Source organism: Mytilus californianus, unplaced genomic scaffold, assembly GCF_021869535.1.
Source record: "Mytilus californianus isolate M0D057914Y unplaced genomic scaffold, xbMytCali1.0.p SCAF_14, whole genome shotgun sequence".
Classification (NCBI taxonomy): Eukaryota; Metazoa; Mollusca; class Bivalvia; order Mytilida; family Mytilidae; genus Mytilus; species Mytilus californianus.
The window spans coordinates 8,745,977-8,802,419 of NW_026262626.1; the positions used below are offsets into that span (position 1 = coordinate 8,745,977).

General features: G+C 32.6%; 1 protein-coding gene and 2 long non-coding RNA genes across 6 annotated transcripts; all 3 read right to left on the reverse strand.

Moving 5' to 3' along the window:
- Positions 1–12,831: 12,831 nt before the first annotated feature.
- On the reverse strand, positions 12,832–15,171 carry LOC127724152 (uncharacterized). Of its 2 annotated transcripts, none has more exons than XR_007992370.1 (3): positions 15,107–15,171; positions 13,708–13,874; positions 12,832–13,030 (listed from the first exon to the last, which is right to left on the reverse strand). It is a non-coding gene; the product is annotated as an uncharacterized LOC127724152 (long non-coding RNA). The 2 variants fall into 2 exon arrangements; XR_007992371.1 differs by lacking the exon at positions 15,107–15,171 and adding an exon at positions 14,663–14,955.
- Positions 15,172–18,026: 2,855 nt separating this feature from the next.
- On the reverse strand, positions 18,027–20,896 carry LOC127724151 (uncharacterized). Of its 3 annotated transcripts, XR_007992369.1 has the most exons (4): positions 20,786–20,896; positions 20,374–20,420; positions 19,136–19,214; positions 18,027–18,652 (listed from the first exon to the last, which is right to left on the reverse strand). It is a non-coding gene; the product is annotated as an uncharacterized LOC127724151 (long non-coding RNA). The 3 variants fall into 3 exon arrangements; XR_007992368.1 differs by lacking the exon at positions 20,374–20,420; XR_007992367.1 differs by lacking the exon at positions 20,786–20,896 and having other exon boundaries at positions 20,374–20,553.
- A 10,928-nt stretch (positions 20,897–31,824) lies between these two features.
- Positions 31,825–53,978, reverse strand: LOC127724140 (transcription intermediary factor 1-beta-like). The gene is made up of 2 exons (XM_052231011.1): positions 53,940–53,978; positions 31,825–33,088 (listed from the first exon to the last, which is right to left on the reverse strand). Exon 2 carries the CDS (start codon positions 33,082–33,084, stop codon positions 32,086–32,088), a length of 999 nt encoding a protein of 332 aa, XP_052086971.1. The 5' UTR covers positions 33,085–33,088; positions 53,940–53,978; the 3' UTR covers positions 31,825–32,085.
- Positions 53,979–56,443: the final 2,465 nt, after the last annotated feature.

A 56,443-nucleotide genomic window follows, 5' to 3' on the forward strand; every position in this document is an offset into this window, starting at 1 on the left:
ACCACTGAATTACAGGCTCCTGACTTGGGACAAGCATATACATACAGAATGTGGCAGGGTTAAACATGTTAGCGGGATCCCAATCCTCCCCCTAATCTGGGACAGCGGTGTAACAGTACAACAACATGTTTGTGAGCAACCCATCCCGAAGCTGGGACAGTGGTGTAACAGTACAATAAAATAACAACCTGCACAAAACAGCAAATTAACTCAAACGATCGGTACTAGACACACAAAAAAAAAACTAACATTAAGACAATAGACACAAAGCACCGACATAAGAGTTTTTGCAATTACTGGAAGTTTGCTCAAACCTAATTACAACTGGTACTGAAATAAATCTTGTTCTCCCAGACTGAGTTATCAATCAGTACACAACGCGCGGCAAAGGATTTATCAAAAAAAGAAAACAGTCTGAGAAACGTCTGGTTTACGTTGTATATAGATATAAGAAGATGTGGTATGAGTGCCGATGAGACAACTCTCCATCCAAGTCATAATGTGCAAGTGTAAACCATTTACGGGCAACGTACGGTCTTCAACACGGAGCCTTGGATCAAACCGAACAGAGCTATAAAGGGCCCCAAAAAAAATAGTAGTGTAAAACCATTCCAACGGGAAAACCAACGGTTTCTAATCTATTTAAAAAAACCGATATACTTGCATATAAATCCATATACAATGAAACGGTTTTTGAAAAGTGAACCGAACGTTTTGACCATCGAAATTTTGCAATAGAAATACTAGTTATGACCACAAGATTTTAACAGCCAGTGCAGGACTCGCACGAACGTTAGATTTAGTTAGAGGGGCGATATTCTGACGCGTTTTTTAATTAATGGTCACCCATGTTTTGAAAGAAAGGGGAGAAATACAAACAATTTCCGACCAATCACAAACGTTGTTGCAAATTTGACCTTTTGACGTCAAAGAATTTCCCATAATGCAATTATTGCATATAAATAAAAAACTACTGTACCAATTGAATAAAAAATATTGCATTCAAATGGCATTTTATACCAATTGAATAAAAATTATTGCATTTGAATGAAAATTATACCATTTGAATGAAAAATTATACCATTTGAATGAAAAATTATACCATTTGAATAAAAAATATTGCATTTAAATGAAAAAATATACCATTCAAATAAAAAAATATTGCATTTAAATGAAGAAATATACCAATTAAATAAGAAATTTTGCATTTAAATGAAAAATATCAAATTTTTGCAACCAATACCATGCCATAGCCGTGTACACTGATCTATAAACACTGGACACTTTTAATTTGCAAAACACTCATTTGCAAATCTGCCGCCGCCTCTCCTTAGACCTACAGTGTCGTGTATATAACCAAAATGTGTGGAATTACATGGGATTCAATAATTTCATTGCTTTTCTGCTGTTATTATTATATATATTTTGTAATTTGATTTAGAAAAACAGGGGATTGACCATTATCCCATGGGATTTTGGTTAAATCCCATAGGATTTTTTTGGGTCCCATGGGATAATTGTAGTCCCATGGGATATTTGTTGTCCCATGGGACTATAATTATCCCATGGGATTTTTAATATCCCATGGGACAAAATAAAATCCTCTGGAATTCAAATTATAAATATACAGTAATGTGTATGTTACAATGGATTCTGTTTGGTAGTAAAAAGTTTATAATATATATATGAGTGTATTTTGGTTTTTTTTCATTTTGTCACAAACATGTTTTTAATTTGTTTATATGACAATAAAATTATTATAATTTTGGAAAGTATAATAATATTTAAAGTCAAAAAATAAAATCCTTTAACTGAAATAAAATGATGACATGTCTTAATAAAAAAAAAAATATTGATTTGAAATCTTTGTCTTGTTTGTTTTATTATGAAAAATAGAACTGAAAAAAATATTTCATATTCTGACTGAATAAATTGACAAAGCACAGTTAACAGTTTACTCTTTTCATGAGGTAAAGTTTTCTTTGTTATAGTTCCATTGCAATACATGAATATGCAAACGATTTGAATCTTATACCTTTGTGGTGTTCATAATATTACATTTATATTTGCAAATTTATAAAATAAACACTTTTCCTATTAACTTTTAGTTTTCTTGTTTCAGCTTGGTATGAACAATTATTCAGTCCACTATATAAGAGTCAAGTAAATAAATTATGTCATCCACTAGAATATTCCTACAATTCTTAGACAAAACATTTTTGCAATCTGTTCTTCAAAAATCTTCCTCCGTACATCTTTATTGGATGGAGCGATTTAAATCAGTGGACAAAGCAAGTTCATTTGGACAACAAAATACTAATATATTTTTTCATTCCTCCCTGCTTTCAATTGATTATTACGTTGTTGCATTTACATGATTAAGTTCTTGTGCATCTATGATCATGATGATATGACTCCTTTTTGTTTATAGTCATTATGTTGAAATTTCCTCTTTCTTATATAGGAAAAAAACACATTCCATTTCAAATTAATAAAAAAGTCACACTATGTAGAAAAATTTCAATTTTAAGTTTGCTGTTCAGTGTTGACCTGTTGAATGATGATCATGAAAACCAAGATGTCTGACTACAAATACACAAAACTCAAAAATTATAAATGAAGAGAAATACAGCAATAAAATGGCTATTTTATCATGTTTATGTACATTTTGATAAAAATTTCATTTGAATATTTAAAATTGTAAGAACTCTTATTTCAGTGCTTTGTGTCTATGGTTTTCATATTAGTTGTTTTTTGTGCCTTGTTGCAGTCTTTTGAGTTAAGCCAATTGCAACAAATGTTTACAGTTTGTTCAAATGTTGTGCTGTTATTAAAACCACTGTCCCAGGTTAGGGGTGGGTTGGGTGCTCACTAAATGTTTATTTTATAAGTTGATATTTGCTTTGAATTAGCTGTCAGTAACTGTGAGTACTAATAGATCTGTATGTTGAGTCTTTTTTGTTAAAGGGAAAGAATAAATTTCCAGCCACATCCGGTCTGTGTTTTTGGTAGCTGTTTTTTTGCTTCGTTGCATTCTAATGAGTTAATAAAATTGAGAATGAAAATGGGAATATATCAAAATAACCTGACCCAAGAGCAGAAAAAAACCCTTTTCAACTGATTTTATAGTTTTTATATTGAACTGACACATATACCACTGTCCTTAATTAGAGGAGGATTTGGCGCCAGCAAACATGTTAAACCATGCCACATTTTGTAAGTCACTGTCCCAAGTCAGGGGCCTATTATTCAGTGGTTGTCAACTGTTGCTTTATATCATATTTGTTTTTTTATTGTTTTGTGCATAAATCAGGCACTTAGCTTTCACCTTTGTGGTGTTTCCCCCAAGCATGTTTAGCATGGATAGACACCATGCCCTTTTTAAATGATGCCATGCCCTTTTTGAATTGTTTTACATTTGTTATTTCATGGCCTTTTATAGATTACTATGCAGTATAGGGTTTGCTCATTGTCGAAGGCTGTACAGTGAACTAATTTTGTTAAATTTAATGTCATTTGATCTCTATTGGAGAAAAGTCTCATTGGCAATCATACCGCTTCTTATTTTTATATCAACCCTGCCATATTTTGCCTGTCCAAAATCAGGTGCCTGTACAAAGTTTAGTGGTTGATGTTGGTTCACGTCCGTCATATTTGTTTTTTCATAACTTGTTTTTTTTTATAAATTAGTCTGGTATATTTGAAGTTTAAATTGATGTTTTTTTTTCCAAATTTTGTTTGTGGTGTCTTTTATAGATGACTATATCATGTATAGGGTATGGGTTTTCTCATTATTTACAGGTCATCATTGGCCTCTAATAAGTAATTGCATTGCTTACATCCACTTAATTGAACTCTGGTGGATAGTTTTCTCATTTATCATACCACATCTTATTTTCATAATAATCATTATTCAAGGGCAATAACTTTTATAGAAGTGGACTTACCATTTAGGCTTTGTTGACGTCTGTAAATCTATTTTTGTTGATAATTTCTTTTGTTTATAGTTTCCCTTTATCTTTAATGTTCTTGCCCTACACATAAAAGGGTAAACATTATCATTTAATGACAATAACTACATAATGAGTAGGCAACTGACAATTTTGGATCATTTGTATATCTTGTCTTGCTCATCATTTTTGCTGTTTAATATTATCAATATTCTATGAAAATGAGGTCACAGTAATATTAAACTTGGCAGACAGACATCTTCTTATTTTTATATGACACCTTGAAGTCATTCCATACACCAACAAGTAGACATATGCTTATAATATCTGATAAAATGAAAAAACCAAGAAAACTTAGCATTGACCAAAGAACCATAAAATGCGATCATGGTTATATGAATCTGCCAGACAGACATGCACACCTTAAAATCGTTACATTCACCAAATATAATTTACCTGTTGCTTAAAGCATATGATAAACTGACAAAACAATGCAAACTTTTCAGTGACCAATGAACCATGAAAATGAGGTCAAGGTCATATAAAACATGCCAGACAGACATGTGCATCTCACAATCATTCCATTCACCAAATATAGGGGCCTTATTCATGTTATTGCTTACAGTATCTGAAAAAAAAACACAAAAACTAAACATTGTCAAATGTACTATGAAAATAAAGTCAAGGTAAGATGAAACTTCTCAGTCAGACATATGCACCTTACAATCATTCCATACACCAAATATAGTTGACCTATTGCTAACTGCTAATTTGAAAATAAGAAAATAGAAAAACTGACCAAAAAACAAAAAAATAACATTGAGCAATGAACCATAAAAATGAAAAATAAAACATGCCAGACTAACATGTACATCCTTAAAAATTTTCATACACCAAATATACTTGACATGTTGCATACAGTATTAGAAAAACTGGACATTTTTACCTGGGAATAGTGATGTCATGGACTAGGAAAATTAGTCTGGGGACATAAATTACTGACATCGGACTAAATATACTAGTAAATTCTGTATCCATGGACTTTTTATACTACTTATATTTGTCTGACCAGACAATTTTTACCAGGATTAATTTATCTCTTACACTAGTTCTCAGAGAGACATGTCACCTTACCTTGACACATTATTCTGACTCTGAACAAACCAGTATTTGCTCTTACTCCTTAATAATACTGCGTCTTTAGGGGAGAAGCAGCAAATACCAACTTTAAAGTCTTTGGTTTTACCCGGTTGGGTTCAAAATAAACAACCTTCTGCACTTGAGGTGAACACGCTACCACGAGACCAGGCATTACAATATAAGGAGTTTACCCAAGATTTAAAGTTTCCAAGTTTTTGCAAAAACTGGATCAAAATCATCATTGAAAAGCAATAACTTTTTAATAAGATTAAAGTTTCTCTTTAATTATTACAGTTTTCGAGATAAAAAGGCAAATTCAAGAAATACGAAGAAAAAAAAAATGGTTAAAATCTGTATTTAAGGCAACAACTCCTATGAGTCAGCTGCCAGTTTTGATGCAAATGGACAGTAGATTTTTTTTTCAACATTCTGAACATTTCTACCCTTGTCAGATATTGTCTATCTATTTTAGCCTTTTGTAGCTTATTACACAGTTTGGCTTTTTAGCCCATTGTTGAAATCTGTACGGTGACCTATATAGTTGTTAACTTCTACGTTTTTAGTTTCTGTTGAAGAGCCGTCACCTTGGCAGTGATACCATATTTGTATATGTTTTTGTCATGTAGGTGTAAGGAGACAACCTTTTGATTTTCTGGTGAGATAGATTTTTTATCACCTGGCCTGGTAAGTTTTTCAGGGTTCGTAAGGATAGAAAACCCGGCAAATTGTAACAAACCCCTGTGGTACGACCATATTTGCCAAAAGATTAGTCCAAATAATTATGACGTCTTGCAAGGCTATTTTAACTTTTTTCTGGGCACGTAATAGTCAAAGTTGTGACTGAGTGCGGAAATATGAAGATAGAAAATTATAACTGAAGAACGGTAAAAGTGACGCTACCCAAATTTGAACTTGATCTGAGTTTTGTGGTAATAAGCATTGTGTGTAAATCTCATAACATTTGGTTGAGGCTAACTTAATTGGAGAACAGAAACTAAAAATTCATCAATTTTTCTATTTGTAAACACACATAACTCTAGAACGGTTGTGTATAAGTTTTATAACATTTGGTTGAGAAGAACTAAAGTTAGAGAACGGAAACGAAAAATTCAGCAATTTTTATGTTTATAAAGGGACATTACTCAAGAATGGTAAAAGTGTCGCCACCAAATTTCCTACTTCTTCTATATAATGTAGTCATAAGCATTGTGTATAAGTTTCATAACATTTGGTTGAGGCAAACTAAAGTTAGAACGGAAACAAAAAATTTGTACTTGATCTTAGTTTTGTGGTAATGAATATTGTGTATACATTTTTGTAGATTTCATAATGTTTGGTTGGGGCCAACTTAAGTTACAGAATGGAAACTAAAAAATTTTGCAATCTTTCGATTTATAAAGGGGCATAACTCAATAATGGTTAAAGTGACACTACCCAAATTCAACTTGATCTGTGTTTTATGAGTGGAAGTCAAATTTAAACATTGCATTGTATAAAGCATTGATTGTACTCTTAAACTGAGTTTTACTGTGCGTACTGTTGTACGTTTGTTTTTTCTACATTGGCTAGAGGTATAGGGGGAGGGTTGAGATCTCAAAAAAAATGTTTAACCCCGCCGCATTTTTGCGCCTGTCCCAAGTCAGGAGCCTCTGGCCTTTGTTAGTCTTGTATCATTTTTAATTTTAGTTTCTTGTGTACAATATGGAGTTTAGTATGACATCCATTATCACTGAACTAGTATACATATTTGTTTAGGGGCCAGCTGAAGGACCCCTACCGGTGTTTGAGTTTCTCGCTGCATTGAAGACCCATTGGTGGCCTTAGGCTGTTGTCTGCTCTATGGTCGGGTTGTTGTCTCTTTGACAGATTCCCCATTTCCATTCTAAATTTTATTGTAGTTGATTCACCTATAATAATGGACAAAGGAAGAGAATTCCAATTTTAAAAATTACTTGATATTTAGAAGAAAATAAAAATTTTGCAATTTTTCCATTTATAAAGGGCATAACTCTAGAACTGTTAAAGTGACGCCACCAAAATTCAAACTTGATCTGTGTTTTGTGGTAATAAGCATTGTGTATAAGTTTCATAACATTTGGTTGAGGCAAACTTAAGTTAGAGAACGAAAAATTAAAATTTTGCAATTTTTCCATTTATAAAGGGGCATAACTCTAGAACTGTTAAAGTGACGCCACCAAATTCAAACATGTAGATTTCATAATGTTTGGTTGGGGCCAACTTAAGTTACAGAATGGAAACTAAAAATTTTTGCAATCTTTCGATTTATAAAGGGGCATAACTCAATAATGGTTAAAGTGACACTACCCAAATTCAACTGGATCTGTGTTTTATGAGTGGAAGTCAAATTTAAACATTGCATTGTATAAAGCATTGATTGTACTCTTAAACTGAGTTTTACTGTGCGTACTGTTGTACGTTTGTTTTTTCTACATTGGCTAGAGGTATAGGGGGAGGGTTGAGATCTCAAAAAAAATGTTTAACCCCGCCGCATTTTTGCGCCTGTCCCAAGTCAGGAGCCTCTGGCCTTTGTTAGTCTTGTATCATTTTTAATTTTAGTTTCTTGTGTACAATATGGAGTTTAGTATGACATCCATTATCACTGAACTAGTATACATATTTGTTTAGGGGCCAGCTGAAGGACCCCTACCAGTGTTTGAGTTTCTCGCTGCATTGAAGACCCATTGGTGGCCTTAGGCTGTTGTCTGCTCTATGGTCGGGTTGTTGTCTCTTTGACAGATTCCCCATTTCCATTCTCAATTTTATTGTAGTTGATTCACCTATAATAATGGACAAAGGAAGAGAACTCCAATTTTAAAAATTACTTGATATTTAAAAGAAAATAAAAATTTTGCAATTTTTCCATTTATAAAGGGCATAACTCTAGAACTGTTAAAATGACGCCACCAAAATTCAAACTTGATCTATGTTTTGTGGTAATAAGCATTGTGTATAAGTTTCATAACATTTGGTTGAGGCAAACTTAAGTTAGAGAACGGAAAATAAAAATTTTGCAATTTTTCCATTTATAAAGGGGCATAACTCTAGAACTGTTAAAGTGACGCCACCAAAATTCAAACTTGATCTGTGTTTTGTGGTAATAAGCATTGTGTATAAGTTTCATAACATTTGGTTGAGGCAAACTCAAGTTAGCGAACGGAAACCAATTTTGGGACGTACGGACAAGGGTAAAACTTAATGCCCCCCCCCCCCCCCCCCGCTACGGCGGGGCATAAAAAAAAATAAAAATAGCCGGCCTTACTAGATGTCATAACTATTTGGACTACCAAAAGATGTAACTTATCGTGTAAATTGATAGTCAACAGTATACCTTATAGGGAAAACGGTACTATTACATTTTCCCAGCATTAGGTTGGTCTTTTGTGTACCCAAGGCAGGTGAAGGAAGTCAACTTAGGCGCGCTGTGATTGGATGTTAGGGTACAATATATTTTTTTATTTATCTATGAATAACTGCAGTGTTTATATTTACAATATAAATTTTGAAACCTACTGAAATATTTTCTAGAGAATTATTCGAAAAGACTTAAAAAATTTCATAAATTTGGTGTAAAATGACGGTGGGCATGGATAACATTAACAAGCTCCATTGGAAGTTGGTCATGATACTATTTGGCTTCAATTTTCAAAACAGAATAATAAAGTACTAACACCACACATAACTGTTTTATCGGGGTTTTTATTATAAAAAGTGGTAAATTTAGAAAATGTTAGTATTGTCGCCTATGGCAGAATAAATAGTACCAGGGGAAATCATAGAGAGGGGAGCCTAACTCGCTTCAGATGATACTCAGATAATGGCGGATTTATTTCGGAAATATCTAGATTTTACATAATAAATAAACATAAAGTCCGAACATACCGATAAATTATCCTGCTAATTCGATTGGCTTAAAGTTTTTTGGTGTTTTTATTTCGATAAGTGTATGAACCCTTGACCGGTTATTTGGGGTCTTCTTTTACAGTTTCAAAATAGGATAACAAATCATTGTCACGTGCTCGTGTGTGTTAAAGCACACGAATGCACTCCATAAAAGTGTTTTCTGCGTGTATTATAAAAATATGAAAATGATGGGGGGGGGGGGTCTAATTGAAAATATTTCAGACTTCGAAATTACTTTCTCAAAAAAGGCAGATTGTTTGTCTGTTCTTAATATTTCTTGAATTAATGTCTTTTCTTCCCCTGACGATATCTAAAAACAAATTTAAGGAGGGGGGGGGGGGGGGGGGGGGGGGGGGTTAAATGTTTGATTCTAAATGTCTTTACAATCGTAAAATTTTCTTCAACGTGGATGAATCAATATTCAGCCAGAAATTTACATAAAATGTTTGTTTTTTTTTTTTATTTAAACTAATTTTCACCTGAGGAAAAAAAAGTGTCGGTGCTTTTACATAATTTTGATTTCGGGTACCAGGTAACACTGCATCCTCGTGTAAGCATTAATTTGATGAAAATCTTACAATTTTTGAAGATTTTTAAATTACAAAAATGTCAATGTCCTGTTTTTAATTATAGATATCAATAATACTGCATTGGAAAGCCCTTGAAACTTGAAAATGATCCTCCGCCTCCATTAAAAACAATGACTAAAGAATGAGATTTGGTGCAAGTCGTCCAAATATGTTGGATATTAAAAAAGGGACTCCGTGTAGTGGTATTATAATATACTCATTGAAAGCTCTGAGAGTCTCATTAAATTATAGCCTCAGATAATAGCTAGCACTAGCTGCAATATTATCAAGGCAAAACTTTTTTTTTTTTTACCACATTATTCACATCTTTCCGTATTTATTCTCTGTTCTTTTTAATTCACTAAATTGACAATTTAACAACTAGACGATTCCACAATGTATATAAATAATGCGAGTATAAAATACAGTGGTTGGATTTAATCGAAATTTCGTATTTCAATCATATTATCATCCTGCCCTTAAAACCTGTCCAATGTTTTTTAGAGAAGAACCTCTCATACATAGTGTTCATGCAAGTTGGCTACTTTATCTTCAGCATTGTTCACTGAATCAGCATAGGCGGATCTAGGCCCCCTTTAGAGGGACAAATTTGGTTGGTTATATCATCAGTAGGGAATCACTGATCCATGACTGTAACGGACCCCCTAATAAAAACTTCTGGGTCCGCCACTAGCTGGAATGGCTAATTGTTATGCACAAACTTTGAGGAAAATATAAATATTTGGCAAGGATGCCACTTTTTCATTAGGAAGTATCCAATATTTCGTCAATGAAACAAATCTGGAAAAGGGTTGAATCATCATTATCAGAGACATATATACATGTATATATATATGTGCGTCTCTTGTTGAATAATTTGTATATTTATAAAATCTGTATTGCAGATCTTTGATGAAAAAAAATAACCTTTTTAATTAATGACGATTTGAAGCTTGACATAAGAAACAGGTAGGCACCGTTTATAAAATATTTTTCTTTAGTACCTATAGATTTAGATTGTATGCCTTTTGGGAGTTTTAAAATATATGTACCCTTATTTGCTAACATCAAGAACAGAGCTCTCCATGGAAGTAAGTATCTATATAGACGCTGGTGTTACTCCAAATAATGTTATCGTTCGCTGCCGACGAAACACCTTTCAATATCGTGAATATTTTTTAAACAATACGGATACAGGAATTAGCTAGGAATTTCCAATTTACTTGGATACCAAAAATTCACTCCCACGTCCATGCATTCAAGAAGAGGATATCTTAAAAACTCATAGGCGTGTTTAACGTTTTGTTTTTGTATTTCATCCAAAGATGCACACACTCGAATTTTCATTTGGTCTCTGGTGAGAGTTGTCTTTTTCATGATTGGCGATCATACCACATATTTTTATTTATTATAAGGGTGACATTTCTGTGTGTCAACTAATTATTCTCAATTAAATGTTAAGCTGTTACACCGTCACAGGTTACAGGAGAATTTAGCACTTACAGTATGTGTAAGCCCACCACATTCTCATACTGTATGACCTTGTTCTAAGTAAGTAGTGGGAAACTCTGTGGTTGTTGTTGGTTGCTTTTTGTCATATTAACTTTTGTTTGATACTTGCATTTATAAATGTGTGAGGATCCTGATTTTACACCAACAAACTACTCTACTTATAAAAACACCAAAATGTACAATGCGACAGGGATAAACCAGTTTTATCTGCATACAAACGGTATCCTTTGCCTTTCCTAGGACCATGTATCTTAAAGTAAATCAAACAAGTAAAACTGTGAGCTACTGCTCGCTGATGATACCCCCACCGATATATTTCGGTAAACAGGAAGTTGTTGAGTGATGAATCTGAAAACGCATCACACGGTGTAACTTACTTATATAAACCCTGAAACTAAATTTCAGAAATCCTTGTCAAGTAGTTTCTGAGAAAAATGTGACGAAAATATTCATGGGACGGACGGACTGACAGATGGACTGACGGAAGGACAGACAGAGGTAAAACAGTATACCCACACTTTTTTAAAGCGGGGTATAACAACAACAATAAAATGCTACGCTGAGCGCAGCTGGATACGACCGCAGAGGTCCAACCCTGAACTGTTGGGGAAAAATGGACTCAATATTCGCGCTTGATACAGGTCTGAATTTGGATTGTAAATAAATATTTGACACCTAATAGGTTTCTGACACCGAATAACTGTAGTCAAAGAACTCAGAATTGGTTATATGATTTGAATTTATATTCAATTTTTTGCTTTTGTGCAATACACTATGCTGCGAAATTGAACCCCCCAAAAATTTTTTTACCCCCCCCTTTTTTTGGCAAAAAGAAATAATATTTGAAGAAATTTTCTTTTTAATTTCTGAAATCTGAAATGAAAAAAATATTGCCCCCACAATTTCTTTTTTACCCCTCCCCCCTTTTCCAAAAAAAAATATTTCCCTCAACATATGGTCATAATCTCATTCAAATTTCCAATGGAGGTTGCAACCATAATTACTAATTTTAATACATCATATAAGTCTTAAAATAGAAAAAAAAATCCCCTCCCCAAATTTTTTGAACCCCCTTATGATCCATCACCCCCAACTCAATTCCAGCCTTCCCTATGTGGAATGGTACCTTGCAGTACAATTTCAGAGAGATCCATACACTTGAACACAAGTTATTGTCTGGAAACTAGGAAAATGCTTGTTTTTTGCCCCTTTTTTGGCCCCTAATTTCTAAAATTTTGAGTCAATTACACCCAAAATCAATCCAAACATTCCCTTTGTGGTATGGAACCTTGTGGTACAATGTCAGAGAGATCCATACACTAACACACAAGTTATTGTCTGGAAGTTACAAAAATGCATATTTTTGGCCCCTAATTCCTTAACTGCTGGTATCATAACCCCCAAAATCAATCCCAACCTTCCTTTTGTGGTATTGAACCTTATGGTAAAATTTCATAGAGATCCATTCACTCAAACTAAAGTTATTGTGCTAAAACCAATGTATCTTCGGACGACAACGACGCCAACATCATACCAATATATGACCGTAAAAATTTGTTGTGGTCGTATAAAAACTTCCAGCACTGGATACATTAACCAATATCTCAGGACCACCAAATTGAACAAAATTATAAAAGATTGCAAATAATTTGGAAAGAGGGTTTAAAAAATATTAGTCTAATTGGAGCGTGGTAATGTAGCTATTTATAGCTACTTACTAAAAAGTGTGAATAGAAAAAGAAAATAAAGTGTCTTTATTTACACTTATATCCATTTATCTCTCATACAATGATTATTTTTGTTGTTGTGTAAATAATTGAACATCTTTATAAAACACACTGTTTATTTATTTCCCTCTTTAGAACAAAATCTGCTTCAAACTAATCAATATGTAGATCACAATTGTAACCTTCATCTTCACCAGTTTTCCATCCTAACCTGAAATTATAATGTTATACATTTAGTGAAAAACAAAAGCATTTCAACCTAAAAATTTGAATTGAAATAATCAATGATTGTATGTTCTTAAAAAGTGGCAGCACTGTCAGTCTGGACCCCAAAAATCAAGAAGGTCAATGATGTTGTAGTCCTGATTGCAAACTATTAAACAGGTTGTGGTTGTTTTATTCTCTTATTTTAAACTGTCTGGTATTTTATATTGGTATACATGTAGCTGCTCAGTGGCAGATCCAGAACTTTTTGTAAGGGGGGCCCGCTGACTGACCTAAGAAATTTTTTCCCACAAAAGAGGGGGGGGGTCAATCTTAATTACACCTACATGTACGAAAGTATGAAAAATCTGCAAATACATGACTGAATTTCACTGAGACCACACAATTTGTAGTCTGTGTTGTAAAAATGGTCAATAGCTGTAGGCTATAAAAAATATTTAGAGAACTTGGCAATGTTAATTATAGACAATAATATTTTAATGTTTGTTTATGTACATGTGCACTTGTTTGTATTCTTAAATCTTTTAACTTCCAATTCATTTGAGACAGAGTTACATTTGTAAGTCAATAACAGGAAGAAGAAAGAATATTTTCCATGAAATATTACATGCAACTTTTCTCACAAGTAAAAATAACTATTTGAGTATAACTTTAATATCTTACCTTCTTCATTCATTTTTGTACATATAGTTGATGAAAAGTAATTTGTTACAACACTACAACATGTACAACGTTTTAAAGAACACTATACTCTATAGTAACTGTTTTCACAGTCTGTATGAAAAATTGCAAAAGCAGCTAGGATGTTGGATTCCATGTATTTCCATTGACTGAAATTATATGAAGACATAATATGAAATTCAATATGAACATAACTAGTACTGGATCATTCAAAGCAAAAATAAAATATTGTAGGCTAGCTATAGGACACATATCTAGAGTGATATAATTTCATGAATGATGGATATTGTTTTGCAATGGTAAATCATTATATGCAAATACAGATATAAAAAAAACCAACACTATATATTAACTAGTTTATAGTTATACCATAGTGAGACTTTTTTACTTTCAATTAGAAATGTTAATTCCACATATTTTACATGATGGTGAACAAGATATATGCTTACTCTTCTTAGATCAAACTCATACAGTTTATCTAAATGGTTCTATCAAAGATATAGATATAAATATGGCTATCATATTATGGATATAATATGGATATGGCTATTATATTATAGAGCTACGGTTCCGCAGATAATTATAACTTAATGATTCTATGTAGTGTTTCAAAAATTTGTTTGTCTTTACATCATTCATTTGTCTTTTTTGTCTTATTGTGTTGTAGATTTTGTTTGACTTAGGTTTTACATGTCCTTTTGATGTCTTCTAGGTGTTTCTTTTTTCTACTATATTGTTTTCAATATATTAATAAGTTAATAAAATTTACATGTATTTAAACAATATCACTGTTGAGGCTACTATTTAAATAAAATTTAAAGACAAACATACATGTACAGACCCTTGATACAAGATGTATGTAGTTTATTATTTACATGTAAAATCATGTCATTTTTCCTAATGTAGTAATTAAACAGATATATTGAAATATTCATACCATACAATTCCTACACGTTTTCAATGATACATCATGTGTTGAAGTACACAAACAACTGGTTATATTATGGTCGCTCATTTGAATAACAATGAAGAGGCATAACATGTGCGTCAAAATGCATAATTTGCACCCGATCTGCAATGATGTTGTCATATAAACATTCGAAAACCTATTAAAGTTTTATCGGACCTTAAGTTTTAAGAAATATCTTATCCAAAAAGGAACAATTGTCAAAAATTCATAAAACCAAGACTTGGTTTTACCAGACATGTGTTTTCGCATCATTTTTAGAAACATTGCAGTTTTTCTAAAGAACCTAAGAAATTTCAATTATCAAAATATGATAACATCAAAATTTTCAACTCAGAGTACCATAAACACTAATCAAATATAAAATTGGGTTGCTCGATTTTCTAAATTCAGACTTTCAAATTGACCACTTACCTCTTTGACTATGACCGGTTTTTTCCAATATGGCGTCTATCCGGAAGTTAGGTAGGCCTGATAGTACCGTTTTCCCTTTACAGAATGTCAGCTAACAGGGGAATATAAGTAAGGGGGAGGGAAACTAATGATAATATGCTGGGAAGATCTTATTCGAACCTGTTGGTACTTTACCATATCAATTGAGTAAATATCAGAGATTATTGAAAAATAAATCGTATCTTGCCATTGGTTTAAAAACATTTACGTCAAAATGACAATAAGTTATAACATGAATATTGATATATTTGAACTCTATTATTCTAAAATTAAAAGGTCAATACAGTTTTGTTTACAAACTAACGCGTATTAATTACAGCCATGCACATGTTTAAATAGGGACCATAATAGGTATATATGATTATAAAATGGCAACATTTAAAAAAAAGACTTTAAATTTATTTGTTTCCGTTGTGCACATATTTTTGTACAATATTAACGATTTGATGACACTCACAGGTAATTTGCATTCTAACTGCAATGCTCCTTTCATGAAACGTGTCACCAGGTTGTTGTATTTCAACTGTTCGATAGTTCTTAATTTCTGTTACTCTTGAGTCAGTGATGATTATTTCATTTTTTATTTTTAATATAGACTATTCTTCTATTAATAAAAGGATGAACTATTTATCTATTTACAACAAAAGCGGCTTGCTTATGACAGCACTTAGACAACAGAATATTTTAGGACCAATGTATTTGTCAATGTGAAATCATATAATATGTACATAAATAAACATTATTGTGACTTTTTCTTTTCTTTTCATCTTATCATTAAAATATATTAAAGAGTTTATAGAAAAAAATCGTAAGGGTTCCGCGGAACCCAGTGTCTCGCCTACTTTTGTTGTAAAAGTGTTATAGTAGCAGGCTCAACAAAAAATGGGGAAAATTATTGATTTTTTTCCTCTAGATACTATCTTTTGATTCTGTCCAACTGAAGTGTGGTTAAAATCCAGGATGGTTTGAATCTAATAAATGTTTTTAAAACTTTAACTGCAGACTGTATGTAATGTTAACTGGAAGAAAACTAAGTCCATTTATAAGTAATATACGGAAAAACAGTAGATACTAGCTTTTGATCATAAACAAGCTTCTATCCAAGTTTTAAAAACTTTTAACACCCAGTCAATGTAATGCTAACTGGCAGAAAAAATAAGTCCATTTATAAGTAAATACGGATAAACAGGATTTTTTTTACAAAATTTACTTCTGGATACTATCTTATAATCATAAACAAACTTCCTTCAAAGTTTGGTAGAAATCGATGATAGTTTCAGAAAGTTATTAAAATTTTAAAAACTGTAACCACAGAGTGAATATTTGTGGACGCCGCAATGTAGGATCGCTATGTCTCGCTTTTGCGACAAAATTCGCAGTCTTGACAAAAAGAAGATGTGGAATGATTGCCAATGAGACAACTCTCCACAAGAGACAGATGACATAGAAATTAACAACTATAGGTTACCGTACGGCATTCAACAATGAGCAAAGCCGTAAATACATATATAGATATAGGAAGATGTGGTATGAGTGGCAATGAGACAACTCTCCGTCCAAGTTACAATTTATGAAAGTAAACCATTATAGGTCAAGGTACGGCCTTCAACACGGAGCATTGGCTCACACCGAATATAGTCAGCTATAAAAGGCCCCGAAATGACAAATGCAAAACAATTAAAACGAGAAAACTAACGGTCTAATTTATGTACAAATTAATGAACGAAAAACAAATATGTAACACAGCAACTAACGAAAACCACTGAATTACAGGCTCCTGACTTGGGACAGGCTCATACATAATGAGGGGTTAAACATGCATGTTAGCAGGGCTATGGTAGAATATTCCAATATAAGAAAAAACCATAAAAAGCAGTTAAAATAGGCATCAACTCATCAGATGGAATCAAACAGAAATACATCTAACTAGATTCGCGCTTACGCTACGCTCTCGCTACGATGGTACAGCGATCTTAGCACGACCTTACTGCGCTCTCGCTACGCTTCTACTACGACCTGATTTCGGCACGACCGCACCACGATTGTTTTGAACATGTTCAAAGTTGGCCACGCTCATCACGATCATGAAGACCTCACCACAACCTTACTGCGATCTTCACGATCGCACTACGATCGTCAAAATTTGCATTTTTTTTCAGAGATCGTAGTGCGATCGTGGCCTTGTGTGACTGCGGCATAAGGAGCACTATTAAAACTTAAACCACTAAGTCGAAAACTCAAATACAAACTGTATGTACATAGTTTGAAAAACTGGATTCCCCATTTACTTTATTTCGTGTCATTCTTTTTTTATGTTTTTGTTCCAAGAACAGAATTCAATCCCTCAAAACAACCAGCTAACTACTTTTTCATGTAGTATGTCTCTGCTTGAACATAACATATTGTGATTAAAAGCACCGAAAACAAATTTTCAAAAGTGTTGGACAGACTGAATATTCCTGGATCATTTGATTCCATTTCATTTGTTCATGAAAACTGGGACCATTTATATTAAACCTAGTTGAAAATAATCAAAGTCAATATCCTATTGAGTTCTCATTCTAATTTTCATTGCCTTTGGTGGCTATTTTGAATTCTCTGTTGACCCAAAATAGTACCTATTGTGAATATGACTGTAATTGGCTGTTATATTTAGTTTCAGTGAGTTGGCTGGTTTAAGAGGAGACCAGAGGAAGCCTTGATGGTTGGTTATCTTGTCGGATTATTTTACACTTTGTAATCTTTGTGTCTTTCATAGATTGCTACACAATGCCATACATACCTGTATTTTCTAACACTTACTTTGGTCTCTGGTGGAAAGTTGTCGCATTGGCGATCATACCACATCTCCCTATTTTATATTGATACAGATCCAAGAAAATAGAAGCTACAAGTATCATTCTATTAAACATACAAAATTTCTGAGAAAGGCAATTCTGTACTTTTGGATATATGTTTTTTTAATTCTAGACAATTTTAGTCAACTTGAACTTTCACATAGACAGTTAATTTATATGTGAGCCTGTCTGTTTTATTTAAATGGTTGACAATATATCATTTATCCATTTCATATCCTTGAGACATTAAAATATTCTGAGCATACATGTAACATGACATGGGAAGAAAGATAGTCACACATACCAAATAGTTCTTATATTTGGGATATTACATGTGACTGTTAATACTAATATATATGTTAGTATTTTCATGATAACAGGTCTAATAACCACTTGACTTGGTTAAAAAAATCTTGGATTCTATGAAAAGGAATGCTTTTCCTTTTAAATGCAGCTTGAAAATGTTGAGTTGATGCCTATTAGCAATTTTAAGATCTGCCATGTCTGCTGTGCAGCTACATCTTGTTTCCTGGTACTTTAGAATTAATTGCATGCAGTCACAAAGGTCCAGACCTGGTATTGTTCTTTTTTTTTTATATTTTATGATGCTCTTGTTAAAACAGTTTTTAAATTTTCAATATCTTTTCTGGTACATGTAGCTCATTTTTACCTGAAATAGAGAAGAGTCATATGGATATTTTGATAATATAAATAAAGAATAAACAAAATTGGCATGTAATTATATAAAGATCAGTGGCAGATCCATACATTTTCATAAGAGGGGACCCAGTCATGTTTCAGTGATTCTCTATATAATCAACCAAATTTTCCCCACCAAATGGTTGGCGGCCCGCTGCCCCCTTTCTAAATCCACCTCTGAAGATAAAATTGTCTTATTGTTACTGCTGATTCATTCAATTGTGTATACAACAGAGGAAAACAGTCCATTAAAATTATATTTTCTAGAAGTATGTTAGATGAGTAATGTACTATTGACAAACATTAACAAGTCCATTTGCCTTGCTTATATACTCGAATGACAAAAAATTGTTTTTCTTAACTGAAATATAGAACTCTTATAAATGTTTGTACATTCACTGATAAGCTGATACATCATTTCTAATAATTATATCATACATGTACATGTACTTACACCTTAAATTCAAACAGTCTCTGTATGTACATGTATCTCTTTCTTTCCATTCCACATACCTCTGCAATCAGATCAGCATCTGCAACAACCAAAATTTAAAGGTGTGAAAACAAAAATTGAAATTTTCAAAGTGCAATTATATCAAAACAGCAAAGATAATGAATATAAGAAATGTGCCATTTTTTGCACATAAACAGGAACCAAGGGGAAACTCCTTTCAAAGCTATACTTTATTTATTGTTTCATTGCATTAAATAGAAAATAGGGATAATGTGGCACAAAAAGCATATAAGATTTTTGAAGAAATTCACAGACTTTATACTGAGATTTTCGTTATAAAATTTATAACATAGATAACTCACTTGTTTGTCCATGATGTGCTAGCGTTTGTTATTTACAAAAAGGCCTAAATAACCTTTACATTCTAAAAAACCTTGTGCTGAGTCACTAAAGTCAAGTGCACCCTAGAAGGTGTACTTGAATTGGTCCATATTTATATTTGTTCTAACCAATATTTTGATTAATAAACTTGTCCTAAGGAAATCATTGCTAGCACTGCATGCAATAATGCTCTATCTATCAAGCATAGAATGGTCAAATATTAGAGTACAAGGGAATGGCTGGATTTTCATTAAAATTTCCATGTTTAGCATTGAAACAACAAAAGGGTACATAATCCTTAAAGAGCTCTAATTAAGAGCTCATGTTCCTTGTTATTAATATTTATATATGCAACCGACTTTAAATAAAGATTACTTTGCTACACTTTACTTAAATGACTATGACATGTATGAGACACACTTTTCATATAATGAGACATATTGTCTCATTGGCACTCATACCACATCTTCTGATATCTATATACAAACTGTATATTATTTCAAACAAAGCTGTCCAGTCTTTTGGGTTTTTTTTATGGTCATGATCATGGATTAAAAAAAAATATGAGTAAATATACTTAAAAGTTCACAGGCGGATCAAGGGGGGTAGGGGGCTTGGATCAGTCAGTGGGCCCCCCTTATAAAAAGTTCTGGATCCGCACTGAAGTTAATCACTTTGGTTGCCTTTATGAAAGGGGCAAAATGCTTACCATGTGCAAAGATTTAATATTGACCTGACAATTAAACAATAACTGAGAGTATACAACAGTACAACATGGTACATTTTTGTAAAAAATATACATGACTATATCAAGCAATGTAAATTATATAATAAAATCTAGGGTATTATTCACTTACATTCTGCCAACACTTAAAGTAGGAACTATTTCTATGTTTCGTCATGACTGTGAAGTAAACAATTTGTGAGGTGGTGTTTGATTAGCATATCAATAGAACAACAACAATGTCAACATGCAACTGCAAACTCGTTATTTTGTTGATTGATTTTATTTTTGTCATTCAACATCGAGTAGTAGAACTTTATACACAATTTGTAATGGATAATATGTCAAAAAATAGAAAATTTTATCTTTTTATTTCATTTTCTTGAAAAAAGTTGAAATCGCAAGTATCTTGCGATTTCGTTTCAATAATTTTCAATAGCACAACTTTTTGGTCGTCTGGTTACAATAGTTTTTACAGTGCGATTATTATTGTCATATAGATAGATCGCAAGTTCATGTTATGTAATATTATGTAGCAGACTTACGTGTCATTCTGATGTATACGATCCGCTAAATCAACCTTTTTGTAAACACAAAACTCGGTCTTCCCCGCATAAACATGGCGGTTGCATTATAGTAAGGAGTTGTTTCCCCTTACTGCAGCTAACAACAAAGAATCACTGGTGATAGGGGAGTGTAACCGATAAATTGATCTTGAATCAGATAAGATTTTCCCAGTAACGGAGAACCCCTTTCTTTGTGTGAATATAAATAGTGACGGGGGTCTCACAAATAAATTTAAATCTGAATTACAGGAACATCGATTAGCAAAGTAAACTTACATATTAATCTCGAAGTTATTTACGGTAAAGACAGACTCCTGAATTAAGGTATTATACATTTGTGTATTTTGTGGGGGGGGGACACTTCCTATATACAAGGTGATAGGACGTGCCGCTGGAATAGGTAACTTTTTCCAGCTTGAAAATATGGGAATAGGTGGGAAAAACTATCAGAAATATATGATAAGGTCGATAAAGTTCCAATTTCTTTTATATGAAAAGCCCTGTCATTCAAGTTTTTCACAGCCGAAAGTCTCGCCTTAGTAAACATTACATACAGAATCTTAGCCTTAAATATTCCACTTTTCCAACACACCCCACGAAAACCAACCAATATGGGAAAAGGTTACTACAATTTTACCCACGCAATATATGTAAAGGTATGCATTTTTAAGATATAAATTATATGAATAGGGTGGGGTAACACTGTGACAACCCCAGCGACACCCCCTATCAATTAAGTATTGAAGTGCCCCCCCCCCCCCCTCCCCCTTCCCCCCGAGGTATTTTACTGCTACAAGATATTTGATTTGCTAATCACGCACCCGTTGATGAGCAGAGAACCATACTTTCAAGCCAGGGACAGTCTATACTAACAGTTAGTATAGAAAGTCCCTGTAAAAAGGCAGGCAAATCCTAACAGTACTGTAACTTAATGATACATGTATATCAAGTTACAGCACCTCACCCAGCACAGTTAGCACACTGGTGTGTGTTAGTCTTATAATATAAAACTGCGTATATAGGTTCATATCGTTTGATTCAATGTTTTTTCGGATATTTTTTAGGACCGTTGTCAACATTGTCAAATCCGACCTGCCACTTTGCAACATGACCTGCAAAAATATAATTCGACTAAAAACAATGCCAGTCAAAATTGCTTTTTGAGACTGGGCGACTGAAAAAGTTTTAAAACGTGACCTTATGACCCTACTTGGAATTCTTCATTCATCGGCGTGTGTCGGTGTGGCTAAAAAGGGGGCAATGTTTTTTTTTCTCGGGACAAAAAATTGTTTCTATCTTTATTAAAAAAAAATTAAGAAAAATCATAAACTTTTTTTTCAAAACTCAGTGTCGTATTTTATTGTTTTCCCAACAATTTTTAATAAAACCTTGAAATGTTTTTTTCACTTCCCTCCTGATTTCTTTTCTCAAGAAATTATAGAATCAGTACATGGATATATATATATATATATATATAAATAAGTCTAAATTGAAAACAACGTTCAAATCTATGATTGCGTTGGATAAAAACCGCAATTTTTATACGTGTGCATGTAAAACAAATTTCTTGTTAAAGGGGTCTAAATACAGCACAAACAACATTTTCCAAAAGACCAAAAAAGTGAAAAAGTATATTTTAACAAAACGCATTTGACTAACAGGTCGAACAACGGATGTTCTTAAACCCTGCTGACTGCCATTGGCGATTGCCAAATAAATTGATCACAGATGTAACAAAATGATCTTAATAGTAATTTAATACAAAACAGAAAAAAATAAACTTGTGGAAAAGATGTTATACCACAACCATGAGGTGCAAAAATTTGTACACCATATCCGGATTTCGACAATTAATGTCTCTTCAGTGATGTTAGGGATCGAAACGGTATTTGGAAGGCCATATAATTTACCTCGATTTAGGATAGACTCTTGTCAATGAATTTTAAAGAGTCGAAATAGGATGAACGGATCATATGAACCCGAAGGAAAATATAATACAAGCCCAAACGAAAAAATATAAACAAGTCTAAATTGAAAACAACGTTCAAACCTATGATTGCGTTGGATAAAAACCGCAATTTTTATACGTGTGCATGTAAAACAAATTTCTTTTTAAAGGGGTCTAAATACAGCACAAACAACATTTTCCAAAAGACCAAAAAAGTGAAAAAGTATATTTTAACAAAACGCATTTGACTAACAGGTCGAACAACGGATGTTCTTAAACCCTGCTGACTGCCATTGGCGATTGCAAAATAAATTGATCACAGATGTAACAAAATGATCTTAATAGTAATTTATTACAAAACAGAAAAAAATAAACTTGTGGAAAAGATGTTATACCACAACCATGAGGTGCAAAAATTTGTACACCATATCCGGATTTCGACAATTAATGTCTCTTCAGTGATGTTAGGGATCGAAACGGTATTTGGAAGGCCATATAATTTACCTCAATTTAGGATAGACTCTTGAATTTTAAAGAGTCGAAATAGGATGAACGGATCATATGAACCCGAAGGAAAATATAATACAAGCCCAAACGAAAAAATATAAACAAGTCTAAATTGAAAACAACGTTCAAACCTATGATTGCGTTGGATAAAAACCGCAATTTTTATACGTGTGCATGTAAAACAAATTTCTTGTTAAAGGGGTCTAAATACAGCACAAACAACATTTTCCAAAAGACCAAAAAAGTGAAAAAGTATATTTTAACAAAACGCATTTGACTAACAGGTCGAACAACGGATGTTCTTAAACCCTGCTGACTGCCATTGGCGATTACCAAATAAATTGATCACAGATGTAACAAAATGATCTTAATAGTAATTTAATACAAAACAGAAAAAAATAAACTTGTGGAAAAGATGTTATACCACAACCATGAGGTGCAAAAATTTGTACACCATATCCGGATTTCGACAATTAATGTCTCTTCAGTGATGTTAGGGATCGAAACGGTATTTGGAAGGCCATATAATTTACCTCGATTTAGGATAGACTCTTGTCAATGAATTTTAAAGAGTCGAAATAGGATGAACGGATCATATGAACCCGAAGGAAAATATAATACAAGCCCAAACGAAAAAATATAAACAAGTCTAAATTGAAAACAACGTTCAAACCTATGATTGCGTTGGATAAAAACCGCAATTTTTATACGTGTGCATGTAAAACAAATTTCTTTTTAAAGGGGTCTAAATACAGCACAAACAACATTTTCCAAAAGACCAAAAAAGTGAAATAGTATATTTTAACAAAACGCATTTGACTAGCAGGTCGAACAACGGATGTTCTTAAACCCTGCTGACTGCCATTGGCGATTGCCAAATAAATTGATCACAGATGTAACAAAATGATCTTAATAGTAATTTATTACAAAACAGAAAAAAATAAACTTGTGGAAAAGATGTTATACCACAACCATGAGGTGCAAAAATTTGTACACCATATCCGGATTTCGACAATTAATGTCTCTTCAGAGATGTTAGGGATCGAAACGGTATTTGGAAGGCCATATAATTTACCTCAATTTAGGATAGACTCTTGAATTTTAAAGAGTCGAAATAGGATGAACGGATCATATGAACCCGAAGGAAAATATAATACAAGCCCAAACGAAAAAATATAAACAAGTCTAAATTGAAAACAACGTTCAAACCTATGATTGCGTTGGATAAAAACCGCAATTTTTATACGTGTGCATGTAAAACAAATTTCTTGTTAAAGGGGTCTAAATACAGCACAAACAACATTTTCCAAAAGACCAAAAAAGTGAAAAAGTATATTTTAACAAAACGCATTTGACTAACAGGTCGAACAACGGATGTTCTTAAACCCTGCTGACTGCCATTGGCGATTACCAAATAAATTGATCACAGATGTAACAAAATGATCTTAATAGTAATTTAATACAAAACAGAAAAAAATAAACTTGTGGAAAAGATGTTATACCACAACCATGAGGTGCAAAAATTTGTACACCATATCCGGATTTCGACAATTAATGTCTCTTCAGTGATGTTAGGGATCGAAACGGTATTTGGAAGGCCATATAATTTACCTCAATTTAGGATAGACTCTTGAATTTTAAAGAGTCGAAATAGGATGAACGGATCATATGAACCCGAAGGAAAATATAATACAAGCCCAAACGAAAAAATATAAACAAGTCTAAATTGAAAACAACATTCAAACCTATTATTGCGTTGGATAAAAACCGCAATTTTTATACGTGTGCATGTAAAACAAATTTCTTGTTAAAGGGGTCTAAATACAGCACAAACAACATTTTCCAAAAGACCAAAAAAGTGAAAAAGTATATTTTAACAAAACGCATTTGACTAACAGGTCGAACAACGGATGTTCTTAAACCCTGCTGACTGCCATTGGCGATTGCCAAATAAATTGATCACAGATGTAACAAAATGATCTTAATAGTAATTTAATACAAAACAGAAAAAAAAACTTGTGGAAAAGATGTTATACCACAACCATGAGGTGCAAAAATTTGTACACCATATCCGGATTTCGACAATTAATGTCTCTTCAGTGATGTTAGGGATCGAAACGGTATTTGGAAGGCCATATAATTTACCTCAATTTAGGATAGACTCTTGAATTTTAAAGAGTCGAAATAGGATGAACGGATCATATGAACCCGAAGGAAAATATAATACAAGCCCAAACGAAAAAATATAAACAAGTCTAAATTGAAAACAACGTTCAAACCTATGATTGCGTTGGATAAAAACCGCAATTTTTATACGTATGCATGTAAAACAAATTTCTTGTTAAAGGGGTCTAAATACAGCACAAACAACATTTTCCAAAAGACCAAAAAAGTGAAAAAGTATATTTTAACAAAACGCATTTGACTAACAGGTCGAACAACGGATGTTCTTAAACCCTGCTGACTGCCATTGGCGATTGCCAAATAAATTGATCACAGATGTAACAAAATGATCTTAATAGTAATTTATTACAAAACAGAAAAAAATAAACTTGTGGAAAAGATGTTATACCACAACCATGAGGTGCAAAAATTTGTACACCATATCCGGATTTCGACAATTAATGTCTCTTCAGTGATGTTAGGGATCGAAACGGTATTTGGAAGGCCATATAATTTACCTCAATTTAGGATAGACTCTTGAATTTTAAAGAGTCGAAATAGGATGAACGGATCATATGAACCCGAAGGAAAATATAATACAAGCCCAAACGAAAAAATATAAACAAGTCTAAATTGAAAACAACGTTCAAACCTATGATTGCGTTGGATAAAAACCGCAATTTTTATACGTGTGCATGTAAAACAAATTTCTTGTTAAAGGGGTCTAAATACAGCACAAACAACATTTTCCAAAAGACCAAAAAAGTGAAAAAGTATATTTTAACAAAACGCATTTGACTAACAGGTCGAACAACGGATGTTCTTAAACCCTGCTGACTGCCATTGGCGATTGCCAAATAAATTGATCACAGATGTAACAAAATGATCTTAATAGTAATTTAATACAAAACAGAAAAAAATAAACTTGTGGAAAAGATGTTATACCACAACCATGAGGTGCAAAAATTTGTACACCATATCCGGATTTCGACAATTAATGTCTCTTCAGTGATGTTAGGGATCGAAACGGTATTTGGAAGGCCATATAATTTACCTCAATTTAGGATAGACTCTTGAATTTTAAAGAGTCGAAATAGGATGAACGGATCATATGAACCCGAAGGAAAATATAATACAAGCCCAAACGAAAAAATATAAACAAGTCTAAATTGAAAACAACGTTCAAACCTATGATTGCGTTGGATAAAAACCGCAATTTTTACACGTATGCATGTAAAACAAATTTCTTGTTAAAGGGGTCTAAATACAGCACAAACAACATTTTCCAAAAGACCAAAAAAGTGAAAAAGTATATTTTAACAAAACGCATTTGACTAACAGGTCGAACAACGGATGTTCTTAAACCCTGCTGACTGCCATTGGCGATTGCCAAATAAATTGATCACAGATGTAACAAAATGATCTTAATAGTAATTTATTACAAAACAGAAAAAAATAAACTTGTGGAAAAGATGTTATACCACAACCATGAGGTGCAAAAATTTGTACACCATATCCGGATTTCGACAATTAATGTCTCTTCAGTGATGTTAGGGATCGAAACGGTATTTGGAAGGCCATATAATTTACCTCAATTTAGGATAGACTCTTGAATTTTAAAGAGTCGAAATAGGATGAACGGATCATATGAACCCGAAGGAATATATAATACAAGCCCAAACGAAAAAATATAAACAAGTCTAAATTGAAAACAACGTTCAAACCTATGATTGCGTTGGATAAAAACTGCAATTTTTATACGTGTGCATGTAAAACAAATTTCTTGTTAAAGGGGTCTAAATACAGCACAAACAACATTTTCCAAAAGACCAAAAAGTGAAAAAGTATATTTTAACAAAACGCATTTGACTAACAGGTCGAACAACGGATGTTCTTAAACCCTGCTGACTGCCATTGGCGATTGCCAAATAAATTGATCACAGATGTAACAAAATGATCTTAATAGTAATTTAATACAAAACAGAAAAAAATAAACTTGTGGAAAAGATGTTATACCACAACCATGAGGTGCAAAAATTTGTACACCATATCCGGATATATATATATATATTTGTCTTTCCGAACACTTCTTACTGTGCAACATGCGCAATCTAAATTAAACGAATTCGAGGTACGGATATTTTTGGTCATCATATTGCCGAACACTTTTACTTATAAATTAATCTAGACACGGATCATCGACGGCTGAAAAAATTATTACATCCCACAATCGAAAATAGTAATAAGTGTATTTCATATTCTACGATTTCAATCAAATAAACAAATAAGTTCACAATACAGATGCATTTATAGGTTGCACTTTGTAAATACACAACTGTTTCACAAAACCACCCCTCTTTTGGGGAGATATGAAATATTCATAGATATTTTGTTTTGTCTACCTTCTGGTTCCCAGATATGATCTCTCTGTTTCATCTCAAAGAGACACAACTTGGAAATTTTACCAGTATAAATGCACATGGATTGCGGCCAAATTATATTCTTAGGAAGACCAAAAGTGAAGGGAGGGATAGTACAGAATTTTAGTATAAGTTTTGACTCTTAGAAATTCGAGGCCGCATATATGCCGCACAGCCCTATGTTTTGACCTTTAAAAAAATAGTAGTGCATAAGTACTTTCCATGCTAGGATATAAATTTTTTACGAAACTTCATAGTAAAAGTGGCACAGTTTAAGCTGTAAGGAGTTCCTATAGAACATTGCATTGTCTCTATTTACAGAAGTGCAACCTATACTATAGGTCTGTAAATGGTCCGTTACTGTACTGGATATCAGATGCTATCGAGTTTGAATATTTTTTGCGGGGGTACTTAGACACATTATCTTACCCAACAATTTCTGTCCAATTATTGTGTTTAAAGATAATTATACTTTCATTTTCAAATTCAAATCTAATATGTTTTTATTTCGAAGATGTGTAAATATTTGAACTGAATGCGGCTTTTTTAAAGAAATTTATACGAAATGAAATCAAGTAACATAACATTGTTTGCGCTCCCGCTTTCATTTCGTATTTCCGAAAAACGGCTTATAGCATTAAAATGAGGATTGGAAATTTCCTGTTGAATACATAATACAATTGAAGCACATCATATGTATACATATATATCACGCACACACACACACACAGACAGACAAACACACACTAATTAACTTAGCAAATATTGTGGTGCTGTTAAGTTATAAAAGTCTATGTTCTAAATATAATAGAGGTCACTTTAACAATCGTAATACAGTCAGGATTCTACTTCGTCAAAATTATCTCCCCATTTCGACATCTAATTTTTATAATCGTAAAAATGGAAGCCATTGTAGTGATGACGCGCTGTCAATTTAGCTCTTGAAAACCGTAAAATTTATCCACATAGCGTCATTACGATCCTCATATGCCAGTTGTATTTTAAAAGGCAAATGTATGTACTAGCTAGTGAGCATCATTTAATGTACTTTTATGCATTTGGTAAACTTATAACTATTGTCTGATCGGTTGTCAGAGGAAATTTTCGAAAGTTCAAAAATATTCAAAAAAATTCTAATCAAATATATCGAGGAGGGCAGACTTAAGATTTTCAGAGATTGAAGACTAATTACCATAGATAACACACAGACCCACCTGAAAAGTATGTCGTCAACTACTTTTAGTAAAAATATGTTATTCGAACACACCTACTCCGTTTTAATGACTCATTTGAAAGGTATTTTACTTGACCCATATATTTCATCTTTTAGCACTTTAAATTTTTTAATGTTATTGTATCAACCTAGAGCCCAAATATATAAAAATAATAAAAATCTGAAGCGAGATGATGTACCAAATACTTTTATTTTATACGTTTTCAAGACAGAAGTCAACACAAACACGCCTAAACATTAGAAGGTGTACTCGACTTTCTTTTCGATGAAATTATTGCCTACTTTGGAGATTTTTTTCGAAAAAAAAGCCGCCGGAGACAGAGATGCTAATTAATGCTATAAAAAAATTATTCTTTTATCTTTCTTTGGATTTTTTTTTTCGGTGGAATGTATGCTTATGCACAAAAACGATCTACATGAATGTGCACCTACCACAATCATCTATTTTGTGAAAATTTGTCTATAGTTTAAAAGTTTACAAATATCTCGAAGCTCCATACAATAATTCAAGTAAAACACATACATGAGATGCATAAAATCCTAAATTAGGAACATTCATTAAACTTTTAAAGCCCATGTAAACAGATGTAAATAATTCAAATTTACCAACTTGGCCTTTCTTATCTTTTCTAACAAAGGGTTCCATTTCTTTTGTTTAATTTCAACTGGGTTTCAACTTTGTACTAGTTTGGCTTTATAACTATTTTGATCTGAGCGTCACTGATGAGTCTTATGTAGATGAAACGCGCGTCTGGCGTATTAAATTATAATCCTGGTACCTTTGATAACTATTTACACTACTGGGTCGATGCCGCTGCTGGTGGACGTTTCGTCCCCGAGGGTATCACCAGCTTAGTAGTCAGCACTTCGGTGTTGACATGAATATCAATTATATGGTCATTTTTTTAAAATTTCCTGTTACAATACTTTGAATTTTTCGGAAAACTAAGGATTTTCTTATCCCATGAATAGATTACCTTAGCCGTATTTGGCACAACTTTTTGGATTTTGGGTCATCAATGCTCTTCAACTTTGTACTTGTTTGGCTTTATAACTAATTTAATCTGAGCGTCACTGATGAGTCTTTTGTAGATGAAACGCGCGTCTGGCTTATTAAATTATAATCCTGGTACCTTTGATAACTATTTCCGCCTGAATACTTCCATAACTATTGATCGACACAATGTTTACCTTTCTGAAGAGCAATAATTGTATCGCCCATATGTCCAAAATGTGTGTCAATATCTGTCACAATAAAACTAACCTGTATATAAGCTAATTGCATGCGGTACAAATGTAACAATTAGTCTATTCCTAAAATGCATACCGTTTATCAATAATGACAAGAGTCACATTAAAATTTGTGCACACATTAATATTATATAGTTCATCTATTTTTATGAAATTACTGAAGCATTACATAGAGGTATACGCGGTTAAATTTGAAATATTCATTGTTGCTTAACGACTTGCAACAAAAATATCATACAAAACCAGGGCACGAATTAAGGCATCGCCCCTTTTTTTGGTGAAGGGAATGATTTGTTGAACTGTTGATTCTTGATAAGTGAACAATAGAGAGGAAAAGGGGTGGGGGGAGGGGGGTAGGGGTAGGGGGTAACTGAAACTTAGAACGACATTGAGTTGAAACAAAAATATTGTTAAAAATTGTTTGTTTGAAGAAAAAACATGTCCTCTCCCTCACAAAATATGCATTGATCATGCACAATAATTTATTTGAAAGAATATATTTCCAAAATGCATGTCTTTGGATACGGAAAAAAGAAAAAAAAAGTCGTACCACTGAGTACAATACAAGATTTACAAAAAGTTCAGACGTGTCATTGTTGAATAATCCACAGGGACACAGTTAGCAGATTAAAATTTTGTTAAACCGTATTTTGAAATTTTTTTTCGTATTTCACGTTGGAATCAAAATGTTATATAGATAGTTAAACGCTTTAATTTTTTGTTCGTTTGGTCTATAGCAAACCGTTCCTCTAATATTTCAAACGACATGACATTATTTGTTCCGGTCCTGCAACAACTAAATTTGATTAAATCACACCCTTTCAGCCATTCTTTTTTTAAATATGTGACTTGATCATGTCATCCAAACCGGAAATATATTCCCGACGACTACCAAGCTCACCTAACTCGGTTCTAGCCCTTCCCTGAAATCTGTGATTTAGAAGTTACATCGATGACTGCAACCACTGTTGTTCTTATGAATCAACTTTATTATTTGTTTTACCGCAGACAAGATAATGGCTGAAATCAAAATGCATGTACACGGATGTTACGGTTAGAATATTTTAAAGGAGGGTTTTGGATTCCATATTTACCCGTGCAAAAAATATCGACCTTTTGTCCTATGACGGAAAGATATTTAATAAAATTAACACATGTTGGACGGGTTTGAAAGATTATTTGAGGTTTACCGTCAGGTTTGAAATGACCAATGACTACGACCGTTCCTTTTTAAACAGATTTCAAAATGGAATGTATATCTTTGGAGATTTAAAAGGTGAAAAGTCGTTCCACTGAGTACAATACAAGATTTAGAAAACGTTCAGGCGTGTCATTATTAAAAAATCTAATTTCAGGATCGGTTCAAATAGAGACTATGGGTGCAGACAAGATAATAATAAAGCATTCACATAATGATGCTGTTGAACTCAAAATGCATGTACACAAGTGTTACGCATATAAATTTTATAGGAGGGTTTATGGATTCCAGATGAAGCACCTTTGTCCTATAACAGACATTTTTAATACAATTACCACATGATATCAATGTACATATCCGTGAATATAATAAGACCATTGATGAAGATTAATTTTTCGTGTTATTGTATATGTATTTTACACGCACGTGTGCCTTATCTAGGTGGGGTTTGAAAGTTTACTTGAGGTTGTCGGTTTGAATTGACCAATGACAACGAACGTTCCTTTTCAAACGGTTCTCGTGAAGTTTTGTTGACTGATAAGGTCGCATACCCTATCGCTAAGATTGTTTGCAGTCGCCAGGATTGGTTCTCATTTGCTTCGAATTCTTTAATTCAGCGCCAGTGTTGACAGATCTCAATACCGGATTGTTAACCATATTCTGAGCTTGCTGGTTTTTTCTCCTTGCAATAGTAATGCCACTTGATTTAGACTCAACAACAATTTTTCCAAATGTTGAGATACTGGTATTGACATTTTTCATATCAGTGCTACTCTTCCAAGACAGAACAGCGTGATTTAAATCTTTGCTGTTAACTAATGTTTGAATAAATTTATCTTTTTCGTCTACATCATGTTCGATTTGTTTTAGCGCAATGAATGCCTGAAGGTCTGATGCATGTTGTTTTATGTTCGCTATGTTATTTTGGTATTCCGTTACGTCTTTATCTGCTTGTTGTACTGCTGTTAACAATTTGTGTATTTGTTTGCTCTCCAATTTTTCTGTTTTGTTGAGTTCTTTCAATATCTTTCCTTGGAGTTTGTCAAGATTACTTACAATCTTTAATTTAGTCATTTTTATTTCTGACTCGATTTTTTCTTTTGTTTCCTTGATTGAGGTCAAATTCTCTTCACGGTCTTTTCGAATTCTTTTAAGATTTTCAGAAATTTCTGCCAAGGTGAGTTCGATATCCACGAAAGCATTTGATGACTTTACATCTTTTACCACATCGTCAATATCAGAAAGTTCTTTGCACTCGTTATGGGTCTCAACGATGCACTTTTTACAGCATGGGCAATCATGCTTATAACAGTATATATGAAACTTTTCGTTGTGGCTTTTGCAAGTTTGTGTTATTGTTAGAATTGATGGCGGTAGTTTCTTGTATTTATCGATAGAAACTGTACTATGTTCCCTAGTTGCCTTGGAGATGCTGTGATGTTCGGTACAGTCTTCACAAAGGCCTTCATCACATTCAGAACACCAAACTACCGATGGTTTAGTCACCTGACGAAAATCACATATACCACAAATACTAGTAGTCGAATTAGTCGCCATTCTCCTAAAACAAATTAATGTTAAATATTGCATTAATAATACAAAATATCATAAATGGACAAAGTATTGAAATTAAAAAAAGGAAACGATATGTTGTATCGATCCATGGAACAAATTCACTACACATGCATAGAAAATCTAACGGTAAGGACACAGCGATTCTATTGGTTTTCCTCGTTTCAGTTACCTTCAACATGGAGCGGCTTTTTCATAATAAGCCTGAATCTGTTTACAGCCAATTTGTAGGGTTATACTATAAAGCAGTTTCTGTAAGTTGAGATCCAAATTTTCTACCCTCCGTCCTTATCTGCTATTAGGTACCTTCTTACTGTGGATTAAATACACGTGAGGGGTTCAGCTAACTATAAAACCAGGTTTAATCCATCGTTTTCTACATAAGGAAATGTCTTTACCAAGTCAGCAATATGATAGTTGTTTTCCATTTGTTTGATGTGTTTGAGCTTTTGATATTGCCATTTGATAAGGGACTTTCCGTCTTGAATTTTCCTTGGAGTTTGGTATGTTTTTATTTTATTTTCCTTATTATTCATGGAATACCAATTTTCTAGGAAATTCGTTGTGATAGGTGAATCACGAATTTAAGTGTTCAATGAAGTCCAAATTCCCTATCAACTTGGAAATCCACGAAATCAGGTATCCAAGAAATAAAATATTTCCTAAATTCAGCAAAATTAGTACCCACGAACATAAATGAATAAACAGTATTTGATGTATAGTCAAATTTTTATCGTACTTAAAATACATGAAATATTTGCCACTGAACGTACATCAATAACCAATATAACCTCTTTTTCCACTGACAGTCCAAACTTTCTCCGACCTTATATTCAAATGAAACTTCAAATTTTAAAAAACAAGATGAATATGTTTTATATACTTGAATGGCTAAGTTTTACTCTAAAAGAAGTGAATGTGAATTTTTTTTTAAAAGAAAATCCTTTATATTATCAAAATTTCATAAAAGTACAGATATTGAATAAATATTAACTTCCAAGACACTAGTTCGACGATTTTTTCCCGTATGCAGTGACCTTCACTACGAGATCTTTCGTTATAACTTCGGCCACCGCACAGCGCAAGTTCGAGGGGAAAACCTTGACGAAAGAATGTAAACACACGTGCTCTTGAAGGTTAATAGAATAATAGATTCTTAAAGTCATATGAAACGAGTTTCTTGAAATTTTATTGTTATCGAAATTATTGAACCAATGCATGCATATATACTTAACCAAGTCTTGCAAGCACGTTTTTTTTTTATATATTTATTACACATCTATCTAGAAGAAACACCGACATAGCTAGATAATACAATTAATTATCTAATTACTACCACAATTTGATATTTATAAGTATTGTAATTTTCATTGTTATTAATAAATGTAATGTCAGTATATGTATCTAATCTTGAATCAATCCTAATCCTATCTTATTTTTGGGAAATATTTTTACAAATTCAAATGGGACGTCACTTTGTGTGTTTTTTTGGAATTTCAAATGTGACGTCACTTTGTGCGTTGAGGCTTTGGCTAACTCGGCTGTGTATTTTTATGTGTTGGATTAAGTTTTTTTATGAAATGTATCCGTTTTATTCTGTAGTTAGTCCCAATTCGGTTTTATCATGTATATCTATTATATAGTCATTTTATAAAATTTACTGTTTGCAAAATTATAAATTATTCTAAATAATAAGGATGTTCTTGTCCCAGGCAGAAAACCCTGGCCGTCTTGGGCGCAACTTTTTGGAAGTTTTGGTCCTCGGTGCTCTTCAGCTTTGTACTTTCAAACTTTTTTCATCTGAGCGTCACTGGTTAGTATTGTGTGGACGAGACGCACGTCTGGCGTATTGGATTTTAAACATGGTGCCTTTTGTAAGCTATTATTCGTGTGTTTCTTTGTCCTATATGTTCTCCCATTTATTTGTATTGTAATCCTGTCATGTAATGTTGTCATTTTAATGTTATATTTAACATTGCCATAAAAGCGGGAGGTTTGGCATGCCACAAAATCAGGTTCAACCCACCATTTTTTTCTTAAAATGTCCTGTACCAAATCAGAAAAATGGCCATTGTTATATTATAGTTCGTTTCTCTGTGTGTTACATTTTAATGTTATGTTTTTGTTGTGTCGTTGTTCTCTTCTTATTTTGATGCGTTTCCCTCAGTTTTAGTTTGTAACCCGGATTTGTTTTTATCTCTATCGATTTATGAGTTTCGAACAGCGGTATTCTACTGTTGCCTTTATCTATAACGTATTATCGACAAATAATATTTCATTCAATGGTTGTTGGTCGCAAGCTAATTATCTTACCGGATCGTGACATTGATAAACAATAAAAAACAAAGCACGTGGGAAGCGTGACAGATAAGGTAATTGAAAGAGCTATGACATTTGTTTTTATATTTTCCATGTGTTCCCATTTGTTAGAACATACTCACCCCTTCTCGTCCAATGAAAAGTCAGTTTTTTCCCTTCTAATTTTCATAGTACATGGCTTTCCATGCACTATAAAATGCTATACATGAATGAATTTTCATTGTAGATTGATTATGAAAGTGAACTCTTAATAACTTCACTAACGAAGTGTACAATCCCCTGAGGCATTTTTCTTGGGAAAATAGCCTTCTGATTAAAGATAAACAAAGAAATATAAAAAACATTTAGAACATTAAAAATCTTTATATTAATGGTACATATATATAACAAACAAAAAATAAAATAAAATAGGGGCAATGATGTAGGTAAAATCATCTTTTATAAAAAATTTAAACCAGACATTCGAGTCAATTTTTTTTTTTTAAGAAAACAATGTCAGACTGCTGATATATAAAGCAAAGGATTTTTTTGAGAGAAAAAAACCCACAATACATGTACATTCATCACTAAAAAGTAAGCATCTGATGTTGAATGGTCATAATTCAAATATTTATAATTTTTATAATTATCAAAAAATATTCAAATTTCAGAAAGCGGATTGATATAACATTGTGTGCTAATTAAAATCAAGAAATTTAAGGTATACTTTAAGTATTAAATTTTTACATAATGCAGAAGAAAAACTCAAATGTTTGAACAATTTATCCTTTTTGTCCTCACAAACTATGTCATTGCTATTTCATTCCATCCATTGTAATAGTCATTACCTATGTTATATACTCACTTCATTATAAAAAGTGAATTTTTATTTAGTTTTGAATATTACAATGGGAAAGGATTATTTTGTAAGGTCACTCGAAAGTATGAATATGTTCTAAATTGGTCAGACAATACTTGGTCATGTTTTATGAAGATTTAAAGCCCTCGGCTACGCCTTGGGCTTTAAATCTTCATAAAACATGACCAAGTATTGTTTAACCTATAATTAATCAAACTATTCCTTGACAGTTGTTAAATGATTTGTTGTATTAAATTTGTTCTGTAAGAACTTATTATTTCTATTTACCTTCAAGAGCACGTGTGTTTACATTCTTTTATCGCGGTTTTCCCCTCGCACTTGCGCTGTGCGGTGGCCGAAGTTATAACGAGAGGTCTCATAGTTAAGGTCACTGCATACGGGAAAAAGTCTATTCTTTTCTATACATTAATAGACCCATTTCACGAATGTGAGAATGACAACCGTTCTAGATTTATGAAGAAATAAGTAAACATACACGTCAAAATGACTAATAAAGTGACATTTACCTACAATTTGTTTAATTTTGCAATAAATTGTCCCATACAACAATATATATGGTTTCGGGGTGGGGATCTTGACCGTTTACAAGTTTTGAAAAAGAAGGGGGATGGGGGTGACCCCCGTGGACTTCCCCTATATTTCATTTGATTCGTGTTATTGTCCCATACAAGAATATATATGGTTAAGGGGTGGGGATCTCGACCGTTTTCAAGTTCTCAAACAGGAGGGGGTGGGGTGACCCCAGGGGACTCGCCTTTTATTTCATTTGATTTGTTTTGTTGTCACATACAAGAATATATATGGTTTCAGAATTGAGATCTTGACCGTTTATTAGTTTTCAAAAAGTAGGGGTGGGGGTGAACCCGGGGACTCCTCAAATATTTCATTTGATTTGTTTTATTGTCCCATACAAGAATATATATGGTTTAGGGATGGGGATCTCAACCGTTTACAAGATAAAAGCACATTCTCAAATTGAAAGGGGGTGGGGGTAAGAATATATATGGTTTAGGGAGACTTAATTATCTACAAAATGTCTAATAATGAACAGTAAATTTCAAATTTCATTTATACAGTCCTACTAGTAAATTTCAAACTTTATATATAATACAGTCCTACAGATCTTATCAGGAAACAGAAAATTTTCAAATAAATCTGTCACTCCAATGATATTATATGCTAAGATATAACCCAGAGCTAATTAATAATTAATAATGTAATTAACTTCAAAATGTCTAATAATATAGCTTATAATCATTACCACTTAGAAATAGATAATTTTCAAATAAATCTGTCACTCCAATATTTTGTTGTGAGATAAGACATTATGCTTAGTCATAAAAAAGAAAACAAGAGTAAAATATTTAAAAATTCCACTTTTGGATATTAAAAATGGCGATAACTCACAAAGGAGATATACTAATATCTTGAAAATTTAACTAGACCTTCATTAAGTCCAAATAAACAACATATTTAAATTTGAAAAAAATTTGTTAAAGTGTTTTCATGTTATTCTGCTGACAAGCTGTATGGCAGCCGCCGTAGATCCGCCCAGCCGCCCGCCGTATGTCACCATTTTAATAACCGATATTTCCTTCGAAAATCCGTTATTGGTCTACTTTCCTCAGTTCTAATGACTCGTTAATAAAAGAAACAACTGTTTTTATATCATTTTGTGTTGGTGGATTTAGTATAATCACGAGTTTATCAGCATTGATCAGTTAAGTTAAGCGTATTAAAATTGACATATTTTTCGATATAATATTTTAAAAAGATTTCTCTTTTCTTTTTATTAATTTTACAGTAAAGAAAAAATGGAATTCATCATCTAAGATATTACATATTTTACATTTTCTTTAATTTCTTGGTATTTTAATATATCGTCCAGTTTCTATTAAAAGAAAATGATCACTTATTCTAAATTTGGTTAACATTTTTCTTGTTTCTTTGTTTGGATGAGATAGGTAGTATTCCATTTGGTCATTTATATTAGATTTAAGAAATTTGTATAGATATATTTTATTATTTTCATTCAGTTCGTTTATTTTATCATCAATAAGAGTTTGATAATAGTTAGTAGAACACATTTTTAATTGGTTGTTTTAACTTTTTAGTCTGTTTTAAAGTTTTAGTTTCTTCAATAAGTTTGATGTCAATATTTATTTCTTGTGACACATTTTTTGCAAAAGTATACCAAGAGCATGTTCCTTCAGTATTTATATTTTTAGCTAGGTTAAAGGCTTCATTAAGAAGTGGGTTTAGATTTTCATTATTTAATCTAGATATGTACATCATGGTTTGGGTTTTTATAAAAGTTTCTAATGGCAGAAGTCCTAGTTCGTTTCTAACAGCTAGATTTGTTGAGCTTCTTTTTGTTCCCAGTACTTGTTTAACAAAATGCAGCTGGGTTTTTTCTAAGATAGTTTTATCAATAAAATGAAAGACATCTGGTGTTGAGCTATTTTTGTTAGCTCGCAATTTATCTCTATAAAATTGAATATAAGTGTCCATATAACATATTTCACTATCATATGTTAGTATAGGTTTAACCAATGTTTCAAAAAGGTTGCAAGACACTCTCACAGGAAGTTGTCCAAAGCCTGATGAGTAAGAATTAATAGCAAATAAAACTTTTCATGCCTTTTTTGCAAGATCTAAACTACAACTAGTTAAACTGCCATTAGATGTTATAACACATCCAAGGTATGAACACAGGATTTCTATCAAGTTTTTCTTTTATTTACCTGTGCACTTTATTGTGGAAGCTCGTGTCATCAAGAATGTTACATTTCATTTTGAAATAATTACATTACATGTATGTTTCATTATAATACGTTATTTTGATTGGATAACACCAATCTCGAGTCATTCTGAAATTAACCTTCATTTCATTTTGAAATGTAACATTCATGACGAAACGAGCTTCCACAATAAACTGCACAGGTAAATAAAAGAAAAACATGATAGAAATGGTGTTTTCATAATCCTAGCAAAAAAATGTAATTATAAGTATTATATGCTTCTTTTAGTAGTCTTATAGGGTAGTAAAAGCGCTGACCGTGTGCACATTTTTCATATAAAATGAACTTCGGTCAACGCTTTTACACCCCAATGAATTTACAAAAAGAAGCATTCAATTCTTAAATAAAGGTTGATTTCACAATGACATGAGATTGCTGTTAGTCAATCAAAATAACGTATTATAATGAAACATACATGTAATGTAATTATCAAGTCTTATACATTTAGAACTAAAAAAAAAAAAAAAAATTGTACATGACGTTTCTATTATTTAATATAACCATTAGTACACTATGGCCATCGAATTCCCATTATTACAAACTTTAAAGTGAACATAAAATAAATATTTGTTACACAGTATCAATGTTTTTTCTCTCAAATTAAAATTTATTATGAAGACTTCAACGTCTTTACGGAATTCAATTTACGTAGGATAATAAATCGATTTCTGTATATACGTAATCATTTTTATATATATTACGTGAATTGAATAATATGTATACGTATTAAAATAAATATTTGTACCCCTGATTCTAGGCCATCCTATTTCTATGTAGTAACATCCAGCATACGGAGTATGTATCTCCCTATTGATACAATATTCCCGGGCTTGTATTTCCTATCATTTTTTCCTTGATAAAGGGTTGCTGCTCACAAGGAAGCTATTAAACCAAGAGTTCCAAAATGGTGCAGTTAAAATCATCCCTTCGTAAATTTTACGGACGCCATCACGAGTTGGTTGACCGTTATGAAATATCCGTTTCACAGATGATAGCGGATATGTTCCTAATGTAGTAACTACAATCCCTCGCCCATTTTCACGAATGTGGCCTACCGAATTAAACTTGCTACCGGGTTTGTACTAAAATGAGTAACACGATGGGTTCCACATGTGGAACAGGATCTGCTTACCCTTCCGGAGCACCTGAGATTACCCTCAATTTTTGTTGGGGTTTATGTTGCTTAGTCTTTAGTTTTCTATTTTGTGTTTTGTGTACTATTGTTTTTCTGTTTGTCTTTTTCTTTTTTAGCCATGGCGTCGTCATTTTATTTTCGGCTTATGAGTTTAAATGTCTCTCTGGTATCTTTCGCCTCTCTTTTTCATTAAAGACAAAACTATGTGAATTGTTTAAGGAATGACTGTAATATTTTTTCTGTCTATGAAGAATAATATCAAAAATGTGGTGCACACTGAATAACCCGCGTAGCGGGTTATTTTAAAGTGTGCACCACATTTTTATGTTATTTCGAATAGACAGAAAAAATATTACAGTCATTTCTTATAATTTAATTCTAAATTCCATTTTAAACCGTAGTAAACCATGAAAAAACGTTGATGACGTCACGGTCACATAACAAGATTATGTCTATGAGCTGATAAACAAAACAACGTCAGCCAATCAGAAGATGCGTTACATCCAAAATTAAATTATTTTTCCATACAATAAATTGTGTAAAATTTCAAACTATCGGCAAAAAGGAAGTGGCAGGATGGTTGATTTAAAAATTGCTTACGTTCTATTACTCAATATTATGATACTGCAGATCAAAAATTAAACCATTTCCGTAGATAGAAGTCAAGAAAAGATCATTTACCTTGTACAATGAATGTTGTCAAATTTTAAACCATTGACAAACAGAAAGAGACTCACTTCACCGGGGGTGTTAACCTTGATTACTTGCTACAACTCAACATTCTAAAGTTGCAGACAAGTATCAGATCGTTCCCTTTCATAGAAGCCAAGAAATCCTTAACGAAAGTTTTAAAATTTTCTACCTAAGGTCTTTCAAACGGACGGACCGAGCAGAGCGGTAAAAAGACATATGTTCTGTTTCGGCGACGCAGGTAAAACACATGTACAGTAAGAACGAAAATAAAGATACTAATTCTATATGTTGCTGGTCTCTTTTGTATAAGGAACTAACACCGCCACATTCTGTATGTATGAGCCTGTAATTCAGTGGTTGTCGTTTGTTTATGTGTTACATATTTGTTTTTCGTTCATTTTTTGTACATAAATTAGGCCGTTAATTTTCTCGTTACATTGTCATTTCGGGGCCTTTTATAGCTGATTGTGCGGTATGGGCATTATTCATTGTTGAAGGACGTACGGTGACCTATAGTTGTTAGTTTCTGGGTCATTTGGTCTCTTGTGGAGAGTTGTCTCATTAGCAATCATACCACATCTTCTTTTTTATATATAAGATAATAAATTGATGAATTTAAGGATTTTTGTTGATTTATTATAGGAACAATCATCCATTCATAAAAATATATACCAGTATCATTTTGTCTCATTCTCTTGATAAATATCAATCTTTATAATTCATGATCATTGAAACATTAAATGGTAATTAAAGCAGAATAACATCACAAACATGAAAATACTGTATAAAGCACTCTTTAAAATCTGATTCACACTCTAGTATACTGTATATGTACTTATTTTCGCGGTGTATTCATTTTCACGAAATTCGCGGTATGTATATTTTCGCGAAAATAAATACACGCGAATTCAAATGCAGATTTCATGCATTTAAGGAATGACTGTAATATTTTTTTCTATCTATGAAGAAATAACATCAAAAATGTGGTGCACACTGAATAACCCGCGTAGCGGGTTATTTTAACTCTCTTGATGCCAGATTTAAAAAATCAACGTTATGACGTTGCCAATTATTATAGGTAATAACATTCAAGGACGTCGCCAGTGCCAAATTCTTTTGACGTCGTCTTTCAGACGATTTTTTTTATATTAATTTAGCAAATTGTTTTTCTACGTGAACGGCATTCATTTATAAAGGAAGCGACCAGAAGAACACTTTGATAATGTTATATTGACTGATTAAAATGTTTCTATACAAATTTCCATCTTGTTGGACCAAGGAGATGAATGTAATTATATAGATAGTTATCAAAGGTACCAGGATTATAACTTAATACGCCAGACGCGCGTTTCGTCTTCCTAAGACTCATCAGTGACGCTCAGATCTAAATAGTTATAAAGCCAAACCAGTACAAAGTTAACTGATATTTTTTTGAAAATACTGTTGAATTTATACAATTTACGTGTTTTATTAGTTAATGATTAATTTTCGTCTGGTAAGTCTTCCTTCTTTTATAATGTCAAAGCCAACAGGCAAGACCAATTACAAAAAGTTCTTTTTTTAATTGCAAGAGAATATTGTAAAGTATTATGCTATTTCATATCATAACAGTTTTCCAAAAAGATATTTTAAGGGCATTTATTGGTTGATTTTACAAAACCATTGTTGAAAGACACAAAATTGTCTGAATATAGATATAAGAAGATGTGGTATGAGTGCCAATGAGACAACTCTCCATCCAAGTCACAATTTGTAAAAGTAAACCATTATAACAGGTATATTTGTGTATTTGGTTATAATTCTATCTTCGGTTATTTTTGTTTTCTACTGCTGTGAACATCTATTATAATATTTTGTAAACTAATTTGGTTAAAATATATAGCAAATTTCAGGATAAAAAAATAATTGTGTTTATAAATATCATCAGTAAAAGAGAACTCTTCAAGGATAAATATAACCATAGAAACAAATAAATATGTGATAATTTTTCTTCCATTGGTACCAAGTCGATTGAAATCCAACCAGAAATAACTTCATAAAATTTATTTAAAAAACGTAGTTTTTTTTTATGTAATATATAGCCAAAAGTTTGACGTGACGAATACTTCTCGCCGCTGTATAAAAGGGGTCTATACCTAATTTCTTCTGAATGGGTAATGAAGGGTCAGTTATAATCGTTTATTCTTTCCATGTTCTTCTAAGTAACATTTTGATATAACAATGACCTATTAAAAAAGGAGGCGAGTATTGTCAGGAATATTTTATCCCGCAGCATTCTACTGTGCTGTCTCAAGACATGAACCAGGTGAGCAGTAGTCTTTTTTTTAATACATGTAAGAATATTTTTTTTCTTGCATTTAATGTTAAGGGATAATTTCAGTAGACTGGCTTAAATGTATTTTAACTCGTCTTGACTCGGGACTACTTACTATATGAAGTTTTATGTAGTGCTTGCCTATTATTTGTCGAGCTCTATATGTCATTTTTTATTTATTGTGTCTATTGATGTAGGCCTATACATAGCACTTTTATTTAACTTGGAGATGGGGTCTTAAGTTTCCTTTTGTGTATGTTTCTGTAGAAAATCAAATTCAAAACATAACAAATGCAAAACAGTATAAAAGAAAGTATTGCCCATAGTTGTGATCGGAAATAATTTTAGTACCAATATTCCTCGTATTCTTCACCTGCAACACACCGTATATTATTTTTAAATTGTATATGATACATCATTAACCGAAGCAAAAGTTTAAAACAGTTCTAGATTTTAGAGGCCGTAATAACTGCTGCTGAATTTTTGTATATAGATCTGTGACAGTAGAGTGTGTCTCCTCCTAGATCTTTCTCTTCTAACGAATGCAAAGAAATTGGGTGTTCATTTCGGATTTCAAAGTTCAATGTGAATCATCGCACAGAGAAATAGAGAATACTAATATCGACTAGACCCCTTAGATTACAAAAATGAATGTCGAACACGCAGAGAACATTGTTTCATCATTTCATTCTCTATAATTTAGTTATTTATACTGTGGTATACGTTTAGGGAAATTCAAATCACTAGAATTACTTCTGATTAATCCGGAAAAGGCAGACTTCAAATACAAAACACTGATCCCTTTAATAAAACTTCAAGCTGGACACAAATACCAAATAATTTCATGTACCGGTAAGTAAAAAAAAAAAAAGATCTGTAAAGGTTCTATAAGAAATCAAATTAACCTGATTCTAAAAGTTGATGAATATTCCCTATTCAAGCAACACGATCTCCTTGAAACCATATTGGAAATAGAAATGCAGAACCCGTAACATCTCTCTAAAGGTTAAAATTAAGTCATATTCCATTTTTTTTCATTAAATGATTAAAACTTTATAGTCATACTTGTACACGAGAATGAGTAAGCTAAATTTAGATGTTATGAATTATGCCGTTAGCTTTCTGAATTGAATTGTTTCACATTTGTCATGCCTTCTATAGGCGACTATTCGGTATTGGTTTTCCTCATTGTTGAAGGCCATACGGTTGCCTATAATTGCTTACATCCACTTCATTTGAACTTTGGTGGATAGTTGTGTTATTGGCAATCATACCACATCCCCTTATTTTTATCTTATAAGTATGAAATATTTGTCGCTGAACTAAATGACATTCAATTAATTAATCGTAAATTCAGTTACTTCGGAGTTAAAATCATTAAAAATAGCTTTAGTTTATGTAAATTAAATATTTTGTCTATCAACTATGTGGAGACGACGGAAAGTGCCCTTCAATAATGCACAGTCATATAATGTTTAATGACACGAATTAGAATTCATCCTAACATGTTTGTAAAAATATTTTCCTAAAAGATTTACACAAATAAAACAGTACAAGTTTACGAGATGTATGTATGTAAAATATGCAGTTAACCCTTCCGCCCTTCATGTCAGGAACTCAGCTAGCAACAATAAAGAACACTTTAAACCATTGAAAGTAGTATAAAACATTGTCAAATTCGGCTTGTGAAAACTATAAATATGATTTTTGTGTATCAAATCAAAGTCATGTATTTGTCACTTATCAACCAAACAACATTTGCATAAAAAGGATTGAAATCAGATTAGAAAATGACGGCTTGTTAGATGCATTGGCAAGTGTGTATTTTATCAACAATGTTAGGGAAATTCTGGTGAGTTCCATGTTTGAAATTAGTGTTTATTTTTATACCTTCTTTTGGTATTTACCGAGTTCTTACTTTGTGTCCTCTTGGGATTCTGCCATGGGTGGACAGACACGTTTTGGACAGAGAGGGTAAACATAAACACATACAATTCTATTTGAACATACGTATTGTGCGAAACTTTCTAAAGCATTTTTCAACACACAGACTGACGAATATGTCGGAAATGCAGTCAATTATTATAATAAGTGTTTTATATCATGTAAATCTGGTAAGTTACAATGCAAAAAGCGGCGACCCGGACTTGTTGGATCATCTTGTGTTTCCAGCTCTAAATATGTCAATCTTTAAATCGTCAGTACCAGTGTCATGTGCGTGCATGCAAATATAAAAACCAATTTTGTCGTTTGCCGTGCTGGTAGACGACTTTTTCAGAGACAGAAAATTCAATTTACTTGTGCCATATTTATAACGTCACAATGACGTCATGGATATCACGTCATAGTTTCAAAATACACTTAGATGACCGATGGTCAACAATGGTAAAAGCATTAATTATTTAGTGTATTATAGGTTGCAGTGTTTTGATTTATAATGTAAACTTATTGCAATATTGATGAAACGACTCATATGTCGCCTTGGCATCAAACCCCCAAACGACATGTATGTCGCTTTGGCATCAACACTCAAACGACATATATGTCGCTTTGGCATTAAGAGGGTTAAAGTGTGCACCACATTTTTTGTTATTTCGAATAGACAGAAAAAATATTACAATCATTTCTTATTATTTAATTCTAAATTTCATTTTTAACCGGAGTAAACCATGAAAAAACGTTGATGACGTAACGCTCACATGACACAATTATGTCTCAGGCTGAAAAACAAAACAACGTCAGCCAATCAGAAGACGCGTTACATCCAAAATTAAATTATATAAAAATATAAAAAAAAACAGTGTATATAATGTGCGAATCCTGAAGTACCATTTTTACTGTATCCGTTATGAATTTCTAATGTAGAATGATAAATAAACAGACGACAAATTCGTGATTTTTGAATAAAATAAGAAATAATATATAAGGTGTACTGAGTCATGATATAGGTATGAGATGCAGACAAGTTTTCATCGCGCCTATTGATACACAAATAGATAAATATTAAGAATAGTTCACGAACAGGGCGTGCTAGAGATAGAAAAGCAGCAGTTAAGTTTATTTGCAAAAAAAATGTACCTTTTAACATAATTATTAATGTTGTATAACTTAAAACCGGTTTTGTTATTCAGCTTGTTGATATTGATTTAAATTCCACTATGCTGTTTTCGTTATGCAATTCATGTTTACTGTCGAATAATGATACTATAGACTTTCATTTTCACTGTAGGGGCGATTCATTTCTATTGTATATGCGATGCATTTACACAGAAGGAAATTAATTAATTTTCTTCATATAAAGTCTTAATTCAGCCGACTCTCTAACAAAATTTATGAAGTTAGAAGGAGTGATTATATATGCATACTTTGTGAGTGAAAGTTTGAGGTAATATATCAATAAAGTATGTAAAAATAGCATTTATTGCTAGTATAGTCAATTCTATTTTCTCTAATATTTTGTCCAGATTCAGATCTTAATGTAGGATAAAATTTATTCTTTCCTATGACACGCCATCATTGAATGCTTGTAGTTTAAAAATGTGGTTGGCTTGCTTGCTTTATTTGTATAAATGTTTACTTTAGCATTGTTATTAAGATTGAGCAAACATTTATACAAACAAAGCAAGCAAGCCAACCAAACCTTTAAACTACAAGCATTTGGAAAATAGCTCTAATAGATGCATCTTAGATAACAAAGAGCATTCACAAAACGATCTTCATTTCACGATTGGGTGAGTGGTAACGTTTTCATCTTGCACAAACAAGTGCCTTGCATTTGACGCTTGGATGACTGGATAACTGATATTTCTCATGTCATGGTGTTACATCTTATACAGTAAAGAAAGTTCGAGCAATAATCGAGTCGCCTTAATTTATGTTTGAATTTCTTATAAATCGTTGTTATAAATAAGCAAATACGTAATTGTAAGAATACAAGGATATGTTGAATACAGTTTATTATTACATGTTTAAATGGTTCTATACCACGGGGTAAAACCGCCATACAGTTGATTCCGGACGTTAATCGCTGCATCGCTTAGTTAAGTAGTCAATGTTTATGAAAATAAAATTTACTGCTCCTGACAGCATTGCATATTATTTCTAATATTACATGAACACCATGTGAATATTTTAAATAGACAAGTCTATGAATTACTTGTAAACATCGCAAACGAAACACTCTGTGTAACTCAACCTTGATTAAATTATAAATAGAGCATAGTTGGTTGGCTCTTACACTAAATGCGACCGTGTATTTTGTGATTTGTTGTTGATTAAAATACACAATGCGAATGAGAAACCCGTTATTTATTTTATTTGCAGACATTTACTTGAAAAACTGACCTCAGAATTTTGGTACTGTACGATTCATTCTCTTTGTAGTTTGTTTGCTTTCTTGAGTACCGTTCGTTGTACATTCTTGTGTACTGTTCGTTGTGCAAAAGCCTATCAATATGATAGAAATATGTATGAAACGGCATGACATATTTTCAAAGTAACAAAGTTTCAAAATACGTTATATTCATGGATGTTCTACTCCAGTATATTTTCGGATCCATGAGCATACTCACCAAATATATTTGAATATGCATGATATATGAACGTGTATTATCTTAAAGCGATGTGACGCATATCACCCTGACCTTCGTGTGAGTTTGACCTTTGACCTTAAGATCAAAAAGCTGGATTTCTAAGAAACATGGATTGCAATCAGGCACTGCCGATGAGTGGGCTTCTCTAGCTCCAGTAAGTTCTGTTTCACGTCAAACAAATTATGAAATACAAAATTGAGCTTGTTTTCATCTTCAATATGAAATGTTAGAAATTTCAAATAGTTTTAGTAGTTTCAAATGCTTGCTAATAAAAAATAAAAGATACTATTAGCAATTAACATTTCATATTAGGTATTTCAATAGAAACAGCTAATTTTGTTCTCGATGTTTTACTTACGAACGGTACAGAACTATGAAAACACGCAACGAACGTACAGAAAACAAGCATTCTGAGAGTATTGCATGGCAATACATAGTCCCCTACCGGGTAAAAATTCATTATACTGGAACAAAATGCTAACTTGTTCTATAACTTGTCATGGTGTAAACAAAAAGTAAATATGTCAATATCTTCAAGCATGACTAAAAACAGTGTGGAAAACTGATTATATGAGTGAATTTTTCAAGTCCAAGGACCATAACTCTGCACAAAATTATTAGACCGAAACAAAAATGTGAATTTGATCTGTAACTTTTCATGATAAAACTATATACCAATTATCAATCAATATCTTATAAGCATGATGAAAAAAAAACATTAGATATGATAAATAGTTCTCTAAAATTGGATATGATGTAATACAGTGTATATCTATTTTCAAATTATAATCAGATATAATTAATAGTTCCAAATATTTTTTTCTTTCATTTGTCACAAACTAATATAGATTTGTAACTTATCTATAAAATGTCAACAACTGTTATCTACACAATGTAATGTATTGAAATATATGCATTAATAAAAAATAGATTATTATCTAATTAAAGGATTTCTCTTCATAACTTTTTTTATATCATTCAGAAAATTAGTTTATACTAAATAACAAACAAACCTGTCAAAAAAATCTTCAAATAATTTAACAAAGAATGTCTTTTAAAAAATGAGTTATCTCCCTTTGTACAGAAATATGGTTTAACATAGTACTCCAACATTAGATATGGTCCAGAGTTATGGTCCATAACTCTGACCTAAATCATCAGACCGGAACAAAATTCGAACTTTGTCTATAACTTGTCATGATAAAACTATATACCAAATATCAAATCAATATCTTCAAGAACGAAGAAAAAAAGTGTGGAAAGCTGATTTGCCGGACTGACGGATGGACAGACGGACAGATGGACAGACGGACAGACGGACAGACGGACGGAGTTCAAACCTTCGTCGGTAGGGGACTAAAAATCGACGAACGGTACACAACGCACAACTTCCGGAATCAACCATACGTTGGTTATACCCGTGTATATTCAAGAAAGCATCTACGACTAGCTTGCATTTCAAATTGTAAATATCAACAATATTATAGTCATTAAAAGACTATTTTCAGTTGTTGCATGTTGGATTGTCATATAAACAACAATGAAAATTCATCGCACCTCCTAAAATTCCACATCAGAAATGATCGCATCGCATTTATAGTTAAAATGAATCACATTCAGTTATCAATATTATTGAGTCAGCTGCTTTAATTACACTTTTTTGGACTTTAATCCTGGTATTATACATTAAAAAGTTATATTCTAATAAAATTGTGTTAAAACATACTTTCAAATCAATTATTTTGTATTTTCAAAAAGTTAACAAACGCAGTTTTTCCCATCATCCTTTATTCTGCAATAGACATACTCGCATACGACAGTGAATATGAACTAACTGGATTCGCACTTTATATACACTGAAAACTATCGTAAAAATATTACTGGAATTTAAAACTGTATTTTCATGCTTATATAACCTCAACTGAAACTAAAACTAAACTGTTACAACAACAGTTATATTTACAGAAATTCAATTAAGAATAAAAGGACAAAAGGTGAAAAATAATATCTCATGCTAAATATGACAGGTATAATTAGTAATTAACGACTTAATCGTATTATTAGTATTATATGTCCGTTCCGGACCATACGAGTATTTGGACCATACGCGTATGGTCATGACCATATGGGTATATACTCATATGGTCCGACCATACGCGTATGGTCGGGGTAATTTACACGTTTACTTTAAATACTTTTAAACACTTCATAAGGAATGACCCTTCTAGTTGTCTCGTCATTAAAAAGGTAATTTTATTATATTTTAATAATAAAAAAGATTAACTAAATATAAAATAAGCAGTTTCACACAGTTAATTTTACTCACTATTTGTAAGTACAATAAGAAGATATCAAAATCAAATGCACATATTGTAAAAGGAAGTTTTGATTCTTTACGTATACCGGTGGTTGACAAGGCGTCTGGTTATTTACCATGTTTATTGTGTAGAGTAGATGACATCACCGGCAAGGACCATAGTTTATTTAAGTTTCCCTGTGAATATGGTGTACTAGTTTAGTTTAGTTTAAACATATTTATTTATAGTGGATTGGGAAACAAGTTATCGCAACTTGTATTAATCCCTTTCCACCTTGCAGGTGCGAGTGCTGACTTGTAGCGGCATTAGCCTGCTCTTTTTCGAAATCTACAAGGGTGTAATTTACGTGCAAGATATATGACTCTCTCTTCACACGGGTCAGCCATTTATGGTGTACTACAGTCATGTTACAATATTGGAGATTTAAAGCTTCTTAAAAACACCGTAGACACATCGGAATGGTCCGAGACCTCGGTATCACTGCACGCAGTGTTTTTTAATAAAGATAAAGTTTATTGTATTATTGAAACGTTTCTCATGCATATTTGTAAAAATACCTATATGGTCCAAATACTCATATGGTCCGGCCCATAAATACCCAAACGAGTATATACTCATATGGTCCGACCATACGCGTACGGTCGGATCATACGCGTATGGTCGGACCATATGAGTATAATTCCAAATACTCATATGGTCCGGAACATGTCTATCAAAACAGACGACTGATTTGAGGATTGAATATTCTTTGTTTATTTTGTTTCATATTGTTAAATAATTGAAGACCTACTTACCGAAATTTTAAGAATTATAATGAGTCCGTTATTAAAGTTTTGATATTTCTGTAAATACCGCGAAATTAAATGCACACGAATTCATCGACAATACTAAAATCGCGAAAAAAGTACATTTACAGTATTTAATTCACCCGTCCATATCTAAGAAATATGTTGGGGTTCTTTTGTGTATACAAATTTATAGCCGACTATACGGTATGGGTTTTTCTCATTGTTGAAGGCAATACGGTTGCCTATAATTGCTTACAGCCACTTCAAATGTAGTTTCAATTTTACTCTGGTGGATAGTTGGCTCATTGGCAATCATACCATAACTTCTTATTTTCAAATTGAGAAAGGAAATTACATGTAAAATTTTAAATAATTTTAAACAGTTTATCATAATTATCTAAAACTTCATAATCCTTATTACTATAATTCTTTGGTAAAGCGCCATTAGATCACGATCAAATTCATGATCATTCGTTTGTCTTAAATTCTCATATTTGATTTATAACATACTAGGACAGATATCCAAATTACAAAAAGCCCAAAAGAAGCAACCAACAATGCACACTAACTCGTTATAATGTATCAGCATTTCGTGCGTATTTTAGACTAGATGCCACCTAATATACCATCGGGATGAACAACGAAGACTGCCGATTGAGGGGTGTGTGTGTGTTATGGAGCTACATATATTATAAATGCATATGATAGACCTTTTTACGTTTCCCACTTCTAATCTTGCCTTATACTAGTAGTACTTGAAAACCGGGTCCTGATGTTGTAAGCAACATTTACAAAAATCCTTCCATTTTGACATAACCCATTTCGTTCGTTCTATGTATAATAAACTGCTTCGCTGAGCGCAGCTGGATACGCCCGGAGAGGTCCAACCCTGAACAGTTGGGGCAAAAATGGACACAATATTCAAGCTTGATACAGGACTGAATTTGGATTGTAATTGAATATTTGACATATTATAGGTTTCTGAATAAATGTAGCCAAAGAACTTGAAATTGGTTATATGAATTGAATTTATGTTCAATTAAAGATTTCTTTCTGTTGTGCAATACACTGTGCTGTTGCGCAATACTTAGTAAATCTGTTGTCAGACTATAATCAAATAAAGTTCAATTAATTCTCAATGTCATATTTGAAATTTATTAAAATGTAAAGGGAGCTTACATCAATAGATATAAACAATTCACCAAAGTTTCATGAGAATTGCTGACAACATTTTTGAGTTATTGTCCAAAAACTGGACAATCCCCCCTTTTTTAATGAATAAAACCCCATAACTCAGAAATGATAAATGAAAAATTTATAAAATTCTAAACGGAGCTTACATCAATAGATATAAACAATTCACCAAAGTTTCATAAGAACTGCTGAAGTTATTGTCCGAAAACTGGAAAATCCTCCCTTTTTTAGTGAATAAAACCCCATAACTCAGAAATGATAAATGAAAAATTTATAAAATTCTAAACGGAGCTTACATCAATAGATATAAACAATTCACTTAAGTTTCATAAGAACTGCTGAAAGCATTTTTGATTTTTTGTCCGAAAACTGAAAAATTCCCCTTTTTTTATGAATAAAACCCTGTAACTCGGAAACGTAAAATCTAAAATATATAAAAATCGAAAGGGAGCTCATGTCAATAGATATAATCAATTGACCACAATTTCTTGCAAGTTAGTGAAAGCATTCTTGAGTTTTTGTCTGAAAACTAGAAAATCCCCCTTCTTTTAATGAATAAAACCCCAGAACTCGGAAACGTAAAATCTAAAATTTATAAAAAAACGAAAGGGAGCTCACGTCAATAGATATAAACAATTCACCAAAGTTTTATGCAAATTGGTTAAAGCGTTTTTCAGTTAATGTCCGACATGTTGACGACGGACGGACGGACAGACGGACGGACAGACGGACAACGGTATACCATAATACGTCCCGTAAACGGGCGTATAAAAATGCTAATATTGAAATTCGAAAAAGTGACTTATCTTGCAATCTCTATGTATATATCTTTCTTTCCAAACACTGATTTCTCTGCAACGTGCGCAATTTAATGAGTTTCTCTGCGACGTGCGCAATTTAATGAGAAATTTAAATATTAATCATATATGTTATATTAATTATTATATATATAATTCTAATTCAAATTAAATTTTTTCAAAAAAATGTACTGCATATGCACTTTCCATTCTAGGATATAATTCTTTATGGTTTATTAGAATTTCTTCGAAACTTCATAGTAAAAATGGCACAGTTTTAGCAGTAAAATGAGTTCCTATAAGGAATTGCATTGTCTATAGTTACAGAAGTGCAATATATTAGAGGTCTCTAAATAATCCGTTACCGTAGTGGATATAAGTTGCGATCGGTTACTTATAAACACAGTAAATTACCAAACAGTTTCTGTCGAATTATTGTGTTTAAAGATAATTATACTTTCATTTTCAAATTAGTATCATATATATATATGTCTTTATTTCGAAGATGTGTATATATAAGAACTAAATGCTACATTCATTTTTCAGAAATTCATACGAAATGAAAGCAAGTAACATAACATTGATTGCGCCCCCGCTTTCATTTCGTATTTCCGAAAATCGGCTTAAACATGTTAAAGCATGAACATGACGACATGATCCTTTTGAATACACAATACAAGTGAAACACATCATATTTATAAATACCCCCCCCCCCCCCCCTTTACACACACACCCACACACACTAACTGACCAAATTTTGAGGGGCGGTTAAGTAATAATAGCTTATGTCCTAAATATAATAGAGGTCACATTAACAATCGTCATACTTCCATAACTGTCTGAAGTACGTATAAATATTGATTTCACAGTGTTTACCTTTCTGAAGAACATATAAAAGTTTGGCAATAATTGTATCGCCCATATGTCCAAAATGTATTTCAATATTGTCACAATAAAACTAACCTGTATATAAGCTAATTGTATGCGGTACAAATATATACAATTAGTCTACTCCTAAATATATATATACCTTTTGTCAACAACGAGAAGCGTCACATTAAAATATGCGCACACGTATATTATGTAGTTCGTCTATTTTTATAAAATTGCTGACATACACAATTTTAATTCAGAGTTTATAAGCGGTTAAATTTGAATTACTCATTGTTGCTTAGTTAATGGCATCAAAAATATCATACAAAACCAGGACACTAATTTAGGCATCGACCATTGGTTTTTTTAATTGTTGATTCTTGATATGTGAAAAATAGAGAGGACAATTTAAGGGGATGGGGTGGTTTTGGGGTAGGTGGGGGTGTCAATGAAACTTCGAACACTACGATAAAACGACGTTGAGTTAAAACAAAAATCTTGTTAAAAATTGTTTGTTTAAAAAAGACATGTCCCCTCCCTCACAATATTTAAAAGAAAATATTTCCAAAATGCACGTCTTTGGAGGTGGAAAAAGAAGAAAAGTCGTACCACTGAGTACAATACAAGATTTACAAAAAGTTCAGACGCGTCATTGTTGGATAATCTGATATCAAGGTAGGTTCTAATTTCGACCATGGTTGTCCGCACTCCTTTTAATAGACCACTTTCGAGTTATATCCTTCACAGGAAAAGTTCGTCAATTTTTGTGCGCTTTTATGACGTCATTTACCAGATAGAGGGGATCGCCTCTATCCCTGCTCTATTAAAGTTCATCAAGCGTCTTTGTGATCGTCATTATGCATGATAAACTAGAAATAATATTTGTACCTTGGTACTTAATCACATTTCCCTAATGACAGCAGTGCTGATTATCATTTATAAGAATTTAATTTGTCGACTAAATCGTGCAATATAGCATCAAATTTTTTCAACCGATTGCTCAACATGGGAATGGAAGTGACGACGCCCCTAAACGCACGAATGGTGTTCACTAAAACCAAGATAAAGTTTTTGACGGAAATGCAACGAACCCGAAAGTTGTCTAATATTTGTTCTTAAGTCATTAGAATTAAAAATGTACGTATAGAAGTAAAATTCCTTGTGTAAACAGTAGAAAAGTCAAATGTTAAGATTTGAACCATCCTATTATACATGTTATACGAATACAAATTGTAGGTCTACTATTTATCTTCCTAATTATTTTCTTGGTTCAATACTTACGAGGCAGTTTCCTCATTGCCTCAATGGAAGCTACGCTTTTAATAATTGTTATCATGTTTCATGTATACAAAGCTTTGAATGTTAATTAGGTGCAAATGTCAAATTAATTCATATATCATGGAGCATGAAATAGTGACCTATTCCAGCGGCTCATCCCTACCACTCATTACATAGTAAGTGCCAAAATGAAACAGAAATTAACTACTATAGCAAAGCCCATACCGCATAGTCAGCTATAAAACGCCCCGAAATTACAGAAGTAAAACAATTCAAATGAGAAAACTAACGGCTTAATTTATGTAAAAATTAATGAACGAAAAACAAATATGTTATACAGCAACAAACAACAACCACTGTATTACAGGCTCCTGACTTTTGACAGGCACATAAAGAATGTGGCGGAGTTAAACTAGTTAGAATGCGCCTACCCTCCTCTAACCTGGGACAGTGGTGCAACAGTACAACATAAGCCTGAGTTCAAATAAGGTCTGACTATGTGTGCAGTTTATGCGAGGTCCGACTCTATACGATGTTCATGCGAGGTCTGATTCTTTACGCAGTTCATGGAGGACCGACTCTCTATGCAGTTAATGCTAGGTCTGATAATTTACGCAATTCATGCGATGTCTGACTCTTTATGCATTTCATGCGCGGTTTCACTCTATACGCAATCCATGTGAGGTCTGATTCTTTATGCGGTTCAGGAAAGGCATGAATCTGTAAGCATTTCATTTGCAACTTCACTCTCCAATTAGTTCATGCGAGGTAACTAACAAAAATGAAAACAACACGTTATAAACTTCATGCGTCCGAAGCGCTTGTCTGGATTTACCATTATAAGGATTTCCCTTTTTAATCTGCAACTTTCAACAATTTTCATTTCCAAAATGGGATGAACATTCAGTCCTGCATACAACCACTTACTACCGAGCTTGTGGTATCCGCAGGAACTTGCAGGCTGCAAGTATTGCATTGACTTCTCTAAACACGCGGCATTTTGTGAGTAGGTGTAAATACTGGTCGGCTCGATGTCACGTTAAAGGAGCATGTCTTTCTGCGTACTTTTGCCTTGTGAACTAGAGCTTTTAAACATTTGAACAGTGTGTTGGTCTAACACACAACAGGTATCATATATTCATATCAAATTTTCAGATTCTCGTTCTAATGTACATGTTATCTGTGGCACTGGATGTTAGACTCCAATCCATCCATCGAAATTACTGGAGTACTGATACTAACGGAATGCAAATTATTCATATTTGATACGGTGACACACTATTAAGTTTTTAGAGAACAAGTTATTTTGTGTCGTTGGGTTTCTGACTCATTATCATAGACTCTTATTTCTCTAGTATATGTGATTTTACGGGAAAAAAAATA

Coding starts and splice junctions, on each gene's coding strand:
- LOC127724140 (XM_052231011.1), bottom strand. CDS start 33,084: ATGGCGACTAATTCGACTACTAGTATTTGTGGTATATGTGATTTTCGT.